General features: G+C 36.9%; 2 long non-coding RNA genes across 3 annotated transcripts; both read left to right on the forward strand.

Annotated features, from left to right (window-relative positions):
- The first annotated feature begins 19,202 nt into the window (after positions 1 to 19,202).
- Positions 19,203 to 28,075, forward strand: LOC310895574. The gene is made up of 3 exons (XR_014580774.1): positions 19,203 to 19,353; positions 20,613 to 20,718; positions 27,719 to 28,075. It is a non-coding gene; the product is annotated as an uncharacterized lncRNA (long non-coding RNA).
- A 3,129-nt stretch (positions 28,076 to 31,204) lies between these two features.
- On the forward strand, positions 31,205 to 35,678 carry LOC310893357. 2 transcript variants are annotated; one of them, XR_014578926.1, is made up of 3 exons: positions 31,205 to 31,835; positions 33,892 to 33,928; positions 35,140 to 35,678. It is a non-coding gene; the product is annotated as an uncharacterized lncRNA (long non-coding RNA). The 2 variants fall into 2 exon arrangements; XR_014578927.1 differs by lacking the exon at positions 31,205 to 31,835 and adding an exon at positions 33,396 to 33,452.
- Positions 35,679 to 72,089: the final 36,411 nt, after the last annotated feature.

Consider the following 72,089-nt stretch of genomic DNA (forward strand, 5'->3'; position numbering starts at 1 on the left):
CATTCCTGGAGCTAGTAAATCTGAGGAAAAAATTTTGGCCTGTAGGCCAAGTTCTTCAAGACAGAAATGTTGGAGGAAAGGCAAAATGCCATTCACATTTGCAGCGTGGTATAAATAAATAACATTGGTGGAAAGTGAAGCTGCGCTGAAAGTCATCCTTGCTTTCACTATGAACAAGGGGCTTGCTGTGCAGTGAGCAGAACAGATGAAGCCCGGTTTCCTATGGGTTTGTGCCTCACAGTTGGATTTTCTGGTGTCTAGAAAAGCACAAGCCCCATATAAAATGCTTTTGGTGGTGGTGGCAGTTTTTTGGTTTTTGTTTTTCATTTCAGGCATATAGACAATTTTCCTCCCACAGTGTGAGTTCAACTGAAGCCTGTTCCTAAATGGGGTTTGCTAAGGAGGGCTTTTTCTTCTGGGAAGCAATTCCTTTTTACTAAAATTTTATCATTTTATTTCTGACAACCCTTTTTCACTGAGTTTGGCTGACCAGTTCAAAAGTTAAGGGTACAGTCCAATAAGCAGAGACTGACAACTGTGGGCACAAATAGATGCATATATATATACATATGCAGCTAATGGAACCTTAGTGGTCTGGAAGATTAACCTGGGCTATCTGTCGGTTCTGTGCCAGACTTTTACTGTCACATGTAATGAACATGCATGAAGTGAGCCAGGTGAGCTCCAACATATTTCTGTCTTGTGGCTGAATTCTTCGCTTCTGGTGCATGCTGCCAATATAAAACAACTCAAAATACACATGGGTCTGCAAATTTTGCCTTTGACCCACCCTTTTGAATGGTGTCCCACTTTTGTGGTGTTTCTCTACAGAGGAGGACTCCAAAGATCCCTCCTCTCTGTGACTGTGAGTCTTGGCTCATCTGCACTAAGAAAGCCTGAAAAATGTTAATGCCCATTACAGCCACAGAAGATGAGTATTATTGGGAGTTATTTAGCTCTATCATGATTAAGGCTAATTTTTCCAAACCATTATTACACTGGAGTTTCTTTTGTGATATTTCTTGCCCTGTTTTTTACATTTAAAAATGCGACCTTGCTTATGTCTTCTAATGACCTATTTCAGAAATATGAACCTCCTTCATTCTGCAGAGAAAAAAGAAAAAAGAATTCATATGATAAAGGAAGTCTTTTTCCTAGCAGAGATGAGGGACCTGGTCTAAAAGTCTTTTGAGACTGTGGAAGCCTGTGCCAGCTTTTACCAGTGAGACTATGCTACATAAGTGGATTGTAACCAAAAAAAAAAAAAAAAGGAAAAAAAAGGAAAAAAAAAAAAGAAGACTCAATTGTATAAGACAAATGGAGATTGCCAGTTTACAAACACTTTAAAAACAAAACATCATCTGGTCACTGCCAGTTATTAGGTAATTTAACACAACATCAAAAGAACTAAGGCAGTTACCTGATTTCTTCCATATCTGCTGCATTAATCCAATATCATTTCTGGCCAGTCTTAAAACAGAATGAGAATAAATATTGCAGGAATAAATTAAAAGAGATCAGTGAGAAAGGATGTTAAATGCTCCTCATTAATCTGCCAGGGAAGCAAGATTAAAATAATTACAGTTTAAAATTTTACACAGGTTTCATTAAACTCCAACCAGGTTTTTTGATAAAGGATTATTGCTCAATGGCAATTGTTAGAGATGCCATCTAAGAAGGTGGATGTATTATCTGTATTTTATAGTCATGTAAAAATGTAATAACTTTTGGTCACAATTAACTAATATAATTTTGAGCTGGAATATTGATTGGACATCACACTTAGAAGCCCCAGATGGTTAGAAGGAGATGTTGGGCTATGTTGTCTCGACATGAATATTCCAGGGACATAGTTATCAGCTACACTGCTGACTTTTGCCTAGGAAGGAGAGTAGGTTTCACAGGGCTTCTGCCCAGGTTGACAGGGAGAGAAATGGAGCATTAACTATGTGCATGCTTGATACAGGAGTACTGATATGAGAGAAGAAGATTTAGTGTGGTTCAAGATTAGATTGCCTTTACTCCAGAGTCAGTAGGGGAGGAGGGGAGGAAGGGGACAGGTGACTTTCTGGTGTTTGCAAATGCCACAGCAGACACTATGTGCGTAGTGCATTATCTGATCATGCTATACCTACTTCTACTTAAATCTTTTTCCGATGAACAAAGGAAGCCTGAAATGAAAATTTCCTTGCCCTGAGAATGAACTAGCACAGAAGTGAGATTAACATTTGTAGTCCTTGTATGATATTCTCTCTCACATGATTTGCCATGGTGGAGGGAAATGGGTTGCTGTAGACAATAGCTCTGCATTGGACTACACATCCAGAAGCTTGGTCCCCTTTTGTGGCTCATGATAGGTAAAGGTTATTCCTAAATCTAGAAATTTTCTCAAATGAAACTTGTTTAAAGTTTCAATGTTAGGAGAAATCAAAGATGCAAATCTTAATCTTTGTTCTCTTTGTAAATTGACATGAAATTAGGATAAGAATTTGGATATAAAATATTTTTTTGCATCTATATTCAATGATCAACTATGGTTTTCCCTCAGGCAGAAGAAAATGAATCAGGTTTGCAACGCTCACAAATATTTACTTAAACCTCTTTACTATCGTTTATATTATTTGTTTTTCATTTGAGTTTCCTTTTGCCCTGCTTTATTCATGATGACATCATTCTCTTAGCAAAATATCTCTTTCTTATAAAATTTGGCAGTTAGGAGTTATTTGAAATGCAGAGATCCTGAAAACAAGAATTAACATCTTTTAGAAGTTTGGAACTAATAATTACAGTATTAAAATAGATGAAGAGTTTCATCCATAAATTAATTTACTTTTACCATTTTTTTTTCTAATTTAAAACCAATAATTTTTACAATGACAGAACTTGTTGCCCTGGTCACAAAGTAGATGAAAAGATACATATATGTTTGCTGGCTTACTGTCATCATTTTTTTATTATATCATACTGGTGATTCTCGTGTCTTTCTCTATTTTCATTATAATTTCTTATTGTTTTTTTGTAATGTTGCATTTCATTGTTACAATAAAATATAATTAAAAATTAAGGAGAACAAAAGTTAAAGTTAGAAAATCCCTTTTACAAGAACTGACTTATTTTTACTGCCAGTAGGAATATTTTCTTTTCCTTCCAGCTGTCTGAACAAGCTTTTTTTTTTTTTTTTTTTCTTTTTAAGTTTAGCCCTTAAACCCTTCAAAAAAGACAACATTTGTACTTCACATGTCTATTTTTTTTTCCTTTGGTAGGCACAAAATTAAATCTCATGCACTAGTCAGGAAATATGTTTTTTTCGTTTGATTAAACTGAAATGAAGTGACGTTATTTTTGTTATCTCTTTTTAAAATACATGACAAAAAATAGATATCTAGATTATCTAGATTTATCTTTCCCTGAAATAGTTTGAAAAGTAAATATTCTATGTTTTCTTTCTTAACTCTGTATAATATTGCAAGCATGACATTGAAGGTCAACTAAACCTGCCATGTTTCTAATCTTCATGAAATACCCACCATACTATAGAATCCTCTTAGGTTTATTGTTGTGTACTTAAAGTTTCTGTATAAAATGTATTTATTTGTTTGGAAGAAAATTAAATATAATGCTACAGAAGTGAGAGCTGACTTTTTGAAGAATTATACCAAAAGGCAGCAGAAGATGAGACCTTTCTATACTGATGCCTAAGTTTAGCCACAGTAGAAAAATCCTGTGTGGCAGTCAATTAATCACAGAATCACAGAATGGTTGAGGCTGGAAGGGACCTCTGGAGATCGTCTGGTCCAGGCCCCCTACCAAGCAGGGTCACCTAGCGCACATTGCACAGGATCACATCCAGGCAGATCTTGAATATCTCCAGAGAAGGAGACACCACAAATGTTTTCTCATATTCAGACTGAACTTCCTGTGTTTCAGTTTGTGCCAACTGCCTCTTATCATGTTGCTAGGCTCTGCTGAAGAGAGTCTGGCCCCCTCCTCTTGACATCCTCCCTTCAGTTGGTTAGGGTTTTTTTTTGTGGGTGTAGAAAGTAAAATATTTGACAACATGGAGTAATGAAGTGGTAAAGAGAAGTCTCCCTTCTTTCACAGAAGGTGTTGAGGCACTATTTGGCCTCCTGTGGTGTGCTGAAATTGAGTACTGGTTCTATCCCTTCTAAATACACATAACTGAGCCTAATTTTACCCTATTGCAAAGATTGGGATCTTCAGTTAGCATCTGCCACATTCAGGCCCCTTATTCTGTGTGTTATATGGTGGTACTTCCCACAGTAAAAGTCAAAACTGTCACAGAACCTCCAACTAACTGTTATTGCATGACAAACATATGGAACCACAATTCATACTTACTATTAGTTGATTGCAAAGAATATATTTCATCTAGTTCTTACTACTTGATTTTGTTATTAAGTGTAGCTTTCCCTGAATCAAAGTTCCTTACAATGTGTTTTAAAGGTACTGTAGCTTGTATTAAAGTATGCTTTCAAAAACATATTTTTGAAAAATAAAATCTCCTTTGAAGGTATCACAGCTTGGAAGTAGAGATGACACAGCAGAAAAATAAGTGAGTGAAGTCCTTTCACGAATACCTTTCTTTACTCAGAAACTGCTTATATTCATAGCATCAAAGAGCTAGCATAGTTTGCTTCTCTGTGCTGTTCTCCTCAGACCTTGAGGCTGAACTATTCATACAATCAGTCCCAAACTCGTTTTACTCATTGTGAGTCAGGCGAGTTTCAAAGTTTAAATAGATCTTTACTAGCTTAATGCATTTAGATGGAAATAGGTGAGAGAAAGCTCACATGAATAGCTGAGAAGGCAGATTTCATTGAGATGGTTAGGATGGTGCCACTAGGATGGTGCCAAGCATAGTGAGTGGAGTAAGTTGGAAGGTGAGGCTGAGGCCAAGTGCAAGAGGATCAGCAGCTAAGCCCATAGCTTCCCTGCTTATCCTGTACACTGAGATCTACAGTCTTGTCTGCCAGCAAGGATAAGACATCACTCGTCTGGGACCCACCTTATTTTGCATATCTGAGATAAAGCATGAAGTTGAATATTTCCTAATTTGATGGTTCCTGTGTGATGGAAACACAAAGTTAAATAGTGGCATGGGTTATTCCCCACCAGTAAAAACCCATCAAGTTTTGTATTCAAATCCTAAAGGATAGAATTGTCATTGATTATGCCTATTGATAACCAGACACTCTTGCTGTACTCGGAGTATGGGAACATTCAGGCTTGGAGTCTGGATTTGTGGACATCTTTGATTTGATTCACACTTGCTACTTGTGTACTTGCTGCCAACATTGTTTAGATAATGCAGCACATCTGACAGGCTCTGTAGGAAAAGCATGTCAAACAATGATGCTCTTTGTTGTGGCCTGGCTGGAATGTTAAACCAGGCTTTAAACCATAATGGAGTCAAGAAAAGATTAAAACATTTTTTAACAAAGGCTTCAAATGGAGAAGTTAAGCAACTTAGTCCTTCCACATCACAACCCTTGGATCACAGCCAGGGTAACATTTACAGTGCATTGAAGGGATTAATTCATCCTGCAGATAAAGACATTTTTTGTTTTATTCTGTTTTTAAAAAGTGCAAAATCTTGATCTGCCCAAGTCTGCCAAGACCACACTATATGTTAATTCTTAAAACATTTTTACTGTTTATAGTAATATAACAAGAAACTATAACACTCTTTTTATTGTATGGTTTTGCTCCATATCATTAGACTCCTACTTTTGAAGACCAATGGCATCATGGATTGGTTTGTTTGATCTCTGGTGTTACCCAGACCAAAGTACATTGGACAATATTTTGCATTGTGTTTCAGGTAAAGTGCTTTTTTTTAAGACATCTGATGCTAATAGAAAATCTTCAAACCAGATCCCACAAAAACATACAAGCATTGTGGACAGGAAAAAAAAAAAAAAAGGCACTGTACAGGACTCATTCTTTTTAAAAGATTCTTTTTAAAATGATTCAAGGAAAAAACAAACAAACAAACAAACAAAACATCTTTCATGTAAGATTCCAGTGGTTACTGCACTCAGGAAGTGTGAATACTTGGACTTTACTCCAGAGGGAAACAAGTTTCAAACCTCTGTTTTCTGCTTCTGAGGAAAGTCATAACCATCAAACAATAAGCTCATTGATGAAGGAAGCTTCATTCTGTTGAAGGTGATTCCTTCCATCAAGAGAAGAGTGAGCAAGATAACACATAACTCTTAGCAAACAGAACTGAGAATTGAGGAGGAATAATTGTTGGAGAGAATTTTTGGATAACAAACACAAATGAAACAAGAGAAAACTATCAATTAGATTGCACTTTAATAGAAGCTTCATGGATTATAATTTTAAATTTTTGTCTGAATTATACCTACTTCTTGACTTAGATGCCAAAAAACTCATGGGAATTACAACATGAGAGAGAATCTACACATCTACACATCTAGATAAACTTAGTACTAAGATGTAGGTACTTTGATGGCCTGTAAAATACTGTAACTACTCTTATTTGACTAGGTGGATTATATTTCAAGAAAAAAAAAAAAAAGAAAACTTTTTTTCTATGAAGAAAAAAAACCCATATTCTCTTTCTCAAACTACACAAGGGCAACAGCCAAAAAGAACATGAGTAATATGGTTATGAACATGTGTGGTTGTGGGATTGAAAGTACCTTCTCCATTACAGGTTGTAGTAATATCAAAGGGATTAATGAACACTAAGTTTGAACGAACAGGTGCAAATATATCACACCTTTCCAGCTATATGCACACGTCAATGGGTGATCCAAATAGCAGGGAAAATTCCCCAGTCTGAGTTTTATACATGCTGTTACTTGATAGAAGTATCTCTCTGGCTTTTTAGCTGTAACATTCTAACATCAAAGATACCAAAGTAGAGTCTGTTCACCCTGTGTTGTAGTTGCTCTCACTCTGTTCCGGTAACATCCCTGCTGCATCTTCAACTTCTATACAAACACTGATATTTTTTTCTATTGCAAATGTGGGCTGCAAAGTTTTTTACATGGCCCTTTCATTTGTTATCTACAGGGCACTGTTGGGACTAAGCACTATGAACTATATTCATAAACAAATAAATCTAACAGAGCAAAACTTCAGTCTTTAATCATTTATGACTATGCAGCTGGGCATTTCTTTCCACAGCTGAGTCTTTGCTTTACACAATAGACTTATTGTGGGTTCTAAAACTGTGTGGAGAGGACTCTGACTTAGTAGTGATATAATATTCAAATCTATATTCAAAGGTCTGCTCTTTTTGCAACACCTTCTTTCATACTGTTTCATTTTTTAGATTAATATTTTTATAAAAGATTTGAATTTGCCTTGAGTTCAATACTGAGTGTCTGAATTTACTGTCTTATTATTATTATTATTATTATTTGGTACAGTTAATGTCAAGTATTTGAGTATATAAGAAGTTATTAGGAAAGCAATCTGTTTCCATAGAGAGCAATAGCAATTCCTGTTTAATAGTGTCACCTGAAATTGGAATGAACAAAGTGATTTAGAACTCAAACGATATTTGGTAGTTATATCCTGTTTGCTTTGTATGCTTTATAAAAATAGGTGAGCAAAGAATATGACGTTTCAGTCTGGTGGCTCAAAAACCTGACAAAGTATAAAGAAAGAAAATCAGTTACAGTGAAAGCAGTTCTCATTTTGTAGAGAGGAGAGAAACAATACTATCATTGTTAGGTTTTAGCTTTATTAATTCAAGGCATATCTTTCAGCCCATAATTAAATATTTTGTTTTGTTACATATTCCAAAATTATTTAAATCATGTATTTCTCTTCCTTTCATTTAATTTTTGGTGTTTGTTTTTGTTTTTTAATAAAAATATTGCCTGACACAAAAGCCCAGAAGTTTTAATTGAAAATGTCAAAGCAAAGTTCTTGACATTTCAAAATATTCCTAGGTGTGTATACATATTTTTCTTTCACTCATCTTTTTCATGTAGTTTTGGTTTCCAAATTATGTATTTTTTTAGAAATCTTCTATTCATTTAAAATTGTGCCCCACCTCATTTACAAAGTTAAGCATACCCACCTAACACCCTTTGAGGTAGCAAAGTGTCACTGGCCTCTTCCAGTCAAGCAACATGTCAAATTATTTCTGGAGAAGGAAGGGAGAAACGAGTTTCATCTATCGAAACAGCTCAAGTCAACGAGCTCAGCTTCCCACCAAAGGCTTTTGGCATGCTGCAGACTTCAAGCTCTTACTTGTCTACAAGTTTCTTTCTCTGAGGTTTAGTGTTCCCAGCAGTATATTGGTAGGTCTTTCCCCATGACAGCATGCCACAGGTCCCTTCCAGGTTCTGTACTTGAATTTCTTTCCTATGTGAGTAGGATGGAGAGGGTAATACATGTTTAAATCTTATCATGGTATGAGGCTGGAGAGCAGCCAGGCTCAGGATCTGAAATAATTTTTGGGCTGAACATTAGGGACAAATAAATGAACCTATCCATCTGACATAGTCTTCTCCAGTGCCTTCCTTCAACCCCTCCTCTGTTTCTTTGCCTGGAGGAAAGGATGGCTGGATGGGGTCAGCCATCAGGGATTACAGCTTTTACAAGCCATCTGCTTCACATCTCTTCACATATGCCTGTTTCAGACAGTTATGAGAGGAGAGAGAGGAAGGTGGAAGCATGTCTTTGCCCAGGCAGGAGAGTGGATTAAGTATGAGATATGTATGCCTAGGGTGGAGGAATTTACTCCACCTGTGTACATACCAGGATGAGCTGTGTGCACATATAGGTCTTGGGTGGGGATGACAGTCTTGTCTTTATCTCCTCTCAGATAAACAGAGCACACTGTTCTTGAAGTCAAGGGTAGAGCGAGGAAATAAAAACAAATTAGTTTTCAAGTAGGGAGCTCAGTTCTGCAAGCAAATTTAGGTTTCTGCAGCGACAGATGTCAGGTGTTATTTCATGGTGTCCTGAGGTATTGTGCCAATGAGAAAAGATGGAGAAGAACTATCTGTCCAGGCAAAAGAATATAAAATGCATGGATCAAACTAATGAACAGGAAAAAAAAAATCTATAATAAATAAGCTGACTCTAGCACTGTTTGACAGAGTCTTTGATAGGTGGGAAGAGTAGTGTACTTTTATTAGCCTGAGTGTTTAGCCTGACCTACCTGACTTTAGGAAAGGGCCTCAATTATTTTCTTTACTTGAACGAGCTAGACTTATCAAGTAGTTTACCCACGTGAGATTTTCCTGTAAATGGTTAACCAATGTGAAGTGATTAGAAATTTGTTAGCAGTATCAAGGTGATCCATTTTATATGCCAATTTTCAAATATGTCAGTTTTCAGCTACCATTCAGGAAATTCATGCAGACTTGGTAACATTCAGCAAGTATTTTAAATCTGTCTCCTGTAAATGCAAGTACATGTCTTCCAAGGGAGCATGCCATGGGATTAAACAGAACACAAAAACTAAGCCATATGCTGCCTCAGGACTATCTCAAACACTTAATCACCTCTTTGCAACAAGCAGCTGCCAATGTGCTGTGTTTATGATGTATTTGCCTGATGCCCTCTCAGGTAAATCACTAGTTTTAAATTGGTCATCCTGTGATTAGATAACTCCAGGGATTGCTGGAAGAAGTCTTTCACCAGTAAGGTCTTTGGCCTGTGTCCACAGTAAGCTGAAAAGTGCAAAATCTTTCATGTCTCTTTTTATGTTCCCAGTGCATATATAGTTAAGAGAAGACAGAAGGAGCAATTTGCAGTATATAACATTTTGTTTAATTACTTCAGCAATTCCATGTATTCTTTAGGGCCTTAGATGTTTAGCTGAAGCTTTCAGAGGTGACGAAACCCAGCATTGGCACTTATTGTCACTCCTGTGAACAGTTTTGACATTTGTCTTTCTACCTGCCACTGTACAGTGGGCTGTTGTTCTGCCAAAAAATATCTCCTTTCAAGTGACAATGAAAGAGAACACTAGCCCACCATGGAGAAATTCCTGTTGACTCCAGCACAGGGGACTTTGGGTTCTAATGCTGTCTGTCTGGATCACTTGAAAAACAATGTATATAAATACCACATTTAAATAAACCAACCAGACAACAGCAAAATCCTTAAAAACTAGAAAGACCACCTTCTAGTGTAAATTCTATTGTGATATCTATGATGAGCATATATGATACCATGCAGACCTAGCTTGTTCCTATATTTTTTTCTAGCTATCCTTGTAGAATTTGGCAGACATTTATATTATACTCTAGAATTCTTGATATGAACTTAAAAATGTGGTGTTATAACTAAATGCTGCAGTATTTCTTCCATTGCAGGTGATGAGTAGATACTTGCTGACATCTTCCTCTCATATGTAGTTCAGTCATTTATCTAGTTACCATTACCTTTCCTTCTGTGAGCTCTGAGTCAGGTTCTTCTCTTAATAGGGAGCAATAAGTAGTCCTTCTGTAGTCAGTGTTCTTTCTAAATCTCTTCCTTGATTAAGAGCTGAAAAAAAAAAAAAAACAGGTAAAAAAAAATAACAAAAAAAAAAACAGGTAAAAATTATTCTGGTTGCCAACATATTTTTCAGAGATGTTACAAAAAACTTGACTGTGATGCTGGACAGGGATGCTCAGACCCCACTACAAACCAATGTAAAAATAACAGGATATGAGCAGAAGCAAAAAAGCTTTTCTACTAACTGTGTGCTTTTTAAAAATAAAGCTATTTGAACAGTTGAGTGTCAAGAAACTAAAGTAATGCTGTATACAATGTTCATCTACAGGGGCTTCAAAGCACTTGTTGAATCAGATTGGTCTGTAAGAAATTAACACTTTAGTTACAAGGCAGCATGCTGTGAGATTGAAAAGAGCATAATACCTAAACCATGCTCTGCCTCAAAACTGTATCAGCCACTTAATCACTTCTCCGTAATAAACGACTCCCTATGTCCTAAAGGAGTTTTGGCTCCTTGTAGTAAAAGACTCAAACACAGTCAGTGAGTACAGCACCAGAACAGAACTTTTCTTTCTGTAAATGTTTAATTTCTGATTTTCAAAATGCTAAGCAGTGTAAGACTCTTCTCAGCTGACTGAAAAAAAAAAAAATGTTCCCTGCTACAAATAATGTATCTGCTACCTTAAAACAGCACATTGTACCTGGAGACATGGGTGTCTGAAACACTTGTTTAAATATATAGTTAGTTCCATATGGCAGGAGTCCCAGCTGTTCTCATCTGAATAATCTTCATCTATTTCATTGAACTAAAAGATCTGACCAAATAACATAACTAAAATAATAAAAACTTAGAATATCACCCATACTGAGCCAACCCCTTCAGATTTTGCTCACACAAACCTTTCTCATATTTCAGATATTAGTGCCTTGCAAAACTGCCAATTTTCTGTCCAATTGTGCTTCAAAGAGAAAAGGATTGTCCTAACCTGATGAAATACAAAGCAGATTTATTGTTTATAGGTTTAACTTTGGTTCTGGTGTACAGAATTAAGTTGCTAGTATCACAAGTGTTGGAAAAGGTCTGACAGCTGGCACAGGGAAAGCATAGGCAGTATTCCTATTTTCCTTTTAATTCCTGTAAAGAAGAAATTAATATTGTCTGTTTTTAATGGACAAGCTCTTTGTAAATGTGCACAATATGTTTGTAAATGTGACAATATGTTTCCCTTACAAGAAAACTTGCCTTAGTGAATCAAATCAGATACTTCCCCAAGCAATAACAGAGGCACTCACGCATTCCTACTGACTGCTAGTGAAAGGATCATCTAGGAGTAGAAATGGGGAGAGATGGGGGCTGAGGTATTACTGAGAGAGGTGAAACCCCTAATTCTTGTCCTTACAAGATAAATAAGAAATATGATATGAAGGAAATAAATATTCAGATGGTTCTCAATGAATTTGAACCCGTCTGTTAGACTGAGTGGCTGCATTAAGAATGGGTACAAGTCCTGTTGTCCAAGCATTATTCCTTTAAAAAGTGCATGTTGCAACATAAGCACATACACAGATGCTGGTCTTGGGGCAGAATCCTCATATGCTTTTATTCAGCCTGGGCCTGATCCTGTGAGGAACCAAGTCATCACAAATTCTCTTTAGGTTCAGTGCAAACTGAGGACCTGAAAAGCATTTTAAATATTGTGCTCTATTATAACTATTTTTTTGATTTTGGAGCTTTTCATTTTCAAGCCATCTTTGAAGCCTTGGTGTTGCTATGGCTTTAGCTTTAAGGAATTTTAACTCCTCCTTTTTAACCTTTCCCATTTTATTAACAAAATCAAAACCAGGACAATTAGATGCCTCCTGATTTTCATTTGTTTTAATATTAAGGGAATGTTTGAAATGGCACAAGTCTTGGGGAAAGTACTTCAAGTCATGGCTGCCGCAGCACTGGAGTTCTGGACACAAACATCAAAGATAACTTAAAAAAATATATATTGAGACCGATAATTCTTTACATTTGGGAATACTTTTGTATGATTCTGTTGCACACACTATAAAAAACAGACTAAGTAAAGAGGAATAACTATTGTTAAAAACAGAAATGTTTTAAACTTACAATTGAACAAAGACATTTTCCTACTTTGTCTCCTTTATAGAAGACACCAGAAATAAGATTTTCTTGCCTCAGTGAAATACTGAGTAAGCAGGTATTCAAGGGCTGGAGAATCTCTTCCACTGGCTTCGTGTATTGTCATTAGGAAATTACTTAATATTTTATTCTTGTTCTTATATTTTTTCACCTTAAATATCTGTATATAAACAATTATAGGTTGGCTAGAAGGGTTGGTAAGCCTACCAAGTTGAGACATATACAATGTTTTAAATATTTCCACCGAAGAGTGATTACTGCTAGTTGCTCTAATAATGACACAATTTTTTCCTCTCTCTCTCTCTTTTGAATTCTTTCCTCTTATTACTGCCCCATATGAATAATAATAAAACAGTAAAAGACATATTATATTATTGTCACTTGTCTCTTCATTCCTTTTGCTTACTGTGTCTCTTCTAAACTTAATTTGAAAGCTCCTTGGGACTGAGATCACAGATAAAATTAAGGCCCAGTTGGGTTAAGTGAATTTTGTATTTGTAAATGCTCTTTAACATTTATGGTAAGGTATAGAGAACAGTAAGGAAGATTTCCTTTTTCAATGTTTCTGACAGTGCTGGGCTTTTGAAGAAAGAAGTTTTGAGGAGTTTGTCGGCATAGCAAATAAAAATATTATTCATTGATAACTGAAACTATAATTTACTTCAAAATGTCGTAAGGCTGTACTCAAACAAATTTGTGCAGTAGACAAACATATAAACTATTATCAGCTAACAGGATGTTGAAGAAGTTTGAAAAGGTGAGGATAAGGACAAGTCTATGGGAGTCTGATGTCATGCATCCCAGGGTCCTGAAGGAACTGGGTGATATAGTTGCCAAGCCACTCTTCATCATATTTGAAAAGTTCTGGCAGTCAGGTGAAGTCCTTGATAACTGGAAAAAGGCAAACATCATTCCCATTTTTAAAAAGGGTAGAAAGGAGGACCCAGGGAACTACAGACCAGTGAGCATCACCTCTGTGCCTGGGAAGATAATGGAAAAGATGATCTTTAACTTCTAGAGGCAGTGTTAAGGCACATGCAAGAGAAATAGGTGATCCAAGACAGCCAGTATGGCTTCACCAAGGGCAAATTGTGCCTGGCCAGTCTGGTGGCCTATGATGGAGTGACTACATCAGTTACCAAGGGAAGACTGACTGATGTCATCTACCTGGACTTCAAGGCCTTTGACATGGTCCCGCATGACATCTTAATCTCCAGATTGGAGGATATGGACTTGATGGGTAGACCATTTGGTGGATAAGGAATTAGTCTGAAGACTAATCTAAGAAGACTAAGAAGACTAAGACTAAGTCTGAAGACACCAGAGAGTGGTGGTCAATGGCTCTATGCCCAGGTGGAGACTGGTGACAAGTGGTGTCCCTCGGGGGTCTGTCCTGGGACTGGTATTGTTTAATATCTTTATCGACATAGACAGTGGGATTGAGTGCACCCTCAGCAAGTTTGCAGATGACACCAAGCTGAGTTGTGCAGCTAATACAACAGAAAGAAGGGATTCTATTCAAAGGGACCTGGACAAGCTAGATAAGTGGGCCTATGTGAACCTAATGAGGCTCAACAAATCTAAGTGCAAGGTGCTGTACCTCAATTAGGGCAATCTCAGACATGAGTACAGACTGGGAGAAGAACTCATTGAGAGTAACCTTGCAGAGAAGGACTTGAAGATCTAGTGGAGAAAAAAGCTTGACATGAGCCAGCAGTGTGTGCTTGAGCACAGAAATCCAACTGCATCCTGGCCTGCATCAAAAGAGTCGTGATCAGCAGGTCGAGGGAGGTGATTGTCCCCCTCTACTCTACCCTCATGAGGCCCCACTTGGAGTACTGCATCCAGGTCTGCAGTCCCCAGCACAAGAAGGATGTGAACCTATTAGAACAGGTACAGAGGAGGGCCATGAAGGTGATCAGAGGGCTGGAGCCCTATGAAGAAAAGCTGAGAGAGCTGGGGCTGTTCAGTCTAAAGAAGAGAAAGCTCTTGGGGGACCTCATTGCAGCTTTTCAATACTTAAAGGGGGCTTATAAAAAGATGGAGAGCAACTTTTTGCTCAGTCTGATAATGACAGGACAAGAGGCAACAGTTTTAAACTACAAAAGGGGAGATTTAGATTAGAGGTTAGGAGGAAATTCTTCACTGTAAGGGTAGTGAGACAGTGGAACAGGTTTCCTGGAGAGGTTGTGGATGCACCATCCTTGGAGGTGTTCAAGACTAGGTTGGACAAGTACCTGGCCAACCTGATCTAGTGGGTAGCATGCTTGCCTATGGAAGGGGGATTGGAACTAGATGATCTTTAAGGACCCTTCCAACCTGAGCCATTCTATGATTCTATGACTAAATGTGTTGACTGATCAAACACTGGCAGGGGTACTGAGCAAGATTCTAATGTTCAAATAATTTATTAAAATCTATCTTTCAAAGATTAAAAACTATAAAAAATTAGAGTGTTGAGAAGTTATTTTTGTTATTATTCTTGAACCTGTTTGTGTAAACACTTTTAGATTAACAACAAACTCTTTTGTTGTATTACACTACCAGGAAAAGAATATATTACTATTTCTGCTTTGAGGGGATTTAATGTAATTTTAAGAGAATCTGAATTGAATTATTGTGCTTATTAAACAGTTCAGAGACCTTCCAGTAAGTCACACAAAAAGTATGATTTAAATATTTGAAGACTCTCATCCCCCATTTCTTTTGTATTTGTGTGGGACAGATCGAAGGAAAAAACATGTCCATGGGTTAGCAGTCAGAAGAGCTGGGTGCCAGGCCAGGTCAGGGCACACATGTTGTAGGAACATCTATAATGGACTTGAGTATTGAGCTGCTATTTTCAAAGTTCTGTTTATACCAATGGAAAGATGCCTCTGGTGAGTGACGAGTCTGTTCAGAGCCTACCATTTTATATCCACAAAATTAGGATTGTTTCTCCCAATGTTTATCATTTTTACATTTATAAATGCATTTATCATGTATTTACCTACATTGGATTCCATCTGCCATTTAATCATTTAAGCTCCCACTCATTCTTTGTAGCCAACCTTCACCTTTATTTCCCCAAATAATTAAGGTACTTCCTCAGGAAATTCTAACGGCAGACTAGACTCAATCCCTTCCTCTGTCTAAGTGTCATCTGTAGAAAGAGATAGGTGATTCTGCCCTAGAAAACAAACAAACAAGCAACAACATTAACAACAAAATGAAACAAACACACACAAATAAAATAAGTTCAAAATAAAGAAATGTGAAAGAAAGCTCACCATCTTTCTCATGGAGGCTCTACCCTTTCTATGGCTTTCTACTCCCATGGATGGCTATGATCCAACAACTCCTTCTCCCTCCTCACCTGTTACAATCAAATTCATGATTCAGACTGAAGGGGATTCCCATGAAGCTTGTTTCCTCTCCTGCTCCAGCTCCTGCTCCAAATGCCTGTCTGTGTATCTCAGCCTCATGGATGTCAGCCTCCGTCAGGCTAGGGGAAGTCCTGCATGCTGAGAGTGGCTCTCTGGCAACAGGAAGGAAATGCAGTAGAGCACTGAAGTGATTCATACCCTACAGGTCTGTAACCACAGGTCTGGTGGCTTTTGTGCTACCAAATGTTCCTGGCATCTACACCCTCCTAACAGAGGTACCACAGCTCCTAGGCAGGTAAACCCAGCCATTCATTCTTTCTCTAGATGACCTCTTTACCTAGACAACCTCCTGATTTTTTTCCTGTGCTCTTCAGCAACAAGGAGGATGATGGGTGCTTCAGAGGCAGTGAGTTTTTGATATTTGCTGCTTGGCTGGAAAGGGGAGATGATGTGGACTCCATAGATCCCAACTTTCTCTCTCTGTATGCTCTGCAAAAAAAACAAGGGAGAAGCTGTCTCACTCCAGGCTTGCATCTGGGGCTACATCACCCAGATGTCTTACATCCGCAAGGACTGACTGTGTCAGGGTGCCGCTGAGGTGAGCTTGGTCCCAGGAAGGGACTCTGATTTCTCTTTTGCAGCCAGTCTCAACATTTTTCACAGAATCTGTAGTCCATCTACTTAGAAGAGGTGATTAAGAAATAATGCCACCAGCATCCTTCCCCTATTAGTTGACTTCTCTTGCAAAAACTCTCACAGAAAGGTCCTGGACCAGCACAGGAAGCAATTTCTAGGGAAGGCGTATGGAGTAACAGAGATTAAAGGATCTGACTAACAACTTGCAGTCCATTGCAGTTGCCAGGCTTGGCATCTGGAATAGGCCAAATGCTAGAGGTGTTTACTCACAAATAGGCAATTCTGGTACTTGGTCATGACCCTATTCAGGCTTAGAGTCGATTTTAAAGCAGCTGAGGTCATTCTTAAGCTGCTGTACTGCTAATGGCAGAGGCTGGTAGTTATGTGAATAAGCTAAACATGAGAAAAGTTTCATCATTGTCTTCTTTAGGTATTCTCAATGTTGAGTCTCTGCCAACCTATCAAATTATGTTTGTTGTTTTCTTTGGTTGTTTGGTTGTTCTTTTTCCTGCCGTAGTAGTAGGTGGTTTTTTTTTTGTCTGGTTGTTTTTTTTTTTTTGTTTGTTTTTTTAATATATATATATCAATTATCTGTTTTTGAATATTTTTACCTTGTCTGGAATTGCTGCCTTTGGCATCAAATACCACCCCACCTCAGGTTTCTGATCTTTATAGATCTTAAAACACTCAGTAAAGAAGTCCAGGTGTTTAGGAAGGAGGTCCATGTGCTAAGCAGATCGGATGATGAGGGAACTTGGCATGAAGAGAAACGGTCATTACTAGACTAAAGCAAGCTCAGATCTTGACAACTCAGGTAATAAAAAAGAAATCCTCAGTGGCTTTAGGTACATCTGAAAAGGAGGTTTGATGATGGAGGCTTGAAACAGAGGGTTACATTTTGCACTCACTCAGCAGACCACGATGATTTTAGATGCTTCATGTCTTGTCTAAATGAAAAAGTTTTGTCAGTAAAAACACAGGCATTGACATAACTCTGAGAAAGAAAAAACTTTTCAGGTTTGAGAATTCCTAGATGTCATATATGTTTCTTAGAAAGACTCTTGTCAGATGGTATTGCAGCTGCTGGGCCTGTCTGCTAACAGAGGTGCAGGTGTAATCATAGTGGAAATAATTTACTAGTATAGGAAAGATAGACTTCTTTTATGACTTTAACTCCTCTAAACTCTGCCTCGCTTGCTTGCTTCTATCATGAATATAATAGTTCTCTAACACTGCCTGTTTTGAAAACAATGTCTGATAGTAATAGGCCTTCTTTTGATATGGTAGTAGGGACCATATGGTTCTATATGGATCACCAGAAATGCTACTGCTCTGCAGAAACAAGGACATTTTCCATATGCATTACATAAATGTCAAATAAGAAAGAATAAATGACTGAAAGGCTGCCATTTCTTTTTCAGCTGGCATTAATTGAAGATCATCTTAGAGAAGGATTTCTTAACCATGAGAAGTTCATTTGCTTATCAGATACACACAGAATCACAGAATGACAGAGTCACAGAATGGTTTGTGTTGGAAGGGTCCTTAAAGATCATTTAATTCTGAGTCCCCTGCCATAGGCAGGGGCACCTCCCACTAGACCATTTTGCCCAAAGCCCCATCAAACTTTGCCTTGAACACTTCCAAGGATGGGGCATCCACAACTTTGCTGGGCAGTCTAGCCGTTGTGAAGTTATGTGTAAATGGTTCAGCCATTCACAGCTGCATGTGAAATTAGTTGCTGATTTTACACATTTTTCCATTTGTTCACAGCACACTGACCAAGTGATCTTTGCATAGCACTTCAGGGATGGCCTTTGCTACTATATGTGGTCTTTCCATTTTACCCTCCTGGTAAAATGTGGCACGTTTTACTTCTTCCTACCTATATCAGTAGTAAACAGAAACTTCTCTCTCTTTCCCCACTTCTCTCCCTCTCTCTCAGTATTTCTCTCTTTTGGCTATAACATGTGTTGTGATACTTTAAAAAATGTGTCTGAAAAAAAAGTTACAACACTCATTAGTCAAGGGCATTTTACAGCAGTAATGGCAACAACTGAGAATTATAATGTAAAATCTGTGGTTATTCACTTTCTCAAATTCTGCAGACTCTCCTAATTTACCACCAGTTTTTTTTTGCTCATCAACATCTTTGAAAGTTGAACTTTGAAAGTTATAGCAGCTTATCAACATTTATCTCTATTTGGACAAGAAAGGAGCACTTGAGTATCACTTATTCTACTGTATAAGAAATTTTGCAAGGTATTTAAAGACATTTTGTTAAAGGTAAGTATGGATTTTGGAAAACCTTGTCAATATATGTAGACCTTACAAAGTGTGGTATTGATATTATTTGGGAAATAAATAAATAAATAAATTGTTAATTTCTTGTCTTTTGTGTTTGCATTAGTTCTGGTTAGAATGGAGTTAATTTTCTTCACAGCAGCCTGTACAGTGATTTGTTTTAGATTTGTGACAAAGTGGTGCTGATAACACGTCAATGTTTTAGCTACTTCTGAACAGAGCTTACACAGAGCCAAGAATTTCTCTGTTTTTTACTCTGCCACCTGCAGTGAGTAATCTGGGGGTGGGCAAAAGATTGGGAGGGACACAGCCAGGACAGCTGACCCAAATTGGTCAAAGAGATATTCCACATCATATAACATCATGCTCAGCAATAAAACTGGGGGAGTTTTTCCAAAGTGTCTGTTGCTCAGAGTTTAGCTGGTCTTCAGTCTGCTGGTAGTGAGTAATTGCCTTTACATCATTTTTTTTTTCCTTTTTCTTCACTTATTAAACAATCTTTATATCAATTCACAAATTCTTCTCAATTCTTCTCACTTTTGCTCTTCTTTCCCCCATCCTGCTGGGAGGAGCAAGCAACTGTCTGGGTGCTTAGCTGTCAGCTGGGGTGACAATGACTCAGTATAAATACTAGAAATTTTCATTACCATAGATCCTCCATTTCAACTCTGAGGTGAATAATACTTAGATTATTTTCATATTTTCAAGCACTGTAAAAATGTGCCTATCTGACTTACCAGAGTCCCCAGCATAAAGTATGTCTGGCATGTAGGTCTTTATTTTGTTTCATTGCAGATGAACCATACAGGACAAATACATGGAGCTCGATTCCACAAAGACCACCTCTTTGATATCGTTTTCTGCATCATTCACGGAGTTGGTGGTGTTCTCTTGCAGAGAAGTTTAAATGTGATTCCTTTATCTCTCTAAGCTAAAGGAATACTTGCCAATTATTGTACCACATAGTCACATAAAGGGGAAAAGGACAGGTTAAAAAATGTCCTTTCCACTTTCTCTGTGTGCTCTCAGAGTCCTGTCCACAGGATTTCTCCTGTATTGCCAGTGAAGGGAGTTTTTGTGCCTAAAAATCTGTTTTGAGAAGGAACTGAGCATCTGTGAAGGATAGAAAGATGGATGTAAAAGATATAGACACAGTGATGACAATTATTAGTCCAAACCAATTCACTCTATCCTATGTAGGACACACAGAAATCAATGATAAAATTTGTGTATAACACACAAACTGCTGTACTATATCTACTATAGATAACTTATATAGAGTAAGAGTTCTTTCTTGGGGGGAAAAAAAAAGAAACAGAATGGGTTTTACTTCACATTATGTAGAAAACTAGTCAGTTATATTATTTTCATAACTGGTCATTTCTATGGTCTTTCTTATACAAAAAACTATAGTAGATGTTCTAGTGATATCTTCAGGAATACAGTTTTATTGAAGCTCTCTTGTTATATTCATGCCTTTGGCTTTCTCAAGTAATTTTTCCCAAAGGACTACATTCCTTCCACCAATGGTTCTTTGTTCTACCTTCTGAATGACAGAGGCTGCATGTGGATTAAAAGAACTAATATATCAAATTATGTAGTTGGGAAAGAGAGATTCTGGCTTAAAACTGAATTTCATCTCTCATGTTTTGGTCTGTGCTCCATCTCCAACCATAACTCATTGCCTCTCTGCTCCACAGCACACAGGGTGTTCCAGACAGTGATGGGGTAATGAGATACACACAGGGCCTGCAGTTCTCAAAATGCAACTCTAAGAAGCAAAATGGTCCCACAGCTCTAATGAAGGTAGGGCATAAGGCCAGTCTGGTAGACAATTCATTTTGTTTTCCAAATTATGCCTGGTCATAAGAACTCTTGAAAATCTTAGAAAGTGGACTGGAATCTCAAAAAAGATTTATTATTTCACTAAAGTTTCAAATGGAGCCAATAATCTATTGGCACTTAAAATCAGAAACAGCAATCAGGAAAGCGCTGAATTCACTAGAAATACAGTTTTTTGCTGGGGTATGAATGAATGACTTTAACAAGTTCTCTTGAAGTTTCTAGCTGAAAAGAAGGCTGCTCTCTGTTTAATTCCCAAGTCATGTTTTTTGTGTGTGTGCTTAGACAAAGCTAGTTGGTGCATCAGTGACCAGGTCTGCCAACATACTTTAGCCCTGACCTGTAAAGTAAATTATACTTTATATTTATTTAGTCACTGCATTTGGTCTCCTCTGAATTATAAAACTACCACTTGGGCAAAATGGTATGAGATTGTGCTGTGAATTTAGTCCATAAATTCACACCAGTATTTGTTTTTATCAGTATTAGATCAGTCCTGGCAGTTTTTAAAATCTAATCCCTGTGACAGGGTAATTGTTTTTATTTCCACTGAAAATGACTTAGAAAATTTTCATTAAGAGATGGGCCTGAAACAAAATGCAGATTCCGAACAGCTCTGTGCACTTTCTTGCCATATAGCAACTGAAAAAAACAGTTTTTGTTTTATTTAAACAGTCAAATTTAAAGTGACCTCCAAAAGAGATAAATGATTTCTGCAGAGTTCCTTTCACAGTTTATTTAAGAAGAATGAAAAATTATTTCTTCTGGAGTATTTTTAGCAGGTTTTGTACAGTCTATTTTTTCTAATACTTTATGGATAAATGAAGACAGTATGCCATGCAGTGAATATAATTATATGTGAAGGAAAAGTATATATTTAATTGTGGCTAAAATATCAAGCTTTTCCATTTGTTAACACATACAATTAAACAGCTAGAATAGAAGATGACTTTGGTAAGGACTTACCATTCTGCTTTTCCAATTAAAATAAGAAGTAGTCTGTAATTACACCTGAAATCCCTAATGGGTCTTCTAGAAAATCATCAAAAAGTAAACAAAGTCTTAGAGCTCTGCTTGCTCATATTTTTATTGTGTACAGAGAATGTGAATCAAGTGAAAAAAACAGAAATATTTCTGAGAGTCTGGAAGGGTAAGGATTCACAGGTCAGAGCAGCAGGTTCAGGACCAGCCTTCAGGATTTACATAGCGACCAGATTTGTTGTGCAGGATAGGAAAGGGAGATGTTGATCCCTCAATAATAAGGCCCAGTAAAGCCGTGTTCAGTAAGTCTCATAGATCTAAGGATGCCATTATTAGTACTTAGAAAAGCTGACTGGATACATCTTTCTTTAACATTTAAGGACCTCAGGGGTCTGAGTCACCTTTCTTTGGCAGTCTGTGACTATTCCCTTGCCTGTAATACATCATGTACTAGTCTTCAGAAGAGAACCTGCAACGTCTGCTGAGCCACTGAGCTCGTGTATCTTTTGAATGCTGAAAGTTTTTCTCTGGTTTCCAACAGAATAATCTCATATTTTCAGTTACCTCTTTCTTGTTGGCATTAGGAGCCTCTGAGGTATACAACAAAACCATGGAATGGCTTCAACAGCACAGGCCTCATTCTTCTCTTACTGGCAGTCACTCACACATTCCCTGCGGTCATAGCCTTGAGTAGGAGAGCAGGCTTTTTAGATGTGAACATGGTGCATGGATAGTTGCATTACAACCCAAGATACTCTTGAGAATTTAATTTTAAGCCTAGATTAGCCAAGACATATACAGTGAAAATTAAAATCCAAGCTGATACTCTTGTCATAAATTAGAGTAGGAAGATTATATATATAAAAGATTTTAAGTGTATATATTTCCCTTCTTCCCAGAATGTAGATGCCAAAATGTAATCCAAGATTTTCACCACTAATTGAGTTTCTGTTCTTTGTCTGCTGAGGTTAGAATCGTAAAATGTCTTAGAGAGGCTGTCTGGAGTTTTGGTTTTTCCTTCTTCAGGGACAAAATTATTTGTATAAAAATCTGTTAATTAGATATGAGATTTTATTAGTGACAATCCTATGACCATTTGGAAAATGTTTTTTGCAATGGAGTTTATATTCAGATTTGTTTTCTCAAATGACAGATATTTCTCTTGTTTTGTCTGACACTGGATTGAAATGATGAGATTTTTAATTCCATGGATGAGTATGTTTTCATAGCCGATTTGCACAAAATCTCAGCAGCATTCAACAGGTAGATGATGCACTAAGTTAGAGCTCACAAGACTTGGTCTCCATCACAGTTTCCTGAAGACTGCTGGTAAACCATTTTAATATTCTTGTACTTCAACTTTCCTGTTTGTAAAATGAAGACTTATATTCCCCTTCTCATTGAATTGATTTGATATCTACCAGTTTGATATCTGCCAGTTTTTACCAAACAAAGATGGAGAACATTTATTTTTCAAGACATCATTTGACATGTATATTTCAATCCCTTGTGATACATTGAGATTCTGTTGATATTAATCTAGTTCAATAAATCATGTATTAAAAATAAATAAGAAAACATTTAGAATTTTCTCTTTTCAAACCCCAATCTTATCCCCAGTAAGAATCTCATCAATCAAGTGACTAGTAAGAGTTTGAAATTTATCCTGGTATGCTGTTTCTTATGAATGTAACAAGAGTATGCACAATGAAATATATATCCAGGGCCTCCCATAATGTTATACTCTTTAGAGTAAATATGTGTTTATTATCTGTGTTGAATAATTAAATTATTATCATTATTTCCATTGCAGGGAAAATGTGGAAGATTCATTTTACAGAACTTTCTCTAGATTGGCTAGTGTTCAGATAAAGGCAGTTTTCCTGTCTCTGACACTAAAACCATGTATTTTTTGTCTTTTCTTTTTTTTTGTCTTTTGTCTTTTCTTTTTTTTTGTCTTTTGTCTTTTCTTTTTTTTTGTCTTTTGTCTTTTCTTTTTTTTTGTCTTTTGTCTTTTCTTTTTTTTTGTCTTTTGTCTTTTCTTTTTTTTTGTCTTTTGTCTTTTCTTTTTTTTTGTCTTTTGTCTTTTCTTTTTTTTTGTCTTTTGTCTTTTCTTTTTTTTTGTCTTTTGTCTTTTCTTTTTTTTTGTCTTTTGTCTTTTCTTTTTTTTTGTCTTTTCTTTTTTTTTGTCTTTTCTTTTTTTGTTGTATTTGTTGCTTTTCTCTCTAAGAAATGAGAGATCAGGGGTCCACTTTGATTACAACATGTACTGTAAAGACATTTTACCAGTGAGTTGGGATACTAAGAGGAAAAATCTCATAAAAAGATTGCTCTCTTGCTATTCAGCAGTGAAGAATAGGGTTTTTTCTTGCCTTTAGTATAAGCTGCCCATCATTTTTTTCTCGGAGCTTGGCAAAAGCAGGTTCATTTATCACTTTGACTCTTTTGGCTTTTGAGTCAGCAAAGTGGAGTTTGAACACCTCTTACATCTTTTTCCCCTGCTTACTTTTGAAAGACAGCCATGAGTACTATACTGAGCACAAATAAAGACAGACTTTCTCCTGAAGAGCTTTGCAGGTAAACACTTGAAAGACTAGACGTTCTAGGAAATCCAGATGTTTGGAAGGACATGAATGAAGAAAGGGTGATGTCTTGGCTGAAGCTAGGCATGAATGTTTTTACCAAAATATGCTACTAAATTTAGCCTGGGTGGCTCAACAACTTTCCCTTTGTTACCTGAAGATTTCCCACTATTATGTTGTAGGGACTCATTTGTCTCATAAAAGGGGACACATGAGCAACTCGGGAGACCAACAACTCCACTTGTTCACAGAATGAGCTTCAAAATAGTGGAATACCTGTCCCTTACCTCTAACTAGAAAGGGAATCATTTTCTCTAGTGTGAGAATAACCTCTATTTCCTTTCATTTTTTAATCCCTCCTTAAACACTGTCAAGTTAGTGACAACTTTACTGAGAATCTCTTTGAGTTAGTCTGCACCCAAATCCTCTTTGGAAAGTCCAGTATTGCCAGCATGTAGTTACTACTTTCAGGCAAATTCCTGTATTTCCAAATCTGTCAGACTGTACCACTCTTTGGTTGCTCTTAAAATGAAACATCATTTGATTTTCTTATGTTTTCTGTCAAAATTCCCATTGCTTGTCAAGAGGAATGTCCTGGCTTATAATAATGCCAGGATGTGGACACAGCTCTGAATTTGAACTGTCTTCGTGTCTTGATGTTAATCTCATGAAGTCTATGCATAACATTTTTGCATTTGTGCAGTATTATGGAGGTTCTGGAAGTCTAATTCACCCCTTCGTCACTATAATTTTGTACTGGTGGAATCTCAGTGTAATTCTGTGACTTTAGCATAGGTAATTTTGAGGATGTAGCTTGGGCAGTCAGGTCTCCACTTGAAATGGATGTACTTGGGAGTTATATAATCACAGTTAGAAAAGAATACACTCAACATTTGGATTACAGCAAATAGGATAAAAAAGAAATATACTTTTTCAAATTTTGGCAGTGTCTCCACATTATCAGTCAAGTGCAGATAAAATTTGAATCCCTGACTTTCTTGAAGTGATTTTTATTCCCCCCCTTTTTTTTAATTAATTAACAGAGACTTAGGGAAGAACTTTTAGTGATGAAAAATATATCCAAAACAAAGGAGTAACTAACTGTACATAACTCCAAAAACACTTCTTAGGGTTGTGTTATGGAGTGAAAAACTCTTACGTACAGAGGTCTCAAAGGAACTGCCATTCATTAATGTTTTAAACAGATGTTTCACTGAGCAACATATTTAATTAAATCCACAACAGTTGTGCTTAAACACAACAGATTTTTACTAGAGCAAGCATAAAGTTGAATCATGGCTACAATTAACCAGGCTTGTTTGTATGGTGTGTTTTATCAAACAGGTAGGGTGGCTTTTCAAAGACATTAAGTTAATTGCTGATCATCGTTAAAAACCCCAAAACAAAGGTGAAGATCATAGTGTGCATGCAACAACTACATGGAATCCGTAGTTTGCTACTCTTTCTACATGTTCTGGTGTTATTTCCATACAAGGGACTTAATGGGAGAAGACTGAGCTTTTCTAAGTGTTGGTGATATACGTAAAATGACGTTTACATACATTGGTGACATATGTAAAATGACTTATGTATTTATAATATTTTTATATATATATATTTATATAGTGCTTTGCAAAGACCATAAACAAGTGTATGGTGTGACTGTTTATGTTATAAACAAGCAAGTAGGAACCGCTTTCTCTTGGTTTCAATATATAACCCATATGAATGCTAAAAAGATCATTGACTACACACACGACCCAAAGCCACAAGCCCTAATTACAGTGAATATTATACAGGTGTAGTCAGGATTAGAGTACAGAATGACACCTTCACTTTCCTCAGTGCTCTGCCACAGGAACCTCATCAGGTTCAGAGAAATTGCTCCAGATTAATGTAGGAATTTCACTGGTTTTGTATCTGGGTTAGTCTACTGACCTCAGTGGAGTCTCTCTGGTGTGAATAGTATTTGAGTAATGTTAAGACCTCTGTGGAAAGATTCCTTTGAAGATACTTTGTAAAACTCTGCCCACTCTCTTATATTCCTTTGTCTTTTTAATAAAGTGCCTTGGAAGAAGCTATCTTTTCTCCTCAAAAAGCACAAGACTTTAACCTGTTCTATAATGCAGAAAATTTTAACACTGTATAAGTGGAGATTCTGTGCAAAGTTGGGATTTTTGTTGTAGCATTGTGATATACAGCACTCTACAAACCACATGAACCATTACAAGCACAGCAAGATTTATTTATTGCAAGAAAGTTTGAAACACCCATTACTGGTGGATTTCAAGATGCAATAGTACAGAGTACTAGATAATATCATCCTGTGTTTTCCTGTGAAATGTTGGGCTTAATGATCTTTCGAAATGCCTTCCAACCTGGACAGTTCTATGATTCTAGGATTCTATGAAAACATTGCAACATTTATTCTTCTATGTGCTCACCATTTCTTATGCATTTGTGGTGTAAAATTCACTGCAATGCACAGTTGTGTTTTTGAGGAAATCTTAATTTATGCCAACACTTATATAAATTACAAATATCTAGTATTAAGGGCTCTAAATAAAGATTCTGGAGACTCAGTTGCTGCTCTGTCACAGACTGTGTCAGCAGAGGAATTTTTCCAGTGTCTTCTAACCCATCTCTTCCTCTGCATAATTTATCTGGTACGTTTGGTGAAAGAATTTTTTTGTGTGTTATGCAAACAGGACGTTTTCATTTGGATGACTAAATAACATTGCAATACAAATGATAAAATTACCATTCTCTATTTCACTAAGAGCACTGTAGGCACTATTTCATGTATTCAATATTCAAAAAAAAAAAGCACTACTTTTTCTTAGTGTGATAGAAATATGTCAATATACTACTGTATTTCTGATAAAAGAGACTTTTGTCAAAGCATTCATTGCTACACAGTCTGATAAAGCTGCACATGGAACAAAAAATCTTATGGTTACCTTACGTATTTATTTATTTAAGCACCAAAGAAAACCAGTTCTTCTCCATTCCAAGGCAACAGTCTATCAAATTTTACCACAAAATAATTGCATTGTCTGGTAAAATAATCGAGGCTTTGCCCATGACAAAAATCTTTGTTCTTTTGGGAACTTGTGGAAAAATTTTGCCCTGGGTGAAATTCTCAGTTTTGCTTAATCATTTGTTGTTTTTGATATTATCTGCTTTTATAAGAAAAATTCAGAATTAAATTGGTAGTAGTTTCACAGTATCCATAGCTTAATAAATGGCTGAAATATAGAACATTTCAATAACTTGTGCTCTAAACAATAAATAAACTAAGATTTATTTTTTTATATTTTCAAACTGTGTTCAAAGGTCTAGAGAGAAAGACAAGGATGCTATTTTGCTGTTTTGACAGATTTTCTTTTGATTTTTTTTAGGTTATTATTATAAAATAACACATATTCTGAAGGAAAGTTAAAATGAACTATCTTTGAACATGCAGAAACAGGGGACCTATTTCTTCTTTCATCTTTCCATCATTTGCCTTCTCTGTGAAGCAACATTGGAGTTAAAAAGGAAAATAATGAAAGGTGTGAAGACTGCCAAGAGAGTTGCCATGGTTTTAAAAGCAGTTGTAACCAACAAAGCCAAAAAAAAAAAAAATCAACACAGGAACAATACTAAGGAGTCTAATGAATGGTCAATAATATTGTATGGTATAAAGTCAGTATTCCAACCCACTGAAAAATACAGGGCCCAGTCCTTGTTTCCTTCAGATTCAGTGGCAAAAATCCCATTTACTTCAATAACACAGGACTGGAACTTCTACTTGGAATGGGTTTATCATAATTATTTTATTTGGCTGAAGTTCTTGTTTTCATATTTCCCTTTATGAGGAATTAAAATGACTTTTCAACTATAGACACAGTATAATATAGCAGCAGTATTGTTGTTAATGGTAGGAGGTGTCAAAGAATTCAGTCTACAAATAATTACTCTTTTCTACCTGCAATTATTACATTTAATTTTGTGAAGCAACACTGTTTTCATGTTCCTCTGTGTTCCACAGTACTGTACTAGGTGACTGTGCATATAACTGAAGGTCTCAGGTATTTAAGTTTATCCAGTAAATTGTATTACTGAGTAAGCTTAGAGGCCAGAGTACAGCACAGCAAGAAAAACAAAAGATTTACCAAAGAACACCTCAGGAAGAGAAAGATATCACAGATAGAAAAGGTTAACATTACAACCTGTCTTGTGATTAGGACTCTAGGTATTACTAAAATTGTATTAATAATTAATAATATAAAATATTAAAATCTCCTGGACACTGGAAATACTTACAATAAAATAATGAAAAGACTGAGGCACCCAAAGTAGTTGCTTTTCTGAACCTGTTGCCACCTGAACCAGTTGCCATAGAGAATATTATTATTATAACTATTAAAGTTATCAATGTTATTTGCTATTTATATTGATCTTCTATATCGTCTATAAACAATTTTTCCCACCTTTTTTCAGCTGAGTACCTCCCTGAATGAGTTGATTTGTTTTAAAGAAATTAACATTTCACATGGCAATAGCAACAGTGACTACAAGTATGGCAAATCACACACTGCTTCCTACATTAAATCCAAATGTGATCTTTGATAGACATAGCTATTTGGAATAAAACTTCATTCTAATGCCAAGTATTTGCTGACCTGGTAATGAAAGGGTCAATTGAATTTATTGGATTTAATTTTTTACTAGGAAAGCAATTTTGATAATTTTTAGTTTTAGTAAAAAATTGTGAATAACCACTCTGGTTATACATATTGAAGGATCATATTTTTAGAAATACAGAGATAATTCAAAACATCTGGGCTCTGAAGCATGCCTTTGTACACAACCTTTTCAAAATAAGTTCCATCGGTTCCATGGTATTTACGCTGCACTTTCCTGCAAACCACAACAGGCTGAGGTGAGTAATTGAGGTGACTACATGACAGGGTTGCTGTAGGCATTTGCATCCCTTGGATGACTGAGGTGACCAGGGATCTTCAGAGAGAGAAAGGACTCCTGCTAACTTGGGCAAGCCAGATGACTCAAGTGGCTGCAAGACCTGCATGACCTGGATGCCATGAGTCACTAGGGTGACTGCAGTGACCCAGATACCCCATCTACCTCAGGCAAGCCACACTCTTTTGGCTGTTACAACAGAAATAACTAAACACAGAAATTCCTACTTTCTGTCCCTGGACATATACTGCAGCACAGAGATTACTAAGAAGATCAGATACTTATTAAACTTACCTTGGAGCTCTAAAAAAAAACCTATCTTTGAGCAGCCTAACATCATGTGGTGTGATGTGCCAGCAAAAATCTCCCTAAAGATAATTGAAATAATTAGTGAGAGACAAAATTTTTTAATTCCTCTGCTAAAGGGCCGTCACTTAGATTCCCCCAGTACTTTAATACCAACATGGACTCAAAGACCTTCCTCAGGAGAAAGACGTGGGGTAACATGGGGTCACCACACACTGCTGACAGTGGGCACACAGCTCAAATCATAAAACCATAGAAACATAAAATCATTTAGGTTGGAAAAGACCTCTAAGATCTATAAGGTCATCAAGTCCAACTGCTAACATAAGGAGACCTTAGAGACAACATAAATCCACACTACTGATGGGACTAGTGAAGAAGTATTTCTGGTGATAATAGTGGAGAAGGGGAGAGAAGTGATGAGTGGGTATAACTGAAAATCCAGCCCTAAGTGCAATTCACTGTTTTACTGTTGGTTTCTAGTTATTTTAGTTCCTGCTTTTCTGTGACAAAAATGAAACATGGCCTAGGAAAGGAGCCCAAATGATGCCCTGAATGAAATACAGAAATATTAATTTCCTCAAGCCAAAAGTATATTTAGCCTTGATAGGGTAAATCTGTGCTTGTACTGATGGGAGCAATACATAGATACTGTAAACAAAGCATGTGTTTATGAAGAGATACAGTAACTATCGCCAGAGGCGTGTACCTCCCACCCAATAGAAACCTTTCTTAGAGTAACAATGGCTCCAGATACTGGACAGCTCCTGGGCTTGTTTCTCTGTTTGTTTTTTTTTTTGTTTTGTTTTTGTTTTCCGGCCAGTACAACAGAATGGTTTGTGGGGATGAAAAGTAGTGTAACAGTGAAAAAACAGAGACCAGTTTGAGTGAAGTCTGCCCTCTAGTTCAGCCTTTTATATTACACCAAGCACTGCACTTCATACCCAGTGCTCTGCGAATTTAACATTCTCTGGAAATATATTGTAATAATACTTGTTCCATTGTTTCCTATATATTGTAATAATACTTATTCCATTGTTTCCTGTTATCTTTGTTTATACTACATTAACATGATAAAAAAAAAAAAGAAATCATATATATTTTGCTGTATATTTTGCTGTCTGCTTAACATAAAAATAAGAAATATCCATTAAAATATTTTTTTCTTTTTTTTCCACTAGGAATCAGACATTTTAGACTAAGATCATTGAGTCTTACGAGCATGAAATCATTAAGGGTAGGTTTGCTCTATTACACAGTGGGACATGTAGTAACATAGAAGCCAGTCTTAAGTGGTGTTGATCATCTCTAGGGAGATGTTAAAGAGCTTCAACTCTCATAGAGACCATTGATTTGTTCTGTGTTCATCTGGATTTTTTTACATCTGGTCAGGTTGTACATCGTAGTTAAAGGAAGTGAGAATAGTATTGGTGCAGCATGCAAAGATTAGTTTTCCATCTGGCACTGTCAAGAATGGAAAGTTTAGCTCATGTGTGCAAAAGTTTCATATTATAAATCACTCCTTTATCTTATTATCCAGCCACAACTGGCACCTGGTTTGCTCTTCTCCTCCTCTCAGTTTGATAAGAGTGTCTTGCATGAAAATTAAACAAATGTTCTCTCAGAATGGTCTCATGATATAATTGTAAAATGAATTTTTGGTGTCTTAATTCCTGGAACTGAACTTTTTATTAAATATCTTCTTTCACAGCTTGAATGAACTTTGTACTGAAAACTGTAATGAAATTCAAGATGTGTATGCAGGGCTGAACAGCCTGGAGTGAATTTTGTTGTGCAAGAAAGGTTTATGATGAGGGAGGATGAGAATGAATTAACAGTGAAATTGTACTATATCATTCTCAGTAGGAGGAGTATGTTTTAATTGACCTGTATATGAAAAACAAAGAAATGCTAATAACTTATTTACTGAAAGATATAAGTTGTATAATATATTTGTCTGTCTCTAACACGGACATATACATTATATTCAAACACTTATGGTTACAGTCTTCTTTGTTCCTTCCCTCTTAACACAGCAGAATCAACCAGGTCTTAAACCACACTGGGTGATACTGTGATAAGCATCAGGGTGTACCCACACACTTCAGCAAACATTAAGGAGGTTGAAGGCAGGAGTCTGGGACAACTTTTACTCTCTGTGCCATCTACTGATTCCTCTAGGGTGTGAGTGTGTCAGGAAGATGGGAACTGAAAATCAAGTCTTTTAAAAACCAAATGAAAAAGGAGGTATTTATATATAACTATATATATATATATATGTCTGAGTGCTATAACGACAACTGTTTTTTCAGCAAATCTGAGTCAAGGAAAGATATTTAATGATATGTAATATTTTAATTTTCAATATTTGTGTTTTCAAGATGCTTGTGTATTAATCCCAATGTGTACAGCTATTTGAACACTAGCTTATCTCACTTTTCCATTTTCTATTTGTGCAGCCTTGTCACTTTGCTAGGGTGTCCTCTCCTTCTCCTGTTTCACCTGTGACACCATGATGGTCTTCTCACTCTGCCTCCTCTTGTGCTTCCCCTGGGCACTGCAAATCTTCCTGTTCAGCAGCTCCAGGGAGGCTCCTGTTCCTCTGTCATGAGGCCTACAGTCATGTTACCCGACATACAGCCACTGGAGACAGTTTTTACCATATTTTTATCCCCAAAACTAAACATTTTGTCCATAGTCTACAAGGTCTTATATGACAGCATAAGGTTTTCTACCCCAGATAAAACCATAATGAGATACAACAGCTGTAAGCTGAAGGGAGACAAATTCAAAAAAATAGAACTTTTTTACTTTTATATTTTATTTCTTAACTGTGCAGGTAACCAAGTACGAAGAGAACTCACTTGAAGTTGTGGTAGATTTTTCATCAGATTTTTTAATTAGGAAAATCAACCTAGCTCAAAGAGATACTGTAGCTCTAAGAGAAATGAATTTGCTGCAACAATTGCTTAGAGAAATGGCTTGTGTTGCTGAGGAGTCAGCCTGGATACTCACAGTGGTTTCTTTTAGCTTCAGCTATCAATTCATCATCAGTAAATAGCTAGTCACAATTTTACAACTCTCCATTTTCATTGTAGCCCATTCTGTTATCCTCCTTTCATCTGCAGGTCATAATTAGTGTTCCACAAAAAGTCATGTCTAGGATATACTTTTCAATAGATATAACTATTCCAAACAATAAACCATGAACAGAAAAAACAAAGTTATTAACACCATCATTTGTGCTGATTTTTCATAACCTTGTCTATCACTGGGTGCTGTTCTATAATTTAGGTCATGATTTTTCATGGCCTAAATCAGTGCACCAAAATTAATAATAATAATTAAAAAATGCAATAAATACATAAATGCAATAAATTGTTTTTTTCACATGGATGAAATGCCTTTGGAATATTTAATCAATTAAAAGCTTATAGTGCATCTCAAAATGTTAGACTTTCTTTTCTGTTTTTATAAGTGGTTTCCAGTCAATACTTTCTCTCAAGCTGCTTATACAAAGAATATCATGTGCAGCTAATGTTAAAAACTGAAGGGGCACATTACAAAGTAATATATTTGCTTCACTATAGACTGTTCCCCACTGTGGTCTCATGCAAAATTGAGAGCATTTAGAATTTTGTTGAATGTGCAGTTTTTTCCAGCTATGCCTGTTTCCAGCTTATCATTTTTAGCATCTCTGAAGAATATGTAAGACCTCTGAATGTGCTGGGTTTCTTCAATGCTATCAATAATTAATGTTATTTATTCCTCCCCCCCCCAATGAAATTACAGGCCCTAGGGTTCCACCCTGTTTAATGAAAGGCATCAACTGGAAGATTCTAACATGGATCAAAGGCACTGATTGTAAGAATTCTGGCATGCAGATGTCTTCCCTCATTAACTTGTTTCAGTGACTAATCAATTAAATATATATGCTTTGTTTGCACTTTAAGTCTCTTCTAGTCACCATGTTTATAGTCCAGCCATTGTTTCTTATTAGTTTTATTCCCGTTCTAAGATCTACAAACATATTGGTCTCTAGACTAGGATATTTGCTATATCTTGCTAGTGTAAGCCATGATGTTCTTTAAAGGCAAGCTCAGAAAGCATTTAAAGCTGCTTTTTGCATTTGAATCTTGTGCTAGCTGACTACAGAAAATTTTATCTCCCACAAAATCCCACAGAAATCATAGGATTTGAGATCTACTGCACTAGTAGCTTCTGGGATAGATTTGGGCAGTAAGAGTTATGAACCTTCTCAAGAATGTTAACTTTTGGTGTTCTCCTTTTCTTGTTCCACCAGCACCTGGTACAGATTCAACAACAGTCCTTCCCCTTAGGTAAGTGCAAGGTTGTGTGGGACTTACATTACTAATCACCCCAGCAAAGAAAAAGGCACGGCCACTTATGGCTCTGCAGCAGTTGGTGGAACAGGGACTCCTGAAAGGGTTTTGGAGTGTCGTATTTCTCATCTGTAATTGCCACTGCAGTACTGCAGTGTAGTGGACTGATAGCATTTTGGTGATACGGCTTTTAATCTAATATCAGGATTAAATAGACACGTAATAGTATTTTTTTTCCAATCCTTTACCATAAAGGATACTTCCACTTAGGAGGAAAATGGTATCATATTCATGATGTTCTCTGGTATGTTGCAGGTTTAATCAACCTTCCTTTGGTCAGAATATGAGGAGAGATGTAGATTTTTTTTAAGGTCTTTCATGGTCACTTGTACAGCTGTTATATATTTTCCCCTATTTTCCTCTCTCCCCATCCCACACTTCTGATTTGATATTTTCATGAATAAATTCCACACTGGAGTATTTCACTGAACACAGGAGAAAACATTAGTAATGGAAAGCAAATGCATGAATATTGCATCAATTCCATATATTTACTTCATGCCCTGAGGGCACCTTTATTTGTCCTAGATAGTGTCTCATGAACAGTTCTAGTTCCTGAAGTTTGTTGTTTGTTTGAGCAGCTGTATCCCAGGATAGTTACAGATGAAACCAACCAAAATACATAAAAATATCTCCTCAGGGCACCATAAACTTTTAAGGCCCAAACCCTGTTGTCGGCTACTTATGTACAACTCCCAGTGATGTCAATGGAAGTTTCACAAAACAGATGATGTCCTTTATCAGAGCAAGGGAATCAACATGAAAAAACAAAGTTTTGATGAAAACAGAAACTGAAGCTCATGAGAGGAGTAACCTGAACAGCATTAGTCCCACCACAACAGGCATAACTATGTGGTCAGCATTATTCTATTGATTATCAGTCAGAGCAGCTTTCTAAATAAATAAATAAATCTGCTTTTCCATAGTGTCAGTGTATAGCGTTAAGGGGATAAGGATGAGGTCTGCAATTTTCTTATCTTTCTGGCTGGGCTGGCTTCACTCATTACTGCTATAGGGATACACAGTGAAGTCCAGAGGGCATGCAGTTACAGTCTCGTGTGTTTGATAATGTGTATGATAAATTGAAGCCCTCTGTGCTCTACCTGGAGATTCAAGGTAGCCATATCTCTGTTCTCCTCCTCTTTCAGTGAGCTCCCTCTGGGCACATCTGGCGGTCTTCTGGATCCACCCTATGTACTTCTGGCATCCAACAGGAATTTGGTGGTCAGTGATGACAGGCAGTTGCTTCTAAAAGCAATTTGTCTTATCTTTGAACTGAATCTCTCTCTCAAGGCACTTGGTCCTCTACATCCACTCTAGAGAGAGCTAAGGGATCTGAACTACCAACTGACCCAAAACTTGGCAGAGTGAATCTAGAACCACATGTTCACTGTGCTGTAGTCTTCTACCTCAGAGTCAGCTGCAAACTGCTGATACTACACAGATGTACTGCAATGTCTGGATATCTGAGTTCAAAATAAATTAACTATACATTAATTGTTGAAACCAGTGGCAAAGTTTATTTGAGAGAGTGACATTCTTTCTCCTATTCTGGGCTTGAATGGCTTTTGACAGTTTGCCTAGTCCTCCTGAACTCCCCATTTGGCTCCCTCTTTGACAGAAGAGAAATTGTATCCCTACATATTAATAGAGCAATTGGAGGAATTACACTAGGATCTGTGGGTGAGGAAACTGCTTTAGTACCAGCAGCAATTGCTTACTCAGCAGTGCATGCAGTCAATGCATTTTACTAATTGTCTATTTATTTCTGCACTTTTTGGCTGTTGAGACTTTGTCATGAGACAGGCCAGATGGCAGAGACATCGGCACCTGTAATTAAGAGAGAAATAAATGATGCAGCATCATGGTTTACCCCCACTCTCTGGTGCTTTTTTTTTTTTTTTTTTTTAATCCTTTTGGCTGTGCTTACAGGTTCTGCAGTTAGTGACACCAAGCTGTATTCTGAATATTCTTAAAAGAACACATAACTTTTGTAACATGGCTCCTAGGAAACAATTTTGATTTCCTAATTTAGATGATGACAGACTTGGGAAGGCCTCTTTTGAGATTCTCTTCTTATTGCCCATAAAGAAGAGAATGTAGTTAATGTAACCAGTCATTTTTAATGTGTTTAAACAGCAGAGTTTAAGGGCAACCAGTGATGAAATTATGTAGACACAGCCCCAGCTGATATGTAACACCCAAGAATCAATTACCAGATTCAATTTTCTACAAAGAATTTTCTTCTTCCTTTTTAGATACATTGAAAATATGAGGTATTTTTCTTTATTTTGTTTAGTCTTCCTAGAAAGCAATTAATGACTTTGTCTTTGTCATAAACCTTAAGTATTCATGTTTCAATTCATATATGGGAAAAAGAAAAAACTTTATACCACTATTTCCAGTCACCTCCTGAAGAAAAGAAGCAAAGGCTTTTACCAATCAAGTACAACTTTGTGAAGCTTACTGATAGCACTGAGCAAAGAATTTGAGAGATCAAGGGAGAAAATATTCACAGTCCCTGAGTATATTTATTTTTTATCAAGAAGCCTGAATATACACATTCCCTTTTGAGTTGTGAAGTCTGTAACTAAGAACCTGCTATAACACCAGCACATTAAAGCACCTAAGCCGTTTACATTAGTATGCAAACTGTTTATTCAACCAAATGTACTACATATAGGATGTTTATATACCTTGCTCTGTGTATATAGGCTATTATTTGGTTTAAGAAGAGAAGAACCAGTTAAAACTTACATGAGACACTGTGTTGACAGTCTGGGTTTTCTTTTCCCTTTAAATTTTCCTTAAATAGGTGTTCAACTAGCCTCTGTAGATGACTTATAGCAGTAAATGCACAAAAGAAATCACTTATTTTTTCCTGTCACGCTATGCCTACAGGACCTATATGTCCTGGAAGTAAGATTTTACTTTCCTCAAGTGTCTCTGGCTTAGTGTGGTAATGCTGTGTCAGTCCAACGCATGCCTTTGGCTGCTGACAACATTTCATTTCTCTAGCACTTAGGTTGCTCATCCATGACATGAAAACTCCCATCATACTGAACTCCATTATCCAAATGAGATGGGGAAGGGAGAGAAGCCTTAGCTTCTCCTTTTGTGCGTGCAGCATGTAGGCAGTAATGCGGACACAATGAACTTATTGGTGTTGGGAGTAATGGTGTGAGATTGCTCACACCATTACTTTAGATGAAAATTGAGTCTGTGTTGTCTGCACTGAAGTCTTCTTGAGGCTCTTTTCTGCTTTATTTGAATTCTCTTTGCCTCAAGGGTAATGAATATGAAACTTTGCAAAGAAGACCTTTCCAGCTAGCAGTCGTTCCTAAGCATCAGTTATGTAATGCTGGGATTTTTGCCTTTGAGAAGTTTATTTATTTGCATTATTTTTCTCAGATACTAATTATGAGCTACCCTGACTACCCTAACCCTCTGGAGCAATCATTTTAAAGCCAAAACCTAGTAGCAGAATCTTTCATTTAATCAAATTTTCATTGTTCATGCATAACAAGTGAAGAGCTTGATTCTCTCCTATTCACTTATTATACATTGTAACTCCGGGCTTTTCATTAGTGAGTTTAGGAGTTCATTTCCACTCTGATCACTGGCAGTTATAACTTTTCACTGGTATCATGTTGTTATCACCACTTGTTCATTTGTGGTATGACATCACCTGGGAGAGCCAGGCCCTCTAGGTGCTCTGCTGACACAGACCACAAAGATGGTTCCAGGCTCCATGACCTTGAAATAGCATAGCATGTGTGTTTAAATGTCAATGATAAAACAACATGCCTACAAGATAATTTTCTATGAGAACACAGTCATAGATGAGGATCCCATTGCTGGAAGAAAGAAGTCAAGCACACAACGGTACCACAATTAAAGTACAGTAAACATAAAGTTGTTATCAAGCTGTGGCTTAGAGTCAGAAAATATGCACAGATATGAGAGGCAAGTATCTGATGAGAAAGAGAGAAAACTGCAAAAATACTTATTTATCTAAGACCCACAAATAGGTACTGTCTTTAGTGCAAAATGCAGGTAACCAATCTGTTTAGGAAAAGAGGTCTTGCACCTTGCAAATATATTACCCAGTTCAGCTTCCTGATACTCACAGTGTTATGTGTCCCAAACCAGGAAATGAATTGCTTCAGAAGACAAAAATGACCACAACCACATAACTTTCAAATCAGATCTGTGATTCACTTTGACTTGGCGTTGGCTGAGCATGTCCTTTGTAAGTCGCAGAGGAATAGTTCTGACCTAAAAAGGAATAAAGCAGCAAAATGAGCAACTTATAAATTATTCAGCATATCTCTGCTACAATGAGAGTCTGAGCTATTACTCTTATATTCTTGAGTGATATTCAGTGTAGGGAACCAGTGTTTATGTGTGTGTATGGTGGGAGAGATGTCAGGGAGGGGAATGCATGTTTGCATGCAAGTGTCACTTTATAGATCCTAGAAGGAAAGGTAGATCTGACAACTTCCATTTTGCCTTGGATGATATTTGAAGTGTTTTGCTTTTAAGAAATTGAATTTGTTATACAAGATAATGAGCTGTACATTTATGCGGGCTTGTGTTGTAAAGTTCTATAGTGTTGTACTAAATATGTTGCAAATCTTGATGCAAGAAAGTGAAATCATGAACTGTTTTGTCTTTGTATCATCTCCTTGAATTCCATTCTGAAAATGAATATGGATTAACAGATTGGAAATTCAGTTCATTTGAAGGAGATCGTGTGTAAAACCAATCTTTGTCTTATTTTGTGGAAGATACACAAGCTTAAATATTCTGAATAGTGCACAGTTTTGCATCAAATTAGTTGTTTTAAATTCCTCTGCATTTTTGCTTGAATTTGATGTGACTCATGAATGCAGAGTTTGATTCAGATGGGGGGACATTTCCCCATACTTATGATTAGTGCTCTCTGGCTGCATGATAATAACACTGGTACTGAACAGATACTACATAAAGCATGAAATCCATACATTCCACCAATATCTCAATGATTTTAATACCCTGAAACACTGGATTTCTCTTCTGCTGGTTGCAGAGGATAACCATTTTCAACTTGTACCATCTCATGATCTGGACTACTTTTGTGGCCTTCAGAGTACTGATAGCAGAGGAGGGAAACAAATGCACATAGAATATGAATCACGAAGTAAGCAAAAAAGAGAAGAAAGCTGAGTGCACACCAGCTGACATGGGACCAGGGAAAGAAGCGTTTGGTTCTTATCAGAACCTGGGTTTTAGAGCTTTGTGTTAGGAGACCCTAATGGATTCAATGTAGAACTGTAAATTTGGGGTTATGTCCTATGAGAGGCATGTACAGGCAGTCACAGAGGCACAGACAAATGGCATAGCAGAGCAGTAAATAAGTGCTGCAGTGTTTAATTCCCAAACAAAGTGATCTAGAAGAGTATTCATCTTGGCTGTCGTCCTCATTATAGACAGACCAAAAGCAAAGGAGTACAGCACCTCGACAACTGAAATCCCTTCATTGTCAACAGATGTGAGCACAGCTGCTCACACTATACCGGTGTTGAAATGAGCACTCAAGCATGGGCTGACATGTGTTTAGGGCAGAACAGGGCATAGTGAGTGTGGAAATCAAACTGGGGGCTGGGAGAACAACACTTGCTGTTCACAGAAGGACCGATCATATGTTTAACAGGTTCAATCTGTTCTTGTCCTGGTATAGTAGCAGAACCACATGGCTTTGTTATCTTGGTGCAGCCTAGTCAAATGAAAGAGATTTTTCAAATTAGAACCATATTCTGACAGTTGCCTGCAACCCATAACTCCACGTTCCTCTCTATTGCAACGTTTCAAGTCTGTCTCCTCTCCATGATGCACAGCATATCTTGGAGGAGAGGCTGGGAAACACCAGGTTTCCCTAGCTATGCGGATACTCTTCCACTGACGCACTTTTCCTCCCTCATGAGATATTTGGAGATTTCTATTTAGTCCAGTGATTGCTCTCTTGCAAGGTCTGGCTAATGGAGTGGTTGTGCCCATTACTTTAATGTAACAGGAAAGGAAAAAAGAGAAATGTTTTGCTGTTGTTTTTTTGATTTTGGTTGTGGTTTTTTCTTCTTTCTTTCTTTTTTTTTTTTTTCTTTTTTTCCTTTACTTGGAGATTGAATGGACTAAATAGACATCAGATCCTTTTTTTGACTTCTTCTGTCTTGATCCTATTCCTGACATTTGCTTTTCTCCAGCCTCTACCCACAACTGTTTGACTTTCCTGTCATCCTTCCACATCCTCTTTCTCCTTTTCAAGCTCTTATCCAAAGCTTCTCTTTTCCTTTGCAGTCTGTCTCTTCTACAGCATTTACCAGTCTGGAAGAGAATATATGCAGCTATAGTTTCTTCTGTGTTTCCAACTGTTCTTTGGGCTTTTGTTAAGGTATGCAGTAAGATGAGAAATATCACACTGCTCGTAGATACCTTATTCTCCCCTGCAGTGGGCACAAACAACCCTGGAGCTAGTGACCTGCCTGCTTGGTGCAATAAGTGCTTGTAGGTGCAGCTCCTTCTGCAATAGTTCAGACAGGATTTTCTCTTAAGATAACTTTCCAGTTTCTAGTTTACTAGGAACTGTGTCATCCTGATGTGCATATAAATGTTTCACAAAGAGACCACCACTGCAACACTCATAGGTAAAATAATACTACTGATTTTTTCTTATATGTTGCAGCTGTTTTCTGCACATTTCAAAACATATCACGAACATCCTTCAGGAAAGGATGTTGCTTGTTTTACAATGACCCCTTCCTGCTAGGCAAGAACTTACATTATTCCCTTTGCAGATGGCATAGAAAATTTCAGGACAAGATTTTCAAATTTGAAGGCCTGACATTATGTACTGAAATTCATATTAAGACATTAAAATAAATAGTCTGATTCTCAGTGTACTTATTTGTAAGTATCTGCCTATTTAGGTATTTGAATAAGAATCAGGTTATTTAACTTAAAGCACTTAAGTTTGACTTTGTTAGAGGGACTTCGTTCAAGGTGATATAACGATTAAGTGGCAGAATTGGAAACAGACCCAGGTCTCCTAGTTCCCACAATACAGAAAAATCACTGGCTTATGCTACTTCCTCCCAGGGTCAATCTATATTTAATGTGAGTATTGTATCATTCAAAGAAAAAATAAATGGTTCCAAAACCTTACATGCATAATTTGGTTTACACAAAATTGACACTTTTCTGTAACAGAATATAAAATCTTGTCTGCACAAGTATTCAATGGTGTTGTAAAGACTATAAAAAAATAAAAGCTAAAATGTATTTGAATTTCAGAGGAAAATAGTATCAGGGCACATTTAATGCTCATTTATATTAGTGCAAAATTTAGAGCTGATTTTCAACTGAGTTAGTTACAAGGAGAACTTAATCCGATGTTACAATAAGTATTGTTATATTATATGAATAAGTATTTTTGTACCTTTTTTTTTTGAATTCTTTTGAAAGTACATAAAATTACCTTTTATTAGTATCACATATTTAATTCAGCACCTTGATTTTTTTTTCTGTTATTCAAAATTATAGGAAAGAAATTTTCTGAAAATAGTAGGGAGGGAATGGCATAACCTAGGCTATAGACAGTGTTAATTATTTCACATGCAAGGGTCTTCTGTTTTTTTTTCTTGCAACAATAGACTTTTCTTTGAATCCTTAATATGAATGTTAACTAGAAATTTACCACTGCTTATTGAGAGATTCATTGATAATTTCATCCTAGTTCTTGTAAAGTGGCTTTACTGTTGTAGTGCTACCATATACCTTGTGATTGCTTGGGTTAATGTATTTATTACAGAAGTTATTTGAAATGTTCTAGCTTTGGCATCTTTAGTTTAAAAAAAAAAATGTAGTAAGAAAAATTTAAAATCAACAACAACAACAAAATAACACTGGAATCATCATTATGATGACGATGGCATGAAAATTACTTTCAACTTCTTGATATTTCTGCTGAGCTTTTTTTCCATTTTTAGTCATTGTAGTAAAACTCAGTGTTATCACCCTAGCCGAGCTTGAGAGAACAAAACAGACTAATAACAAAATGATGCCCAAACATTTACACTTCAAAGGAGCTTTGCAAACAGCAAACTTCTCATACTTAATGCCACTGATTTATTACTTCTTAAGAAGTCATCGTATGCCCCAATCCTTATTATTCACGGACTTGTGAGGAAACCCAATATATTCTAAGTGGTTCCAAGTCCATCAAGCAAATTGTAGCATCAAAGCTCTGAACTCAATAAAATTGCTGTATGAACAAAGTCATTATCATGTGTTTGCAGGGCAGTGATCTTTATGAGCGTGTAGGACACTGTGATCTTGCCCTTGATTTCTCCAAAGGCCTTGCTAATTTCCACCAATACGCCATAAGATTAAGAGGATCAATTGCTCATGTTAAGAGTTTGCAGGATCTGCAACATAATGTGCTACTGGAGGAAAGCAGGAGATTAAGGGAATCAGATAGTACCCAATTCAGTAATCAATAAGGGAATTGAAAAATATTATGAGAATAAAATTTTATCCATTCAAAGAAGCATGAGAGAACACCAAATAATGAAATATGAAATAATGTCTTAGGTTTCAGTTTGCCTAGAGTGCTACCAACAGGGAATTTTGCTCTTGCTTTTAATGGGAGCAGGAGCAAGTTCTTTTAACTTTGGAAATTATCTGATCTAAATTGTATTTGACAGTAGAATAAAGATCTTGAAGATATCTGACCCAATTATTTAATGCCTGTGGTGTTCCATTTACATGTCAAAGCACCTGGGATACCACAATTGAGTGCTCTGTGGGGAGGATCTTTCCACTCTGAGGATAAACTCATGCTTTGCTCAAGCTACTTTTCCCAGAAAGTGATATGCAAGAGTCAGTTTAATATGACCTTTGCTTTTTAATCAGAAAATAAGAGAAGACCTGGAGAAGCTCAGGGACGAATCTAGTAAATAAAAGATATCTATGGGAAGGTAACGCCAAACTAGTATGACAATAAATTAGAAAAAAAAAATCCAAGAAAAACTTCCATACATTTCATGTATTCAGTGTTCAGCAGAATGAAAAGTTTTGGTATTAAATGGAACTACAATTACCATTTAAACATGTGAGAAAAAAAAATATGGGAGTTTCCATACGCCTTTCCAGTAGACACCTCTCAAAAGTTAACTACTTTTCAAGTGCGTCATTGAAGCCATACTCAAGAAATGATGAGGCACAATTATTTAAAATAGAAAGAAAGGCTCCCATTTTAATAATTGTGTCTCATTATTTCCTGACTATAGATTCAGCGATGCCTTCAAGAATGTATTTAACTTTAAACACAACATTTAAGCACGTTTAAGTTAAAACCCTTTAACTCTCAAACGGGCCTTGATGTAGTTTCTGTTTCTGCATTATGAAGTTGGTTTTCCTGTGCTTGCCTGCGTGTGAGATTTCAAACCTCAGTGTTGCAGTCATGCTGGAGAAAGTTGACTATCGGAAGTGAGAGTTCTGATTCCCTGTTGCTTCACATCTTCTACATTTATTAGCATTTGTAAGACTCAAATACATGAGTATGTAAACCATAGTCCCTGGTTTACACAAGCATGAGTAACTTCTACATCACTTTTGCATATAGTTTGCTAAAACTTAACATACAATTCAAAATACGAGGCAGTGGAGGATCAGGATTTTGAACTATAAATTTACCAGGACAGAGTTTTGGATGCAAATTAGTAAGATTTTTTTCATTAAAAAAAAAATAATCCTCATAGAAGGTACATTATAGTTTTCTAGTAAGTCCTCATACCTTAACATACAGGTTAGGTGGTTGAAATACACCTCTGATTCCCTCCACAGAGCAACAAATTTGGTAATGAGGTATTCCTAAATTTTGTCATATAAATCAAAAGAAGATACATTTAGAAAAATATATCTTCCTTACTCTTTCAGAACCTTTACTTATTGGGAAAAATAAAAAAATAAAAAAATAAAAAATAAAAATCCAGGTAGTTCTGATCTTAGTTGTTCACACTTAATCACTTTCTGCTTTAAAATTTCAATTCAGCTTTGTTGAATTCTTAGTTTATAGAGAATTTCTTCTGACAATTATCAGTCATCTTTTGGAAGTCAAAGTTATATCTTTATTTCAATGTTTTCCCTTTATTAAGGTACACCGAGCTATAAAGATACTTGGAGAATGGGCTATAAAGATATAGAGGGACAGATTCCCAGCTGATTTCAGTGCAATTGCATTGATTTACATCTGCTGAGGATATTTTTTTCCCACAGGTTTTAGCTCTGAGTGCTTTGCAAAACCTTGCATATCGTAAAACACTTGCAACACAGTGTACATGAAAACATAATCTTTCTTATCAGGGGCAATAAAGATATCCATAAAATATAATTGTTCTGCTTAAGATAAAGAAAAGATCCATTTGTAATTGTATGATTAGCAGGAGGCCATGTCCTTGCTGCTCTTGCATGCCAGGTTGAATCCTCTTGGGATGAAGCAGAATTCAACTGCAGTTTTTGCAGTCCCTTCAAAGCAGGCTGAGCGTGAGAAAGTGAAAACGATTCCTTTCCTGCAGACACACGCCATCAGCTGAACGTTTGTAACTCACTTCAAGCGTGGATCTGCTGAGTTTGTAGGAAATCCCAACTGAGCCTTCCATAAAACACCTGCTCGGTGCTGGGGGAACTGGCCGTGCCGCGTGTAACACCAGTGCGGGAGGCGGCATGCCTGCCAGCTGGCAGCCCTGTACAGTGCTAGGCTTGTCCCATTAGCGACATCCACCTACATGCCGTGCACTGGAGACACGGTGCTGCTCGGCCACCATCCAGGCCCCAAACTCTTCTGTGAGTAGCTGATGGCTAACGCAAGGTTATGTCGGAGGCTGATTGAAATGCTGCTCTTAACGAGAGGCACTTCCATCTGCCTTAGCAACAGCAACAATCCATGCAGAAAAATAACAATTCATTTCCACTTGAGGATGTCCCTTGAAAATATCCAAACATCAACATTGAGATGAAAATCATGGACTAAAAAAACTGCAGGAGTTACACTGGGTTTTGTTGTGATGGAACACACAATTCTCACCATTTTCCAAAAAAAAAAAAAAAAAGAGAGAAAGATAAATGGACACAGTTATTCCTGGATGTTACCAAAATGACAGATTTGTAGGTAATATAACAGTCTGCTTTAGCAATGCCTTTCACAGTTGTGGCATGATTACAGCAAGAGACGGCAGGCTTGCCTTCACCACAAATACGACTATATGGTGGATTGTTACAAATAGCTAAGTGCCTTCTGATGTCTTATTAATATGCCAGCGCAAGAAGAAAACAGAGAATAGACAAAAGAGCTGAGTCTGTTCCCTTTCATGAGAAACATGGGAAACCACCAGGCAGAAAACAAAGGACACCTCGAGCTCCCTCCCTTTAAAATATTTCCCAATTAAAATGTTAAGCAAATACCATTGGGCTCAGACTGTTTACACAAGGCTGGTCTTGTCAAAGAATAAATGCTGGCAAGGCAGGCAAGAAAATGCCAAACTCTCTCATCTTCTGTATACCTGTAAAAAGCTGCATAATTAATAGAACAGCAACTTTAGACAGGCCCCAAGGGCTAGAACCACAAAATCATTTCGACCCCTCACTGCCGTGCCTACCTCCAAAAGACAGAACCTCCAATTTCCTTGCCAGTTGCTTCTTAATACTACAGTGCCTAAATAGCCTAATTGCCACTTTTTCATCAGTGGTGCTCTCCCAGTGTTAAAATTCATGCTACCTTGCCATGCTGAGAAGCCCCTGGCTGCTAACAGCCCAAGCAGCAGCATCACTTTCCCATCCCCACAGGGTGCCTGGCACCGGAGAGTCCAGGCTTCGGCACTCTCAAGTCCACCCTCACACGAAACTCAAGCAGCTGTGGTTTGGTGCCTCTTTTCTCCAATTGTGTGAGCTACCGTGGGTGCTGCAGATGCATTTTCCCATCCACGTGGAAGGGCAATGGGCTTTGGCCAACGGCAACTTGGCTGCTCTCATGAGCCCAGCCTGAACCCAGCTTTTGCTTGCTTTCTCTGGACACACTTGGCCTCCTGGACATAATCAGTAAAGCAATTGCAGCCTCCATTCTTATGGCCAAAATATTAATTTTGGGAATATAGAAGTAAGAGGGCCATAGAGGAACCACAACGCAGAAATGAGCTCCAGCAGGAATAGAGGAGACTGGCACAATAGCATTTATTTGCCCTTGAGAGAACCACATATTACAGTGGATCAACTGACTCCTTCCAGCCGTGCTACTGCCATCCCCATGTATTACAGCCCACTCTCCATATTCCAGGGAAAAGTAGTGCATTTCAAAGGAGTTTGATGCTGGCTTGTATACTAATCATTAATAAACATATCAATCAGTGTATTAATAATATATGAGTATTCTGTGTGCAAACAGGTGTGTAGATGGCAATCCACCATATCAAACATATACTTCATATTTTAAAAAATATCATGATAACCTAATAATAAGTCGAAGGATATCTTTAGATTTAGTATTGTGCTCTACCAACCCAGCAAAACAGAAATGCTGACAGACCTTAAAGGTCTGGAGCCGGTAAGCAGTTACAAAATATAATCAGAATTTAAACACCTTGGCTTCTGAATATTCATGCAGCTCAGTAAATATTATGCATTTATTAAAAATCTATTGCCATCCTTCCCAGAGGCAGAGGACATACGATGTCTGGCTGGTTTAATCAGCTTCCCTACAAATAAATGGCTTCTTAAAAATGCAGAGTCAGTATCTCCTCTCAAGACATCACTGGGCGAGCTGACCTCTTTAAGCATGTTGTTTATTATACTAAGTCTGTACTGGCCCAATAGCCTAACACTCTCCTTAGCCAATTAAACCATGTGTATAATAGGTTCCCCTTGAAGGCTCTGTGAAAGGGTGAGAATTGTAAGTGGAGATTTTAACAGAGCCTTTTAGCTGTATTCTGTGTTTCATTCCTGAATCCATTATTTTTTTTCCCAAGATGTGTTCCCATGTCTCTCTCACTGTCTCAGGTACAAAAAGAATCTAATGACTGGGTAATATGCTAGTCTCAGCTGTTAAGCTAATTTCATTAATGCCAACATCAAGATGTATTTGCTGTTGAAATTTTTAAGGGAAAACACCAGGTGTTTCAGAAAGTTTTTCAATTTTGGCATGTTTGTATAAAAAAATAACATTGCTGTTTTCCTCTAATGTCTAATTTCTGTATGTTATCTCAGGAATATAAAACAAAATTGATTGCCTGAAAATCTCATCACACTATAGATACATATATAAATAAAATTTAAAATAAAAAACATAAAAAACTAAGAAATGTGTATTTTCTAACTTCCATCTGCAGGGTTACATTTTCATATTTTATGGTTTCAACATCTGACAACTTACATTTTTTAAGAACCTTTAATTTTGATTCTCTGGGTAATGATACAGCTAGACAAAGCAGTGAGATATTTTAGTGGTACTTGTTAATAATAGCTTTCTTATTTAAAAACACTTGACTGCAAGTCTAAAGGGCAACAGGTAGATAACAAGTTTTAGTGTTTATCAGCAAGGAAAATAATACTTTTTAAGAAAATGGTTCATTTGAGAAGATGAGTTCCTTTTTAGTCAATAGGATTACCATTCTTGGTAATCACCAAGGTGTTTCAATGGTTCAGTTCTTAATGGGACTTTGTAATTCTCCTCATTAATTTGTTTTTGCTTAATTTTACTTGACACCTTTACCTTTACATATATTTGCCTTCAACGTGTTTTCTTTAGAGAATTACATTGAACTCTATACTACTTAAATAACTTGGTTTCTTTAGAAATAATATCTACTAGATATTAAATCTGACAACAAATATTTATTTGGGTTTTCTTTCAGATTTGTCCTGGCTTGTTAGAAAGCATCCCAGAATGAGTCAGAGGGAAGATCAGGGTAATTTAAAATAATTTTCTTTTATTATGTCTGGTTCTTTTATGGGAAATCCTTTCTTTGGCGGGATCTGCAGCAAAGCCTTGCTATTTTGATTAAAACATTAGCTTAGACTGGTCAGTTCAGACCTCAGTCCAAGATCTGAGATTAATCCTTTTTCCTTTATGTTGTTCAGTGAAAATAATAAAGTTTCTTGATGCACTTTTCAGTGTAGAAAAAAAGCTTAATGAAAAAAACAAAAAGCTACAAATAAGCGGATACATATTAGTAGTGATATCAGAGTATTGCTAACATTTACATTTTTCTTCCTCATATGTTTGAATTCTTTTCTTTTTATTGTATTTTATTTTATTTAGGAAATGTTCAGTCATAAGACCAGTGTTATGACCATTTTTGTAGTGATGGCTATGATGATATGAGCTATTTCTCTGGTTTTCCTAACATTAAGTTATTTTTTCCATGACATCTCTTTTAGAAGACGTGGTTAAGAAGCTCATCAAGAAAGACTGCTCTACAATTAACATATAAAACTAGCTAAACTTCTTATTGTATCCATTTACAACAGCAGAGAAGAAAAAAGGAATCAAAACTATATATCTTTTTATTAAGATATTTTGGAACAAATTTAAATGCAAACTAAAAATAGGTGCCATTTATCATATGTATTATTTCCCATAATTAAAATATGAAACACATTTTATTTGGAAAAAGAACACTTTTAGAAAACATATTTACCCAAACCACAACCATTGGCTGACTTGTCCCACATACATTTTATCTTTCAACAAATTGCAAAAATACTGGCACAGAAGGTGCAATTTTTTTTAACAGTTTTGAACATAAAGGTAGCATAAATTTTGGAATTAACACTTGAATTAAATATTCTGTTTCAAACTGCACACTCTGAGCACCAATATGCAAACATTCAGAAAACAGAAATAAAAAACCTTTCCCTATGTTAATAGACTGCTATACAAATGATAAGAATCAGAACAAATATTGTCTAAACCTATAAGCACTGACTTCTACAGAGCCTGGATTTTATCCATAAATTTTAGGAAATTTTTTTTCAGTGCTTTAGAGAATCCTGCTATAGAAAGTACTTAACAACTCTACTGAGAACAAATATTAATTTTTGCAGTCTTACTCATACGAATAGCCCAGCTATTTGGCTGTGTACACAACACATCTAAAACTGGGATATCTGAAGTGTTGTACTAATTGCCCTTCTACCCTCAGGAGCCTACCACATTATCATGTTTACTTTTGTGTGTGTGTGTGTGTGTGTGTTTGTTTGTTTGTTTTCTGGTGGAATATCAGCCTTCTAAGCCTCTCTGAAGCCTCTTTTCTTTTAAACTAATTTTGTTGAACTCATTTCTTGTTTAGTTTCTGATTTTTCTCTTTTTATTTTTCAGGTGGCTTACATCTTCATATAGTGTTATAAAGGACTCAGGGGGTTGCTTACTTATTTGTTTTGTCCTCTAACAGCATGTGGCTTTCAGAACCTATGCAAAAAGGACACACTTGACCTACTTAATACATCTGAATAGGCAGATGATTATAAACATAACTTTTTCCAGTCACATCATGTTTTTATTTTTAACTTGCTTTTGTTAATTTTGAAAAAGCATATTTTCCAAAACGTTAGGACATTGGATGGCAGGGTTTTGATTTATCTGTTGATTTTCCTGTCAGCATCATTGGCAACAAATTAGTGTTAGATTTTAAATGATCAGTTCACATAAAATACCTGCATACAATGCACTATTATTGTACCAATCTAAAAGCATCCTGGAAAAATCAATGATTCATATTTCCACTGTCCACTGGACTTGAATATCAAATATGTCTATACCACAGTTCAAGATGGAAAAGATGTAAGAAAGATAACAAATTTGTGCTACATGTAATCATGTGGTCACTGTTTTATATGTCACAGTGACACAAGACATTATTTTTTAATTGTCGAAGTAGTACGGTTTGTATGACATAATGTAGAAATTGGAATTCCGGAGCAATTTAAGCAAGAAAAAGAGGGAAGGCTGACAAAGTTATGTTGTGAGAGCTCTTTCAGCCTAGGTGTTGAGTGGCAGAAATGATTGAAGTATTTGTGAGAAAAGAAAAAAAGGGGATCTGGAGATAAAAGCTGGAATCATCAGCAGAGCAGGGAAATTTGTAATGAGTAAGTGTGAAAAGGAATTAATTCAGAGCATAAGCAGAGACTGTGTGGCTTATAACCTTGAAAACAATCACAAGAAAAAATGAACATGAGATGAAACTAATAAGAGATTGAGTTAAGTGACTCAGACACTATAAAAAGGGAGGTGACATAGTCAGAAGACCAGGTAGGAAAGATCATCTTGATGACAACAGTCTCGACTAATTGAAGAGACAGAAATTAATATTAAAAAAAAAATTGTTCAGGTCTGTCACAATGATACTGTTTGTTCAGTTTAATTATAAGGCTCCTTACAGAAGGAGAATCTTCCTACAAACAACAAGTTTTTTTTCCTACAAACAACAGCCTAATGTTTTTGCTGTTTTCCCTATTACCTTAATATGCCATGTTGCAGAGAAACACTACGCAGGCGAAGTATGGGACTGTTGCAAGTTGATACTGACAGTTTCTAAAAAATTATGTAATCTAATTAAGTTCTTAAATGTATAATTATAATCTTGTGGTGTTTTTCTGTTTTATTTTTGATCAATTTGATCCAATCTTATGTTTTCTGTTTCTTGTGTAGAGTATCACATTGTTATAGTGCTCAAAGATTTTTACAGAAAGCTGTTAAAAACAAATTGAGGCCAATATTTCTTCTTTCTATCTGAAAAAAAAAAAAAAAGGCAAATGAATTAACATCAATGAAATACACATTCCCAAGTACTAATTGTCTAAGTTCAAAATACCCTTCATAATTCCTGGAATCTACTGAATATTGCATTTCCTGAATGGACACATCTCCCTCAGCTGCAGACTCCACACCAAGAGTCTCTCCATCTCAGCCTCTTCTCCCACCCTTAGACAGATTCTCAGACTCTTTCTGACAGCCCCCATGCCAGGTTTGGACTTTTGTCTTCCTTCTGCTCCTGAGCCCTTGATGTTCTTGCCAAGTCTGCAGCCCAGCCTAAGCCAGCAGGCTGGTTGGCACCTGCTTGGCCCCACTGTCTGCTTCTTTGCCTTTCAGTCATGGCTGTGTCCAGATTCTCCCTGACCACAAAGATTTGATTCTAATTCCAGGCTTTAATCTTGTCCCAAGGTAGTAGGAACCCCATTCTTTTTGGCTGGATAAGTAATTTCTCATTTCTGCCTGGACCCAAATTATCTTTGCCATCAGTAAAATGGTTACCAATTCCCACGGTATTAGTGATGGGTGAAGTGAAGTCATCACTATCATATCCTCATGAAAGGCAGGTTGTAAACCAATACAGAATAATAACAGTGGGTACAATGTGTAGTTTACACTTATTGGAACCACTGTTTGCCTTTTGTATTTTTAGCTTGGGGGTAAAACCACACCCTGTCCTCCCTCCCCCGCCCCTTGATGGGCAAACCCAACAGAAACTCTGCAAGTTGAAACTCATGGAGCTTCCTAGCCCTTCCATAATTATTTTTATCCCCAGTGTAAGGGATGATTCAGCTGCCAGTTCTCTGAAGAGAGAGAGATAAAGAGAGAGAGAAAGAGAAGAGTATGCTAAATTGCTGTTGAAAGTAATCCTTTCAACGTGAAATAGAAGTCAGCATTAGAGGACAGATGGCCATTAGAAGATGGAAGGGAGATGCTACTTGAGCTACGTGGAAAACACTAAGGGAACTAGGGCTCTCTATTATCAGTGCCAGAACAGAAATAAACACTGTTATGTTAACCCCTTAACCAATGTTGGGAGAAGGATGCACATGAGGAAGATAAAAGAAATCAGTGCCATGTTCTTTATATGTTGTTTTCCCTCTTTACATAGAAAGGCACTAGTTGCACATACGTTTTACACTGAATATATAAGCATTTTCTGTCTCAAATGTTTTAGGGGCAAAGGAGAGAAGAGAGAGAATCAGGATAGGACGCAATGCAGTACAGGTCTGAGGAATACGGCTGTGGCCTGGAACTGATGTTACTCTGCTAAAAGAAAGAAGAATGTCCTTATTCAGAAGATATTTATTGAAGAGTGCAACAAATGACAAGCATCTCCCTCCAAAACGTTTGTGGCAGAAAAGAAATGCAAAGGTCAAAGCAAATGAAATGTTTAAAGACAGTGAGCAAAGAAGAAAAGATCTAGAAAATATCTTGGTTTTGGTACAAAGAAAAGCCAGAGCAATGTGGAATCTAGAGTGTGAGCTATAGATACAGTATTCTAAGATGCCTGAGAGAGATTGTCAAAAATGACTAAAAAACATTAGTCCTACTGATAGCTGTGTTGTTTCTTCCACTTTGGAAATGCATTTGCAAGACTGGAAATATGATGGAACTTTATTTGATATGGTTTGAAACCCACTGCAACACTTCCACATTGTTTTCTGCTCCAACAGGTTCAGCTGCTGCTTACACACAAGAGGATGTGTACTACAGTGGGGTGTTAAAATGTTGCCTCACATGGACCCCCAGTCTTAACAGTTCCATGCAACCAGCAGATGTATGCTTTGCACAGGAGAGGGAAGAGGTATGTCTACTTATTTTAACTTCTCTGTTTCTCTCTCTCTCTTTTTTTTTTTTTTTATCCCCTTGATCAGGACAATCCCCAATGGCAAGGATCCAGGAACTAAGTACTGTGGATAGTATACACATAAATGAGAAGTCCAGGAGAAAACATCAAAAAAAGACATTTTTTTCAAAAAACAAATGGTTTGGTAGACTTGGAGATGTCTGTAAAGAGTTAATGTCTCGATCAGCTTATTATATTTTATGTAGTTTTCATATGTGGTGTTAAAAGTCTATTCTGTTAGACAAAGGTGGCCTTTATGTAAATAACTTCCATCTTTGGGATCTGACTAATAAGATCTGTCCCAGAAGGAGGGACAGTTTATATGTAAATCTTCTTTTGGATTATTTCTTGTTGTTCTTTTAATCTTGCAATGTGGCAGACAGTCTCTTGAGTGCTATTACATGTGGAGTGGCTTTCTAGCTTCACCCTTTGCCAAATGACCCTCTTCTTTGAATACAATAAATTTTACTTATTCTGTATATCTCAATAATGATTAATTTTGGCTAGGAGCACATTAGTTCTGTGATGAGAGTCTGTTCTTTCTGTGGAAAAGGCAATATCAATTCCTAACACGTTGCAAGTGTCCCCTCTGATGTTCTGCCTCTGGTGAGGGAAAACATCTGTTGAACTTGAGACCTACCTCTCTTTAGAAGGTAGGTCATTCCCAGATGACACATTTGTGAGATACTAGAGAGATCTGGACCTAAATGTCATCGAATTAAAATGTGCACTTCACCAATGGCCTTGGCCCAGCTCTGCAAACCATTGCTTATGAATGAATAGTGAACTTGTCTGAGACAGCAGCAGTAACAAAGACATTTAATAGACCAGTCAGCCGATGGCCTTGCATGAGCTCAGTGGCAGTTGTAGCCTCAGCTGACCTATTAGCTCTACATTACCAACGTAATTAGCAGAATAACAATAGCAACTAGCAAGGAACTCCACACCAAAATTTGAGTATGATCATGAATATTTCCACACCAGTACCAACAAAACTTGACACCACTGAACCTCTGTACCACGAATCTGCAATAACAATTTCCTAATAGATGTCTGAAGTGTGGGACAGGGAATAGGGTGTGAAAATATGGAAACAAGAATGGTTGTTTTCTGAACCAGTGCCAATTTGTCATACAAAAGATAAAAGTGTCTATACATACCCTGAAACAAAGCCCCCTGCTGGTCATCCCTTAGCTGTAGGAAAAAGGTTCTTGTGACTGCATGAGGGGGATGGAAGAATAGTGATAGAACGAGGACACAATGGACCACTGGTTGGCAGTGGCAGCCATTAGCAGCTTGGTCATGTTCACAGTATATGGGAGAGTGTCTGAGACAAAGCTGGTATTCACACCTAGCATGAGATCCTGACTGTCCCTGTGATATAGCAGAGAGGCGAATTTGAGTCTACTGAGGTGCAGTCTAATGTGGCTGTAGGCCATGGCTGTCACTTCTGCTTGTCACACCTTGGTGTGACCTCTGCTGAGCTTCCTGCACCTCTCTCACACAGTTTCATGAGTACAAGCTCTTCTAATTAAGCTGATGCAGCAGGACCAGCATAGATGCTGAAGGGCAGTGAAAGGTAACTTACTGAGGTGGAGTCATTAGATGATTACAGTGCACAGAGGTCAGGCTTTAAATGCAAACTGAAAGGGAGTGGCCAGAAGGACCTTAGTTGCTCTTTGGAGAGATGTCACAGCTGCATCAGTGCCAAAGCAGTCGGGAGCACTCAGAGACCCCACTGAGGATGGGCATGAGGAGCTACAGGGAGGTTGCCTTCACCATGGGAGCCCACAGATACAACCTTGCCGGGCATCTCCAGAGCATGGCCTCAGAGCCCTATTGAAGAGCAGAAAACTCTGATGATGCAAGGCTTAAGACCTGCTTTCACAAGAAAATGAATCACAGTTTTGGCTTAGTATCTGTAGTGGTAGCATTGGTTAGCATGACCCTAAATGGCACCCTTGTTCACGGCACCTTAGCCATCACTCTTCTCACGCTGCTTGCTTTATTTTGCATTAAATCATATTTTAACAAATTCTGGCCAGCACTAACCAATTTTGTATTTTCTCCATGCATGCATATTTTGTGGAAACTAGCTGTGACAGAGAGAAATGTTTTAGCTCTAAAATTTGCAGGAATATGTAATTTATTCTCCAGTTTTTCTATTTTATTCATCAAAAAATCTCCCTCTGTTCCAATGCACGTTAATTTTACATGAACTATCTGTTTAATCAGCAAATTAGCACGTTATGGTTTCTCTTTAATAGTCATAACAAATAAAAGAGACAAACCAGTGAAAAGACTGAAGCTAAAACAGAACTGAAATGAGTACCAGCTTAATGACATGCCTGCTGGCTAAGGCAGAATGTAGCAGACAAATGAGCATATCAACAAAATCAAGGTGTTTCTTTATCTACATTTTAACTGTTGCTAATACTTTTAGGGTTCCTACAACTGACTGTGTTGAAAGGCTAGAAACATGAGACTGGAGAGCTGCAATCCCTAATCAATAGGGAATCCATGCAGTCCAGTAGAGAGGGTACTGCCATGGCTAGTTTCCCTCCACAGCCAAGAAAGACTAAAGAAATTTCAAATTGGCCAGTGGCAGATGTCAGAGGTTTAAGCACTAGACTCTGGACCTAATACCTGATTTGATACGCAAAAACTTTCTCCTAAAGAGAAAAGTTTAAATAAATACATAAATAAATAAAAATAAAAACAAACAAAAAACTCTTCCGAGAAAGAGAAGTTTGTGGAATAAAGATACCAACATTCTGATGCCTAAATACATTTATGAATATTTGAAAATCAAACGCATTTGGTACCTTTATTTGTCTGGGCATCTTCTGTGGCCACTGGGCTTACACCACTCAAATGTAAGAGAACTGGCTAATAAAAGCCTACTTTTTTTTGTGTGTGTGTGTTTATCTTGTAAACTATATTACAACCATTGCTATTCTATTACTGATATTTTTGTTGTTTCTTGGAGTCTCCTTTTTTGTTGTTTTCTATTCTCCATGTTCTCTTGTCCTAATTTTCTTTTTCCTATTACATTATTATATTTTGTTTTAACTAATATCAAAAGTTTACTAACAAGTACCAGAGATACCATGAAATTAAAATGCCAGTAAAATAATAATTTATTATTTTTATCAGTGTCATAACAGTTTTAGGATTCTAGGTGAAACTGGACAACTGTGACTTACTAAATGTTTCAGATTCACTTTTTCTTACCTAAATGTCAAAGCGTAACTTTAAGACATGAAAATACAAATATCAAGCTAAAGAATATATTATTGTAACTCTAGAGAGAATTTGGTAGTTCATAATCCTACAGATTACCACTACTTATTTTCCTATAAAAAAAATGATTTATTTCCTATAAAAAGCTATAATCTTTCCAAACTTGGTATCTATGCTGAATAGAGTTGTGGTCTATTGCCTTTGGCTGTATTTAATTTCCAAAGAAAGCTGCAAGAATACAATCTTTTCTTTCTGGATGGAGCTAAAATAAAAATAATGCATATTAGGAACCTTAAACCGAGAAAGAATCAAATAATAGTAGATCATTGACCTGGAAAATAAAATGAAGTAAGATACATTTAAAGATTGTGCATTTGACCAGTCCATTAAATATACCCATATTTTTCATTGTGTCCAGGTACACTTGAATAAAGGGAATATCAGTGCACAACAATAAAGATTATCTCTTTCTAATGTGAAGGTTGAACTGTAATACACAAAGCAGAAAAAAATGTAGCATTTCAGAACCACTATTTTCATATTTTCTTGCTTTCCTTTTTTTTTTTTTTTTCTTAATTGCTTTTGTTGTCTTTTAGGCAAGGTCCTGCTAAATTTCAAACTGAATGAAGCACAATTTACTACACTGCACATAGGTCACGTTTTCAATTTTTTCCTCATTAAAAGTAAATCTTGCAGTTGGCATCATTAAGTTATTGACACATTCTGCTTCAGTGTAATTACCTTTAAAACTCTGCTTGTAGAGCTCCTTTTACTCAGAATGGGAAATACCTCAAATAGTCTGGTAAATTTTACTACTGCAGGTGGGGAATGTCCAGTTTAATGGCACCACTGTATTACTCTTTGTTATTCATGTGCGCCAAAAAATACACAGGATATAGATGGGGCTGAGTTAACATTGCTGGAATTTCCTGATTTTTTTATACTTGATCTTACGTCCTTAATATTGTCAATGAACTGGCAGAAGTGGGAGAACTGGGATGGCATACCTCCATTTTGGCAGTGAACGGGAGGTGGGTAAATAGTTGGAGAATTAAAAGTAATTTAATCTGCCTGGTAATAGGACAGACAACCATAATACAGTTTATACATAATACACAATACATAATACAAATACGCATATACAAATGTACACATACTCTGCCTTGTTTGTTTCACAGTCTACAAAATGTGATTAATAAATGTGGTTTACGTGACAAAAAGATGGCATTTGGAATTCTGATGGGGGAATGTGTAATTCGATAATTCATCTTTCACGCAAAGAGGAATCAATAAAATATATTTTAAGGAGTCTAGTATATAGGCTGTAATTGAGCTTTGATTTGGTTCCCACTGAAAACAACAATCCGCCAAATGAACATCTGATAACTGGCTTTTATCTAAAGAAATGAGCATTACTGGGGCTTTGGGCTGGCTAGGGAGGCTAAAGAAGGCTCGTAGCTGTAAGGAGGAGGCATTAGTTATGTTGGTTTCCCTTTTAATAGGACAAAACTCTTAATGCAAATGTTAAAGAAAACCTCACCCTGATATGTTTTTTGACTCCTAGTGCCCAGAGGTGCATGGCCAACCAGGAGAGGCATGCCAGGACAAGCTCACTGACTCAAAGGAGAGGACTTGCAAAACACCTTGGGAAAACAAGAAGGGAAAATATCTGTGCAGGAAGCTATAGTAATAGTTTGGTCAGAGAGAGATCTGTTTTCAAGATCTGTTCATGTAAACCATTCTCTCTCTTTTTTTATTTTTTATTTTTTTAGCACCTTCTCTGGCATTTGAAAAGCGTAAGCCATTTCTTCTGTCACTCTTTTATTTTACTTCATGTTTCAACAAATCTTGAGTTTGAGGAGGGTACTGCTATATTGGTAGTTTGTCAACAATATCCCCAAAGGATTTGTGAATGCCACAGAGAACTGCTGAGGGTTAATGGTTTCCTTAACCTCTGTGTCTCAGTTATTCCTTATTCACTGGCACACACAGGAGGCAGATTATAGCTGGCTGCCTGTATCCTGATGGGAGATGTAGATAGATGAAGGATTTTCTCCTGCCTTCCCAAGGCAGCTGACTGAAGCTGGATCTGTGGTCCTGTGCTGAAGCTAACGATGCCCAGTGAGAGTGCTGATGGCAACACCACTGTGATGTCTGATTTTTGTGCAGAGTTTGATATAAAGATTTAAAGGTGATTTTTTTTTTTTGTGGTAATGCAAAACTGAATACTGCTACAGCATACAAGATGCTTATTTAAAGAGCAACTCCAACAAACCTGCCAGGATCAGAGCCTTTGATGACTATTTGCGGGCAAACGGTGGTGATATCAGTCGTACCTATGGGCATGCCAGCTGTTTTTTCTCACTGTTGCCTCACCATCAGGGTAATGAATCAGCATTTTTGTTCATGAATTTTCTGTTCTCCAAGCTTTCAACTCCCTCTCTGTACATCTATCAACTGGTTACAAGTATATGTTCTTGTGCCCTTTCATCTGTTCTCAGTGCAGATGCATTTCATTGCTATGAACATTAGGCTGAGTTTGTTGGTATTTTAGGACGTAAATCTGATTTACAATGCACACAAATAAAATAAACAAACAAACGCACTAAGAGAGTGTTCCCATGGTGGAAGCTGTGCATGGTTCACAATTTACACATGGAAGCTTATCTTTCTTGCCCTCTGTCTCCCAGGTTTACTTGTCCCCACAGGAGATTGAATGTGGTGTGTGGAGTGAGCACCATTTCACTGCTTAGACAACTGATGCTTTCTCTCTACATGAATTCTGGTTGATGAGAAGCTGGAGGATGTCTCTTCTACACTTCCTCCAGAATGCCCAAGGACTTAACAGTTTAGAGCAAGCCACTCAGAAACAGCTTTCCAAAGTCTAAGACAAATGTATTTTCTCTAGGTGATCCACTGATCCACGGTACTGTTTTTCTTATGTTTTTTTTTTTTGATGAATAGTTGAATATACAGAAGAACAACATTATGAATGTGCTTAAAAGCAAACAACTGCCCACCTCAAAAGCTTTGAGAATAAGTTTCTTACCTGCTACTGAAATTTATTTTCCTATGTGAAAAAAAACTTTGAAATACTGTTTGAGAAGTGTGCCTCGATTATGTGGGTTTAGCAGGATTGTCTGATACCCATACTTTACCATCAGAATGATAGCATGCTGAAATGACTAATACAGCTAGTACAGGATTTCATGAAATGACATGCCAGACAGGTACTATTAAACATATGGGAGATGCTCTAGGGTACTGCTGTATTGCAACTGAGTAATGACAGTAGCTCAACTACATCTGTAGATGGGATCTTGAGTAAGAGCACCATGAGGAGAACAAAGCATTTTATGTTAAAAAAAAAAAAAAAAAAAAAAGTTCTGTTACACAAAAGGACAATAGGTCATGTTCAAATGTGAGAATATATATCAGGACAGGAAAAAAAAAGAACAACATAGTGTATAGGTCATGATATTCTGAAGTCTTCTCTGACATCACTAAGTCCATTGATCACTTTAACAGAGGTCAACTAGACAAACATGAAACACTTCTAGTCACCTGCTTACTGTTTATTTTGCATCTTGGCACTCAGCTGGTCATAGAGAGATGGATTTTACAGGAAAGAGGTTTTGTGTCAATATTTTGATAGAGAAAATAGTAGGAAATGCCCAAAGAACTTGTAATTAAAAGTCTTCCCACTTCTCACCATCCTTACCATTAGAAAGTTTCTTTTTTTTTCAGTGTTGACTATTGTAAAAAAAAAAAAATAGTGGTCTACTCCACCATAGTGTTCATGTTGGAGTAGAGAAAAACTGCCTGTGAGAAAAGTTTAAAAGCCTCAAATACAGTATTTGGAACCTGAATGGGGCCTCTGATTTTTTTCCTATTGACTCCAATTAATTTTAATTTTAAGTTCTTTTTATTATGTTATTAAAATCAGAACACACATAGAATAAAGTTTGCTGTCTGCTCTAGTTCAGAAAAAATGAAAGCACAGCCTGTACTGAATGATAGAGTTGTGCTTTAATGTCCAGCCATGTGGTTTCTCCATGGAAAACTAATGAGTTAAAGATGAAATTCCTCTTCTAGTTTGCATATATCTTCTTGCAAGGATTCTGCTGAGCAGAAGTATAATTGGAGACTCTATACAATTGAGTCTTGTACTTTTTAATCCTAACATTATAAGCTACGAAACATCTTTCTTCCCACAAAAACGCGATGTTTTTGGTCCTAGACATGCTCAGTTATGGACATTTTTGAAATAAAGTAAACATTCTCAAAAATACCAGGACCATTCCCCTGAATTTTGTTTAATACCATCTGGAAATAGAGCAGGCTAAAAAGCAGAGAAACAAAAAGATGTAACACAAATGTCTCAAAGCCCTATCCCGAGTTCCTGTACTAGGGGCTTATTTGTCTCTTATTGAATAAAAAGAAAAATAGAAGTAGAAAGAAGAGAGGAGGTTTCCAGTCATGCTTCTTATATTGTTTTCACTTATTAAACTTTGTTCTGAGTTCACAGGACTGGGCTCACAGTCTTCCACATAGTTGTATGTGAAATTGTGTAAACTGTAATCAGAAGTGTACTGAAGGTAGACAGAGACATTTGTCTTGTATTTAACTGTATGGAAGTGTTTTTTAATTGTATGATACAGTGGCTTTATAATACCTGTGATGACTAACGAAGCATTCAAACCTTTGAAACTATGACCCTCTGTTGTACTGTTTTGTTGCAGTTTAACCAAAGGATCAGGGACAATTCTTCCCAAATATTTCTACACAGAAAGCATCTGGAAATTTTGGACCAAATTTAGTACCGCTAGATTTTTTTTTTCTATTATTATTTGTACATATGAAGTAGACAGAATCTTTGGTTTTAGGTCAGAAATCATCAGAAAAGGGATGTTTTGGCTGTAGTTGGATTGCACAGTACACTATCAGTCTTGGTTTCTGACATGAGCTCAAGTGTTCCTGCAGTGCAAATAACAAAGATCATTTCCAACTGAGGTTGGGAGCCTTGGTTGCAGGCATATACAGATGCTATGGAAAAGCTCGTCCTAGCTAAAATGTTGACACTTGCCCAATTAGAAGGAACTGAGCCTGGAAAAATGAAAGAATGTTGCAATTATAAAACTGTCTGAAGTAAAGAATAAAAAAATTAAGCTGGTATTTTCCCTTCCCTTTTTTGCTAACTGAGTAAAGGCAACCAGCAATCTTTTCCTTCTGTGGAAAAGCAATCAGTAATATGCAAACAGTTACTTCTGATTCTGTAAGCAGAAGTTTATAGTAGCTTACATTTCAACAGTTTTTTTACAAGGTTGTAAAGAAAATTATGCCACCTTGATAAGCTGTGACACACAAGTATCTTCCATTAGGCTGATCCTTTCACCTCTTGCAGACAGACAGATTTTGCAAGTTATTCTTCCACTGCTATAACTCACGTAAATCCCAAATCTGCCCCAAAGGTTAGGAAAGCTTGTTTGTTTTGAATTTTTAAATTAGTTTAAACACTGGTGCCATACCATATAACTCCCAGTGAAGACTCACTTTTTCCAGAATATAAGAATGCTTTTTCTTACTTGAATATTTTTTTTTATTTTTATTTTTTAATGCAGATGGCATCCCCAGGAATGACCCTGTTGCCATAATGATAATACAGTTACCTACAGCTATTCATATTTGACAGATTTTTGGTGTAGACAAGCCTTCTAACTTTGGAGAGCAACATTTGACATCAGTTGAATTACATTAAAGATTATCTAGATACAAGCAGCAGTGCAATCTAAGAAACAATTGGAATGGGGAAGAAAATATAATTTTTGTGTTTAAAATGGGAAGAGAGACTGTGCAAAAGAGAGACTATAACTGGTCCAGCTGGGGAGAGCCATGTTGTGGGCCAAAGGAAAGGTAATTGAGAAGCAGACATATTCAGGCTTAAGATGCTTACACGGAACATGAAAAACTGGGTTATTGATGTGTCATAACATTCCTGTGTGACCTTAGCAATCCACAGGCCCAGTTTTGTAAAGAATGTGAGACAGATAACTCCTAATTTTCATGTATAATTAGTTATAAAACTAATATAGTGTGTGGCTACTGCTATAGCATGCTTAATTATCTTCATTCATGACTGCTTTTCAAGTATGAGTTTCAAGTGTTGGTATTAAATATACCTTAATTTTAAGTCCCAGTCCTGCAAATATTTATTAGTGCTTGCTGTCATGAGTAAGTCATTACCTAGAAGAAAACATTAGCTAAAATGGAATTACTCATGGTACTGAGTGCTATCATAGAAGGAAATGTTTTCAGAGTTTTGTTTTTGGTTTTGTTTTTTTTTTAATTTTAGTGACATATTTATATAGGTCATTATACATGTAGTTTTATAGAGATACAGATGTATACATTTTTATACAATTAATTCATAATAACATTTTCCTTTATACATTCCTTGCTGCCTTTCTCTCAAGTCCCGTATTTTCAGGACAAACCAAGTATTAGTACAGTATATTAGTATATTAGTACATATTATATATTATATATAATATATATAATATATATTAAATATAATATACATAATATACATATATAATATATAATATGTAATATATAATATATATTATAATATATTACTTATATATTACAGTCTATTAGTATATTAGTATGGTTCATTTTTTCTTTTCTTTTCTTTCTTTTCTTTTCTTTTCTTTTCTTTTCTTTTCTTTTCTTTTCTTTTCTTTTCTTTTCTTTTCTTTTCTTTTCTTTTCTTTTCTTTCTTTTCTTTCTTTCTTTTCTTTTCTTTTCTTTCTTTCCTTTCCTTTCTTCCTTTCCTTTCCTTTCCTTTCCTTTCTTTCCTTCCTTTCCTTTCCTTTCCTTTCTTTCCTTTCCTTCCTTCCTTTCCTTTCCTTTCCTTTCCTTTCCTTTCCTTTCCTTTCCTTTCCTTTCCTTTCCTTTCCTTTCCTTTCCTTTCCTTTCCTTTCCTTTCCTCTTCTCTTCTCTTCTCTCTTCTCTTCTCTTCTCTTCTCTTCTCTTCTCTTCTCTTCTCTTCTCTTCTCTTCTCTTCTCTTCTCTTCTCTTCTCTTCTCTTCTCTTCTCTTCTCTTCTCTTCTCTCTTCTCTTCTCTTCTCTTCTCTTCTCTTCTCTCTCTTCTCTTCTCTTCTCTTTCTCTTCTCTTCTCTTCTCTTCTCTTCTTTCTCTTCTCTTCTCTTCTCTTCTCTTTCTTTTCTTTTCTTTTCTTTTCTTTTCTTTTCTTTTCTTTTCTTTTCTTTTCTTTTCTTTTCTTTTCTTTTCTTTCTTTTCTTTTCTTTTCTTTTCTTTTCTTTTCTTTTCTTTTCTTTTCTTTTCTTTTCTTTTCTTTTCTTTCTTTTCTTTTCTTTTCTTTTCTTTTCTTTTCTTTTTTTCTTTGCTCCGCTTCACTTTGCTTTGCTTTGCTTTGCTTTGCTTCTTCTTTGCTTTCTTCTTTGCTTTGCTTTACTTTGCTTTGCTTTGCTTTTCTTTGTTTTCCTTTTCTCTACTTTTCTTTCCTAAGTCTGCATTTTTAAATTCAGCAATGCCATTTCCAAGGCTGAAATGCAACCCGGAGGCCAGTTCAGACACGGTGTGATGCAGGCCAGTTGAATTGGCTGGTGGTTCTACTGTGGATGAGTTAAAGAAGGAATCACCCGAAGCAATGGTAGCTCTCAGAAGGGGGCCTGCCCTTCAACAGTTTAAAGCCTTTGAAGAGAGATTTCCTTTGAGCAATGTGAAGTCTTTGTGGTGATGGGAAACATACATTTATAATTACAGAAGAACACAGTGTACAGTAGGAATAGTATAAAAGCATGCGATTTACAGTGTCTAAGGAGAAGCTTTGATGTAGAGGGCCCCACTGACCTAGTTTGTTGCTGAAAGCCCTAGAAACATAAGGCCGACTGACTACAGTTATAGGGATGCAGGCTGTGAACAACATCCTTCTGCCTCTGCACTGCCACCCTGTACTAAATTAATATTCTGTTACAAAACTGTACAGAAATACTATCTGAATACAAACTGACTGCTTAAAAACATTAATAAATTTTGCTGTGCTCCTCTGGGAAAAAATGTGCTAAAAAAGAACCATTGTGAACCAGCATGCGGGCTGGGGAAAAGATTTATCTGGGAGGATTATTTATGGAAAAAATTGCTGAAAACTTCATAAAACTTCATGACAGGACAGCTACCACTTGGGGGGGGGGGGGGGAGAAAAAAAATGAACAAATTAGAGAAAGAAAGAAAGAAAGAAAGAAAGAAAGAAAGAAAGAAAGAAAGAAAGAAAGAAAGAAAGAAAGAAAGAAAGAAAGAAAGAAAGAAAGAAAGAAAGAAAGAAAGAAAGAAAGAAAGAAAGAAAAAGAGAAAGAATACGGATATGCTAATCTCTGTTAAAAAGGAACAGAATACGAAATCAAGAAGTGATACTCATTCAAAATGGGTACAATATCAGGGTCTCTAAAAGGCTGTGTTCAACAGAAGCCTGCACACCATAGGAAGTGTGTATCATTACTTCCAAGGTATGCAATGCAATGAATAAATCTGATATGGGATCCAAGACTAGATATTAGATATCCCCCTCTGTAGGAAGAATAAGAATGGTAAAAGAGAATTGAAAAAAACACTGGCTACCATGTCCCCAACCATCCTCAAAACAGCCATGTAAATATGACAGTACCAGGGCTTCAGCAACATCCACCATGGGAAAATTTGAAATTCATGGTTTACCTGATAGATGTAGAAAAAAAAACATGGGAAATTATACAGTTGAGAGAAAGAGAAGTGTTTCAAAGTAGTCTCTAAGAAACAGATAATACTTTATATGTGAAAAATAATGTATTATTTATTCCATGGATTCAGGTTCAGATTTTTAGTGAATCTACTTTAGGTTTAGGTGCTAGTAGATTTGAATAGCTATATTCAGACCATTTCATTACTACTCAAGTTTCAGAAATGAATTTGGATGCTGAGTTGAGCTGAGGTGGGTATCCGGGGGTTTGGTTAGTGACCACATCTAAATAATATTATGCTGAGGTAGCACTGTCTGCTTTATAATCACTTTGCCTGTGGGAGAGGGCCAATCTGAGGGAGGTCACTGAAATTAAAATGGAAAAGTTAATTACATAAAAATAATATGGGTGTGTTGGGTGCTTTGATGGACAAGGATGATGTAGGAACAGAAAAATACAAATGTTCAGCAAGAGCTATTTATAAATCTTACCTAGTGGGAGTAATAGACAACAAAGGATAAATCAGTGGCTATTAAGCAATGCTTGTGCCAACAGAGAAACAAAGTTTTTCAGTTCAACCTGAGACGTAATGAACAGAAGGTACACAGTGTGGGATGTGAGAGGTTCTGGGGATCTCACTGCCTGTAATTCTGATGCTGGCTAGATCTCCTGTAGTCAACTAACCAGTCATTGACCTGATCCTAGAGCAGAATAAGCCTTAGGCTCTTCTAGGCTTGCAGACGGCATCCAAATATCACAGTGCCCCAACCACCCTCTGTGGTTTCACTGCAGTACCTTTGGTGCCTGCATGTTCTGCCTGTTCCACCACTATAATCCAGTCTTCAACAATTAAAAAAAAAAAAAAAAGGTAAAAATCATCTTTTCCAGACTAGTAAAATTTTATTTGGAACATGGTGGTCCCTTAGCTTTTGGCTTAACATACTGTAAATTGCAGTCTGTTTCAAAGTAGGAAGTCAGTCACCAGATTATCAATCTATGGCCATGACCCAGCTGCTTTGCCAATGCCCTTTCAGCTGCTCAGCCTACACCTATCCTTGCCTCCCTTTACCTTCAGCTAAGACCAAAGGAGTCCTTATCCTGCAGTCAATATCACCATTGTCACCATTCCCACCAAACATGTGCCATTCATTCCTAGTTTACAGTTGATATTTGTCCTGCCTATGTTAATAGTCATTCTTAACTCTGTAATTATTATGAAATGAGACAATTTAAAGATAGAGATACTAATGTAACTTTTGTAAGCATAAGAATAGACAAAAAGCACATTTTTCTGTCATATTTTCCTTCTTTAGAAGCCTACGCTGAATGGATCAGTTTAATTTGGAGTATGTGGAAGTCTAAGCTCTACTTTTTGACCATTGAATAAGCAAAGGGCATTAGAAGTCATCCACATTAAGTGAAATTTCATGTTATGATTCTTATTTTTAACTAAACAGGCTTTTTCCTTTCACAGACCCTTGGCAGATCTGAAGGTTGCCATCCTTGTGAGCCTTTAAAAGATACTGCCACTAGATACTTCAGGTTTCTTAACTCCCTTTTTAAATTCCAATCTTGGTCATTATACAACCAATTACCTCTATAATTCTAGGGAACAGCCTCTGTCTTTGTCAGTGGTATTGGACTGAAATAAAATGGTCATAATTACAGATAGAGATAAGATATCCTATAACTTGGCCTCAGAAACAGGTCTCAGCGGCTTTATGGCATTTGTGGACATACTCAAGGCCAAACTCACCTCCATTCAGATCCAAGTTTGAGATAAACTTTGCACGAGCAGGAAGCATGTGCATGCCCATACAACATCCAGCCCATCTGCCTTGGTGGCAGTATCAGGTAATTGATGCTGAACAAAGCCATCAGTCATAGGGGCCCTCACAGAGAGATCCAGGTGTTATACAAGGCATGGTCATGGTCTTGCTGGGCAGCATGAGGCTCTGTATCCCTAGAGGTGGCTATGCATCCCTAGAGGCATGTACTAATCTCTAGGGCCATGAGTAAGTTCTGGAGCAGGGTCAGAAATCACACTTGATTTCAGCTTATCTCATGGTCTGATCCACCTCTGGCTGTGTGCTCAGTGAAGTGCAAAGGACAATGCAGAGTATAAACCCACCAGCTGATTACACAGTCTGCCCTTCCCCTGCCAAAATACCTCATACTCTCACATATGAATTTGCCTTTGGCCATTCACCTCAGACCTAACATCTCAGTCTCCAGAAAAAAGCATACAATGTTAGGATTCAAGTCTTTCTTTGGAGAGTTCTGATTTTAAGCATGCATAATTACTTAATAAGCCTGTTTCTCCACAAACACAAAATTGCGTGTTACAGGAAACCATCAAACCAATTAAGAAAGATACAACATGGCTTGCACGCTGACTCAGCGGCAGGGAGAGTTGGAGGTGTGTGAATTGTTCAGAAATAGGTGTGAAGAGCATAATAGGCCTGAGCAAAGAAGAATCTAGCCTTTATAATAAAAGCTGGCCAATGCATGACACAAAGTCAATTTCAAGGAAACACCCTTTTAACAGTCAGTGATCCTATTGAGAAATAGCGTATCTGCCCATATATTTGGAACTGACTATTATGAAAGAGGCTACTGTCCTAAGGCCCAGAGTGAGGCGTTATTTTATATTGTGTATTTTAACTCTACCATTTTATATAATATTTTTAGCAATATGAAGTACTTAATCTTTATCACTAGGTATCAGAAATTCTCCAAGTGTGACACTATACAATCCTAATGGATTACAACACACCTTATGAGGCAAGTTTTACTTTCTCCATTTTATACTTAAGAAAGATGAAGCAGGAAAAGATAAGTGAGCTCCAAAATTTTGAGCTACTGTATCTGTAATATAGGATTTGTGGGTCATAAACTCAAGTAATTGAAAGGATGCTTTAAGAATACTTTATTTAAAAATATACATATGCATACATACACAGACAGACAGATATACATAGGTTATTATTCACAGCTAAAAGAAAAAGAACAATAACAACAAAACTCATCTGGACCAAAGTTTTCAAGTTGATCAGCAATACTGAGTGTCTCAGTTGAAGACTCCCAGTTTGACATCTCAAGCTGGTTGCTCAGAAGAGAAAGTCTAAAGATGCCTGAAACTACATAGCCAAAACACTGATGCACCCAAATCTTTTGAAAATCTGGGCTTAAAAATAGCCCTTACATAAATCAACGTAACTCTTGTTAGAGTTCCACTCTATTGACAAGTCCTACCTCTATTTACTTTCTATGCCCTATTAGTATAGGACTGCTTTCACCTCCTTTTGACTTCCATCCACACTTAATATTTTCTAGGCACCAGTGAGAATAGCACAAGACTGTACAGCTCTATACAAGATACTTATTCAAGCATCGTCGATGAACAATGCAAAGTGCCTTCATCTTTGAACAGTTAAGGGCTGCATAGCCCTGAGTCTAATTTAGCCTCAGCACAGTGACATACTGCCTGGAATATATTGTTGTTGGGTCTAAAGCTAATGCACTGAGAGTTAACTTGACTGCATAGTACAAATGTACCCCATGTAGTTGTACTCATATGGTGCTGTTTGAGGCTATTAACTGCTTCTCTTTGGAGCCTGCTGGTGTGATCTAGGACTGCAACCGTCTGCAACTGCTGCTGAAGCAGGGTACAGAGAACATCTCCCATTCACAGTAATAAAATGTTTCTTCTCAAGAATTTGCTTCTTATAAAGTGAGGAGACAGGAGACCCGCTCCACTGTAGTTTTCTCTTTCTATATCTTTTCCCTTGGGGATTTACATAAGATTTTATGGAAGGATTTTAATTCTATTAGGATATTTTTCAGAGTTACCCTTAAGTAACCCTTTTGAGCTCATTCATGTTCTCTGTGGTAGGGTGTTCTGTAGCAATTATGGACATGCAGCAAACCAGTGAAGAGCTGAAAATAGAATGTACAAGTCTTTTTTCTCACTACAATTCAGAAGGGAGGTGACAAACTGCTCAATGGAGTCAGAAGAATCACTGTGGTTCCCCCAGCAAGCCAGGACAAGGGCTTACAATGCCATTGTGATAATGTCTAGAGGCCCCAAATAAAATCAAAGCCTCATTTTGTTGAGGCTGAACAGCTTCTGCTCTGAAGAATTTTTAATCCAAGAGTTGAATCCTGCACTCATAGAAATATTATTTTTATGTAAAAGTAAATAAATAAATAAATAAAAAGCCTCAAATAAACAAAATGAAGATGAAAAAGATATTTTTTCTATTATATTTTCCTACTATTTCTATTATTTGGGGATAGAAAACTAAAGTGAAAAAAGACTGGATAATTTGTTCAAGATATATAGGTCTTTTGTTGAAACCAAACGTTCTAGTCCAGTGTTGATTTACAAGACTAACCTTCCTCTCAGCTGCAGATTTTTGTGAACATTCAAACCTGTTCTTCTGTAAGAAGGTTGCTTGCTAGCCAGACTAATCACTAGAGCTGTCTCAGTTAAGAACTGCCTTGGGCATGCAGAGGCCTGTAGCACATTTCTACAATCTGGAGGTATCCATCCAGCTGCCAGTAAAACCATTCTGCATTCTTGTTAATATCATTTTTAGGTGCCTAAGCAGAGGTGCATAATTCAAGTAGCCACAGAAAACATTCATCAGACCATCTGCTCATACACATATTTCCTTACTTTCCCTTTTCTACTTGTATTTTAGTGCAATATTGTCCCACTCCATTACTTTTCCCAGCTATTTCCAAATAAGCCTCCGAAGGCCTACCATCAACATTATCCTTCCAGCTATGTTCCTGTGCCTCCAAGTACATAATCTTGCCCCTGCATTACATACCTCATCCCAGCAACTTTGCATACGGTGTACCCATGCCTTCTGCTTCACTGAGTGGGATGCCAAGGCCCCACTGGGGATCCTGAGGAGTCACAAAGCCTCCGTGCTCATCTCTTGTGTGCGCACATCACTTGTGTGTGTTTGGAGACTGTTGCTGGCAGCAGTCACTCACACTGACTGCTGGGCACAGACCCCAAGGGATAAACATCTACCAACAGCTGTTTATCCAAGATTAAGTTTTATCCAAGATTAGGCAGTGCTGCCGCTCCTGCAACATCTAAGTACCAAAATCCAGTGCTACACAGGCAGTGCCTGATGTTGGCAGGTTGTTACCGTTGTCAACAAAAGTTTATAAGCATCTCCTTCCATGCTTTGCCTCAGCATCTCCTTCCATGCTTTAACTCCTGGCAGCCTGCTGACCTGAAAATAAAGCTTTGCAAGCATGTTCTTCTGTGCAGTACCAGATAAACAGTGGTGCTGTGCACAGCACTGACTCTCAGAGTGTTTTTGTTTGTTTTTCCAGTTAAACCAGTTACTTTTATACAACAGGCCTTAGATTACTCCCAATTTGTGCCAATTGCATCTATACTGGGTTTTCTCAAGACTGAACCTAAACTAAACTGCTCTCCTACGAGGCATCCCCACATCCTGTCACAACATGCCTCACTAGTGCACACACCCCAGCCCACCCTTCTGTGTCAAATGTGTCCCAGTGTAAGGGCACTGACTCCCTTACCTGCCTCAACCCTGCCAGAGTCTGAGCCAAAGTCACTGTGTAGATGCCCCAAATACAAGAACAGAAAATGCTGAGGAACTGTTTGGTTCTTTCTTTTCTTGATCTTCTCTCCACATAGAGGTCCATCTCCAAAAGGAGGAAAGCTCTTACTGGTCATTCATGTCCTCTGCAATGGGCGTAGAAACATGCATCTCCTAAACTCTTGCCAGGTGCAGGCAAACTGCATGGTAGCCTGAAGAGCCCTGGAAGCCCTTCATTGTCCATTACTCTCTGTTATAGAGAGTTATATATTTCTTTACGCATTAGGTAGTTAAAAACCGCACTTACATACCTCTTTAAACCTTCTTATCTCTGGCCCAAACAAACCCAGATCCTCATATACCAGGTGCTTGCTTGTCTACAGTTCCTCATATGCTACACGTTCTGTCCTCTTATCACCTTGCTGGCCCTCCACTAGACTTATTTCAATTTGTCAGTCTTACACCTAGAGCCCAGAACTGGGCATAATTTTTGAAAGGCAGTCTTACAAGTGCTAAATAAAGAGGAAAAATCACCGCCTTCAACCTGTTGACTACAAGGTTGTGATACAGCCCAGTGTCCTTTTTGCCTATATCCATACATAAAGGCCACAGGTGTTGGTTCACATTCAAATTGCTGTTCAACAGTTGTCTTTTAGTCACAGAGAGACTCAGCAGCAACTTCCCAATGGCTTCTTTGCTTCTCCTGGATTCTCAGCAGTGTTCCAGACACATATCCCAGCAGCACAAGCCACGTGTCTTTTCACCTGAGCAATAAAGGTTTCATGTTGTTCAAGCCCAATGAGGATGCACCTATTTTTTTCTATAAGTTTTGCTGTTTGTATTCCCAGTAATTCATACATTTACTGGAAGATTGCTTAGAGTTATGAATGGATAAAATTAAATCTGATTTACCTTATTTAACTTTTGGTATTTTGGTTCTTGAAATGGTGATAAATAACTTCTATATTCACAGTATATTCATTGTGATTGAGGAAAAAAACAAACAAACAAACATTTTTTTAACGTATAAAATTAATTTTAAGAAGCCTTTTAGAGGCTTCTTTCTAAATCTCCCCAAATCCACAGAAGTGAGTATTAGATACACTGATCCATGTTCATAATTCTCAAAATTTACATGTTCTCAAAGTTTTGCTACAGTGTCTGCTCTCTAATCATTGCTACAGCTAAGGGGTTTCTAGGGATTCTGCCACTGTGTAGGTCTCTTTGTTCACTAGAACAAAAATTAGAAGTTTCTTTTATTTTTCTTTCTCTTGAGCATATGTGTGCTTCCTAAAGGCTTGTTTTCACTATGGAAATAAGCTGCATTTTCTTCCTCTAGAAAAAAAATAAAATAAACATGCCCAGAACAGATCTGAATTATGTGTTTCCCTTATAAAGGCAGAGTACTATATCCTCCTTTGGTTATACAAAAAGAGAAAAAAAATATATTTGAAAAAATAAGTCATTTTAGTATTCCAGGAAGACTTAGAATATGCTAATAAGAATGATTCAGCTTAACAGAGTCGATGAAAACTTGACTTTGTTAAAGTTTGAGAAGAAGAACTACCAATGCTTATCTCAGGTATTAAAAAACTCAGGTTTCTTGTGCTATTGTTCAAAATTAAGATACCCACTTACCTCAGTATTCAGTACCCAATAAGCTATGACTGCATTACAGAATATTCTGCTAAAATCTTGCCTTGACCTTAAAATAGGCTTTAATTTTACCACTGCTCTGCTGCACAGTGCTTTATTTTTGTAGTTTGGAGCATGCAAATGATCTACATGTGATCTTTCTAGATAGCTAACTTCACTGATGTGATTCTGATAATCACAGAAT

The sequence above is a fragment of the Anser anser genome (genome assembly GCF_964211835.1).
Source record: "Anser anser genome assembly, chromosome: 2".
Classification (NCBI taxonomy): domain Eukaryota; kingdom Metazoa; phylum Chordata; class Aves; order Anseriformes; family Anatidae; genus Anser; species Anser anser.